Genomic DNA, 65,540 nt, shown 5'->3' with positions numbered 1-65,540 from the left:
GGAAACCGAAGATCTCAGAGAAAACCCATGCAGGTCATGGGGAGAACGTACAAACTTCTTACAGACAGCACAATATCACACCAAGGTCCCTGGTGCTGTAAAGCAGTAGCTCTACTGCTGCACCACCGGGCCAAATGGTTTATTGTCATATAGTATACATCAAAGTACAATGTAATTCCTTGTGACATGAATTGTAGAGTATAAACAGTATACATATAGGAATGATAAATACAACAACGCGTGCAAAACAGCAGAATGGTGCAACATTGTAATGCAATCCAAAGTAGTGGTAAAGGTATTGAAGTCCAATAATGGAATAACTGAATGAGGTAAAGTTAAGAGCAAGAGTACACGTGGCAGCACCTTCAGGAAGGGGTTGTGAAAGAAGAGATTGGTTCAGGAATCTGATGATCTTGGGGAAGAAGCTATATTTTTGCGCTTTTAATGCTTCTGTTTCTTCTAGAGGTAGAAGAAAGAAAAAAATGGGATGGCCATAGCGTTGAGCATTCAGCTCTCTTGATGAAACACATTGTGAAAATGGACTAGATACACGGAAGTGATGAATGTGTGATGGACTGGGTAGTGGCGTTTAAGATGCCTTTAGATAGACACATGGACAAATGCACAAATGGAAGAATAATGATCAGGTACAGGCAGATGAGATTAGTTTAACTTGGCATCATGTTTGGCCCAAAACACATGCCCCCGGGACACAAAGGTGACCGGCAGGGAGAGGGAGGTCAGTTCGCTGAATGATCCAGATAAAGGTGACGGCTGGAGGCCCTGCAGCATCCTAGGGCTCGCCTGGAATGTGCGCCGCTCCATAAGACCTAGAGCGTGGACTGGGCTGTGGAAATGGATCTAAATCTGGTGACTGTGTTTTTCACACGTGACAATAAAGCACCATTGAACCATTGTGGGCAGAAGGACGCACTCATGTGCTGTATTGTTCCATGTTCCATGTTCCACGTTAGTTAATCTATGAGGATTCTGCAACAATCAAATCCATCATGGCTGACATGCTGGTATTTGGGCCTGTTTCCGTTCTGTATCTCTAAACTAAACTAATATTCACAAACACCCTTGTATGGATTTGAACTCAGTCTATTTTATAGTTAAGGTTTCCAAATTATGTACCATACACATTGAGAAAGAAAATGTGTACAAATTGAGACAAATAATGACACGTTGTCGCATTTTTAGATACTATTTCAGTAAAGTTACAGGAAACAGCTTTAGTCAGAATTGCAGTCCACCCAGAAAAGCAAACTTCTGCATTTTTTACTAACAATACTTCGCTCCTCATGATTTTGCAGGTTGTTCGATGAAAGTACAGTATGAATTGCAACAATTTTATTATATAGCAAACTCGTATTAACTATCTTTCTTCCTTTAAAGTCAAAGTCAAAGTCAGTTTTATTCGTCACATACACCCACAGGTGCAGTGAAATGAATTTGCCAGCAGCGATACACTTAAAAAGAACACACAATACACGAAAAGATTTAACACAAACATCCACCACAGCATTCTTCACTGTGATGGAAGGCACAAAGTTCAGTCAGTCCTCCCTCTTGTTCACCGGTGATCGGGACCATGAACCCTCTGTAGTCGCTGATACGTACACCCCGATGTATAGGCCCGCCCGTCGGGATGATTGAAACTCCGACATCGGGATAGTCAAACACACTCCGCGGCTTGGAGGTCCCGAATCGGTGCTTTCTTACCGGAGACCGCGGCTTCAGGATGTTGTAGGCCGTAGCTCCGGGCCAGGGACCCCAGGCTGTGGATGGTAGAAGTCCACGCCGCACCCGCAGCTAGAAGCTCCGCAGACCGCGGCTTCAGGATGTAACAGTCTGCTGGGCCAGCGATCGGAGCATTCCTCTCTGGCGACCCCTGGCAAGGGTACGCCCGCTCCACGATGGAAAAGTCCACGCTGTGCCCGCTGCTGAAGCTCCGGGCCGACTACGGGAAAGGCCGCTCAAATCCATGCTGTTAGGCCACGAGGGAGGCGACATGGAAAAAGTCGCCTCTCCGTTGAGGAGGCAACCGGAAAGCGGTTCCCCGTCTCCTCCTCACCACCCCCCACACACAACACACTTGATTCTGCTGTGTGGGGATGTCTATGTTAAATTCTATCGTGTGTTGTGTTCCTTTTTTATTCGTATAGCTGTATGGCAACCCAAATTTCACTGTCCCAATTGGCGCATGTGACAACAAATGTCAACTTGAACTTGAAATTCATTATGCTTGTTTCAAATCCTGGAGAGGAGTTGAGTGGAAAAGGAGCAATGAATTGATTCTGTCCTGAGCTGCCACTTAATGTACTAATGTTAGGACACAGCAGAATATTTACTGGCTGACATTTACCAGCTTTATATAGACGCTTCAGAGAGATTGTTGAGCCATAATTTGGGACGTTTGACGAAATATATAAACTGCTTTATAAATATGAAATCTTTCATTCTTTATCAGAACATCTCCCATATTATTGCAGCTGCTGTAACCACAGGCGGTTACATTCCTTACAAGTCAAAGCATAGCCTGTCCTGCAGCACAAGAGAAGATGTAAACACAGTACCCTGTAAACATATATTTAGACAAAAAAGACAAAACCAATGCTCCCAAGTCTATGTAGTTCAGAGCTTATTTGGAGGTTGTAGTGTTTACTAGACAGATGGCTGTCTCGAAGAACCTGGACATTATAGAGTTTTCAGTCTACTATATATTCTTCCCAATGGCAGGAGTGAAATGAGTGTGTGGCCATGGTGGTGTGTGTTTCTGATTATCCTGGATGCCTTTTTGAGCAACCTCATGTGACAATTTTTAGCTTAGTTTAGTCGAGATACAGCGTGAGAAACAGGCCCTTCAGCCCACCGAGTCCACGCTGACCAGCGATCACCCGCACACTAGTTCTATCCCATACTCTAGGGACAAATTACAGAAGCCAATTAACCTACAAAACCGCATGTCTTTGGAATGTGGGAGAAAAAATGGGAGAAGCTCTTCCTCAGAGGGCGGTGGAGGCAGGTTCTCTGGATGCTTTCACGAGAGAGCTAGATAGAGCTCTTAAAAATAGCGGAGTCAGGGGATATGGGGAGAAGGCAGGGACAGGGTACTGATTGGGGATGATCAGCCATGATCACATTGAATGGCGGCGCTGGCTCGAAGGGCCTACTCCTGCACCTATTATTGTCTATTGTCTAAAACCAAAGCACCTGGAGAAAACCCACAGTCGCAGGGAGAACATAAAAACTCCGTACAGACAGAACCTGTAGACAGGATTGAACTAGGGTCTCCGGCGCTGTAAGGCAGCAAGTCTACCGCTGTGCCACTGTGCTGCCCCAGAGAACTGTCTTGGTTGCAGCTAGAGACCTCTGGCTGAATTCGACCTGAAGAAGATTGATGGCTAAAAACAATGGAATGTCATTATTATTGAACCAAATCTCAATCCAGATTTTAAAAGGTATTCAGGTTTTTGATCCTGTTCCAGATGGAGATGGAAAATTACAGCAAAACAAACCTCAGCAATTATTTTAACTTGCCGTACATATGAGCCATCAAATAAACAAAATTAACCCAATGTGCTGCTATCTCAGTGTCCTGCTCTCACAAAAATGGTATGAGTTACATTCAAAATGAATTAAAGGGTTTTGTTTGTGTGTCGCATTATGTTGACCAGTTATTTAGATCTCTTATTGCCAGGTGATACATAAACTGCAGTAGCATCCTATTAAATTTATGGTAATATTATGTTCAATTATTATCATTTATTTCATTCTTGTTACAGGAATAATATCTGTCATTAAATGCCTGGGAATAAATACTACAATCATTCTCACATCTATACAGAAGCAATCCATATACACGGAATACCTTAAACAGGAGATAAACTAAATTTTTATTAAAATGCATAGTTTGATAATGTATATATTTTATGGTCGCATCTGATTGTAGTATCAATCATTTACTGATCAATTATTTTACCATTTCCATAAAGCATCTTGGTCAATACGAATGGAACCAAAAGCAAGTTGCGGGAACAACTCGGTGGGTCAGGCAACATCTGGAGAGGCAAAGGGATAATACACATTTTGGGTCGACATCAGAACTTAAGAGTGTAAAGGAGAAACGGCCAGGAGAAAGAGGCGAGGTGAGGGTTGATGGGCAAATGGATCCAGGTGGGGGAGGGAATGGTGACAGAGGCTGTGGTGATTAACAGATGGATCTGTTGGGGAATGTTTGGCATGTGAAATTGCTGATCACCACCACCCAGTGTGTGTCAATGAGGCCAGCATGGAGTAGAAATCACCAGGGTGGGGCCCACACACTCCATTAGTTTTTTCCGAGTGTCCATGAAGAATTGCCCTGTGACTGGCAATGTAAAGGGACTGAGGGGCAGGTGAATATCAACGGGTTTGTCAGATGTTCTGGAATCCTTTTTTATCTCTCTCGCTCTATCTATATATCTAGTATCTAGATATAGATTAATATAGATAGATATACAAGTATAGATATGTAAATTTATATATATATATCTTTACTGGTATATCTATGTATATTAATCTATCTATATATAAGAGATTTTATGAAGCAAAGGATTTTGTCTGTATGTGAACTTACCTTCAAATGACCTGTTGCTGACCAGTTTTACTTGATTTTCAAGCACGTTATGTATTCACATTTTACTGTGGTGAGCAAATGCTGGTCTTTGATCCATGTTTTGGAGCTGCATAGTTTCGACCTCAACAACAAGCAGAAGTGACTGTAAACTTTAGTGTTGGCTTCAAATTTGCTGAATCATGCTGCAATTGATTCTTACACATTGCCAATGTATAAAATCCCTTAACCGAAATCCTGAAATGTAATTGATAACATTTAATATTGTGTTTTTTCCTTTTTATCATACTTTCCCATTGTGCTCCATGGCTTACTGATATTGTCTTACAAAAATCTTAATATAGTAAATTATGAAATCTGCTTTCAAATAATTTTGCCCCATATATAGGGTCATGAATCATTGTCTTTTTCTAGATAGTAATTCATTAGGAGGTATAATGTCCTTCTGCTGAACAGAATGACCATTAGATGGAGATTCAAATGTTCCCGATGTTGAAGGTCCCAAGGAACATCAGATGCAATGTTCCTATCCTCATGTGTATTCCTGTAGCTGACTCAAGAAAACTTGCTTTGTCCATGGGGAGCTCCCTTTTCTTGCCAGAACAAGCAGCTAGTTCTGTGAAATGTGATCAACACACCTGGCACAATATCATATGTACTGCTATCATATGTACATTTAGATTTAGCTCAGCTTAAGGAGTCAAGAGTGTTTTATTGTCACAGGCACATGCTTCAGGTACAAATGCATTATGCCTCAGCGGCAGCCCTTACATGGGATCCTCAGGCCCACTTCCACCAAAATCCTCGAAGCTAAACCACTAAGTTGAGATATCGGTGATGTGATTCAAACCAGGGTCTAAAATAGGGAACAAGCAAAATACTGCAAATCTCTTAAATGCCACTTTCAATGCATTTTTCCCGGTAGGGTATAGAGTGTTTTTTGGAATATGATGTTAACAAGTTTCCGAAGGTAACATGTTACAAAGGAAGATTCTGAAGGTCATATAATGAAGGCTATTCAATATGGTTGTTCAAGAAACAGAGCACCACTGTATCAGGAAAAAGTCAAGGGTGGTTAGATCACACAAGCTCCTGCCACACCAATTATTACAGTACAACTAGCTTAGTGTTTGTTCATGATGTTTTTACAAGGTCTGGAAAAAGAATCCTGTTTCCATGATGACAAATGAAAGAGCCAAATCAAGTCATAGAGCGATACAGAGATATGGACATGTGTGGAGGACTGTGATCCAACAAAAACCTTCCGAATGTTTCCTAACCAGAAGCCTTGGGTCATGGGGTGGCACCACGTGCGGCAGCCTCGCCAACAGCTGTTCGGCCTTTTTAGTCTGTCAAAAGTTTGTTTTTGGGGGTCTTTTAGTTTTTTTAATGTGGAGGGTGGGGGGGAAACCATCTTCTCAGTCACTAACTGGTCGAGAATACGTCTTTTCTCTGAGTCGAATCTTCACCCCCCCTTGCGGCCTACCATCTGGAATAGGTGCTGCCTTTCCTGCCAGAGCCTCAGCAGCGGTGCAGCACTGAGTTACCATCGCGGAGCAGGCGATGCCTTACCGGGGATGGAGCAGGGTGGGGAGTGTTGGGCCTGCATCGTGGAGCTGTGGTCTGCGGAGCTTCCAGCCGCGGGCGGCGCTGACTTTAACATGGCGGAGTCCTGGGACCTCTTGTTTGGGGTCACCAGCATTGAATCTCCGCACAACTCTGCCTGTGGACTTCGGGAGCCGCGGTCTCCAGTAGGAAGTGGCCGATTCGGAAACTCCAAACCGCTGAGAGTGTTCTCTGTTCTGATACCGGAGCTCTGAGCATCCCGGCGAGAGGGCCTGAAGGCCCCGACCATGGGTGAACAAAGCGGAAGAGGACTGGTGGTCTGGTGACACAGAGGCCATCAAAAAGGCCAAAAGGGACTTTTGCTCTAAGCTGGAGGATGAGGCAGATGTTCGCTAATGCCATCACCTCCTACAAGGCAAAATCAGGAGGCAGCTCAAACGACAGCGAAGCATCACTCCCTGATGAGCTCAATGCGTTCTACGCTCACTTTGATAGGGAGAACACTGATGTGCTTGAGCCCCCATTCACCCTGATGGTATTACAGTCACAGAGGCCGACGTCAGAAGATCCTTCAGAGGGAGTGATGGTATACCTGGTCGAGTTCTCAAAACCTGGCTGGAGTTTTTGCAGACATTTTCAACCATTCACTTCTGAGGTCTGAGGTTCCCACCTGCTTTAAAAGGGGAGCAATAATACCGGTGCCCAAGAAGAGCAAGGTGACATGCCTCAGTGACTATTGACCAGTGGCACTAACGTCTGTGGTGATGAAATGCTTGGAGAGGTTGGTTATGGTGCATATCAACTCCTACCTTGACAAGAACCTTGACCAACTACAGTTCGCATACAACCACAACAGGTCAACGGGGGATGTGATCTCACTGGCTCTCCATTCCGCATTGGACCACTTGGACAATAAAAACACTTACGTCAGGCTGTTGTTTATAAACTACAGCTCGGCGTTCAATAGCATCAGCCCTCATTGTGGGATCTTTGTGGTTAGGTCTGCCTATATTTCCTTGTTATATAACTTAAACAGCACTGCCAGAACCAAAGTAATTCTATGTGAAGATCCATTTTAGAAAAAACACCATTTAGCTAAATGTGGTTTATCTGTTAATATGGAACATTAATCTAAACCTTTTTTAAACCAACCTACTAACTGGCCCTTCTTTACATATCACTCTATTTAGCAAATCACCATGTCGCATCACAGTAACATTTCCTTTAACTGTCTGAACTCTGTGTTTTCCTCAAGCTCTCAAATTCTAACATATCCCACCTTGCTTATTGGAGGGGGGGGTTAGATTCTGCACAGGTGCTTGAGTTTAGTTCAGTTTATTGTCATGCATACAGAGGTCCAGTAAAAAGCTTTTGTTGTGTGCTATCCAGTCATAGAAACATAGAAAATAGGTGCAGGAGTAGGCCATTTGGCCCTAGAACCACCATTCAATATGATCATGGCTGATCATCCAGAATCAGTACCCTGTTCCTGCTTTCTCCCCATATCCCTTGATTCAGTTAGCCCCAAGAGCTAGATCTATCTCTCACTTGAATACATTCAGTGAATTGGCCTCCGCTGCCTTGTGGTAGAGAATTCTAGACTCACAACTCTCTAGTTGAAACAGTTTTTCCTCATCTCAGTCCTAAATGGCCTACCCCTTATTCGTAAACTGTGACCCCTGGTTCTAGACTCCCCCGACATGGAGAACATTTTTCCCGCATCTAGCCTGTCCAATCCCTTAAGAATGTTTTGTTTCTGTAAGGTATCCTCTCATCTTTCTAAATTCCAGTAAATATAAGCCCAGTCGACCCATTCTTTCATCATATGTCAGTCCCGTCATCCCGGGAATTAACCTGGTTAACCTAGGCTGTACTCCCTCAATAGCAACAATGTCCTTTCTCAAATTAGGAGACCAAAACTGCACACAATACTCCAGGTGTGGTCTCGCCGGAGCCCAGTACAACTTCAGTAGAACCTCTTTGCTCCTATACTCAAATCCTCTCGCAATGAAGGTCAACATGCCATTTAGCTTTCTTCACTGCCTGCTGTACCTGCATGCTTACTTTCAGTGGCAGATGTACAAGAACACCTAGGTCTCGTTACACCTCCCCTTTCTCTAATCTATCACCATTCACAGTTTACCAATAATTTTGGTGGGGCAGTAGTATCATTATCATTAGTTAGTTTAGTTTAGAGATATGGAAACAGGCCCTTCGGCTCACTGTCCAAGCCGATCATCGATCACCCATACACTAGTTCTACCGTACACGCTAGTTTACAGAAGCCAATTAACCTACAAAAAAACGCACGTCTTTGGAATGTGGGAGGATAACGGAGCACCCGGAGACCACATGGTCACTGGGAGAACGTAAAACTGCGTATAGACAACACCCGTAGTCAGGATCGAACCTGGGTCTCTGGCGTTGATAAGCTGTAACTCTACCGTTACGCCACATTGCCGTCCTGAAATTCCATTATATGAATTTTGATTTAAACTGCCCTTATAACTGACACTAACGTTAATAACCTTAGCTTTCACAGTAGGAATGGACAAGAAATTGAAGATGTGTAAATCACATAAGCAACAATACTTGACGATTTTGATAGCAACCATGAAGATGATCTAAAAAAAAAAAAAAAAAAATCCACCTTTCCTAACTCTTCCAGGAAGATATACCTTGGCCTACAAAGTTCATGATTTCCTTGGCTACCACACTACTCCAAAGTTATAAGGGGGTTGGCCAATGTATTAACATTGAAACATTAAGCTAAGCAAGTATCTTAAGGCAGAGCAAGGCCAATTCACGAGTGAACATGCATTTGGGAAATGCCTCCTTACCCATCCCAATCATCGAATTTTGTGCCGATGTATATTACACATCTAGCAGATAATGGGTAGTAATCTAGTCCCGAGAGTTAACATTACATGTATGAATCATTCAAGTTATGAGCTCACAACATTCCCGGATAATCTGCATTGCTTAATTAAGTTATAGCATTGGTTTTATTGCAGTTTTTCATTATATAACATTGAAGTTAATAAATTCCTGTGGTTGGGCATCCCTAAATCATATATTGTGGATTTTACCTCCATGAATGCAGAGAATCGGATATCTGTACTCCACACTCAGGCCAAGTCTTGAGAGCAAGTGTATGCATGCACATTCTAAGTAAATGGCATATTAATTATTTTGTCTTGTGATACACTGGAATGCTTGCAATTTAAGTTTCTTTTCCTTCCCATATAATTAATTGCAATCTTAAACATTCATCAGCTGCAGATGCTGGTTTACACCAAAGATTGACACAAAATGCTGGAGTAACTCAGTGGGACAGGCAGCATCGCTGGAGAGAAGGAATGGGTTTTCTTCGCTCCAGAGATACTGCCTGTCCTACTTAAACATTCATGAGTTCTTCATGTGTTGCATAGTTTATTTGGGCATTATAAATATCAATTTTGCCAATGTTGCTGCTGTCACTCCATGCAAACGATCCTACCATTGCTCTATTTTAATGCCAACATTGTAACAAGATAAAAATAGACATTTCTATTCATGATTTGAGTGAATTTGTCTGTAATTTAGTGAGGAACCCAACTGTAGACCGAGTCTGTGCGCCTGTCATTCCACTATAAGCACGATTTTCTTTATAACTACCTCACTGCATTTAAGCATATGTCAATAAACTTGACTTTACTAGCAATAACTAACTGTGAAAATGTGTGTTCTGGTACTCCTTTCCAGGGCTGTTTTCAGGGCATTCAGTGATTTCAGACCACTCCACTACCAGTACAAGATACCCCATTCAGGGGAAATATCATCCCTGCATCTAAGCCATTAAGATCTATAAGCATTTTGATTGTTTCAATTACTCTTGCCCCTTTCATTCTTCAAAATCTTAGATAGAATAGGCCCCAAACTGCTTAATCTTCCCTCATAAGACTCCCATCCTGGGAATCAATGTAATAAATCTCCAAAGCAAATAAATCTTTTGCTTTGGAGAAGGGTATCGGCCCAAAACGTTGCCTATTTCCTTCGCTCCTTAGATGCTGCTGCACCCGCTGAGTTTCTCCAGCTTTTTTGTGTACCTTAAATCTTTTGCTAAGTGTTCTAAGCATGGTTTCTCCAGGGTGTATATAATTGCAGGAAAAATTACTTCTCTCTTCACCATTGCAGCCTGATCTAATACACAGTATATATTTTTTTTTAATGTTCCTTGCTCAACTTCTATTAGTTGGACAAGACAAATTTATATCGGTTGTTTCATTGTATTATTAAATATGCATTTCAAGATCAATCTAATAACTTCAGACAAATATTATAAATATTGCTGCTTAATTATTGAAGTTGAAGCAGCACCCTTCCATTCAATTCCCATAGCCAGTAATCTTGCTTTCGGTGGATGAAGTCTGTAAATCAATGTTGAGGAGACAACATGCACGGCACAGCTAGTTCAAAGTAAATATGACATTTCCCTGAAGGAAAGAATTACTTAAAGTTTAACACTGGCACTTAAGGAAATGCATCAGGAAATGTTAAGTGTTAAATCTGCTAGCAAACAGATCATGAAGACATTTTAAGGCCAATTAATTTTCTAATGTAAAACCATCTTTCATGTGCTTTGAATGATATTGCACAAGCACCAACCTTACTGTGCAATACATTTACATGCAATCAATCTGTAAGCATATTACAAGTATCGAGGAGTATCAAGTAATGTAACACTATTGATTGGATGCATTAGCACTTAATTGATGTCACCTAATGGATTTCAATGAGTGAAAGAGGTGAAATTCAATACAGAATAGAAAATTATCAAGTAATCAGATTATTTCAAAGCAGAATATGATTAGTGCTATGTTGTCACATTTACATTCACATTTACTCCCTACACCATTGCTCTGTTCCAAATTAAAAAACCTGAGCAAGTCCACCTTGTGATTTAAATATGTAGAGGGTAATAAAAATGATTCATCCCTGCCTGCATTTTGAATGAACTACTGCAAATGCCAGCATATAAATTGACCACTATGTCAAAAAGGATGTGTAATGACACATGCTGACAGCAGCTATTCTGCCTGCTTTAAAAATCCATATCGTGATTAGACTGGATAGATATCTGTCTCCCAGCTAAGAGGCAACACAAAAGCAGATCTCTAAAAACATGCTATTTCTTTAGATACCTATGAATCCAATTCTGCAATAGTCTGAATATTAGAGAGTATAGTTTACAGAAAAATGACGTATCCCACATTCACTGTCAATTAAAAATAAACCAATGCAAGTTAAAATATAAACTAGAGATGCTGAAAATCTAAAATAACAAAAAGAAAATTGAAACATGCAGCAAGCGCGAAGAATGGATCTAACATTTCAGCATAAAGATCTCATGTCTATACTATGGATTCACCTTTCTGGATAAACAAAATGCTCCGGAAAATGTTTCTGCTCTACTTCAATTGGTTAATTAACATTAAAAGTAACATTTGATTGTAGATATGAACAGACCAAGTGCCCATCGATTAGATACCAGAATGGGAGCTTTAAACTACCAGGTTATGTCTTCCCCCAAAATGGGAAATGTTCACCAGAGAGAATATGCAGTAACAAATGAAACACATAGCGACATTGTTCATTGGCAGCACTTTGCTGGTGATCCCGTTGACATTTCTGTGGACAATGACGGACCAGCTGCCAGCAGTTCCAGATTTCCACATCCACATACTGTCCAACATCAAGTCCAGGGGCATCTCATAACTTACTGAACAGAGGGACCGATACACTTCCTTTTCTGGCCTTTCAGTTTCATGCCAGCAAAGGTTGGCAGAACTCGTCAGCCCCATTTATTTAAATAGGGTTGCTGATCTTCATTAAAATAAATTGCAAGCTGTTTTTTTTTTGTTTAATTTTCTTTATTTTATATTCGTCTCAAATTGATGTTTGTTTAATGTTTCTTTACATAATTGAAAATTTGTTAAATCAATGTTATTAAAATGCATCTGATAAGCAGAGACAATTAAAAATAGTGAAACAGGTTTTTGCATGCAGAATGGCCTTGGAACCAAGGCTATGAGGCTGTTGGGAGCTGTACAACCATGAAGGATAAGTGTGGCTATGAGGTTAATGGGTAAGATTGAACACAACCTGACTCACTGTTTTTGGCCAAGCAAACTCAAAATCTACCATAACTATTGAAAAGCTGGACTGAAGGACGCTGGCAACTTTAGGGCTCAAGGGAGCAGAACAGTCCTTACTGGGCCTGGCCTACCGCCAGTGAATTTAAACTCCATGATATTTAGAATCAGGGCAATCATGCCTCAACTTCATAATAATCAATCTGCATCATTATAACTGCGGCCAAATTAACCCTATGAATGTATTTTGATGTGGAGACAGGACATACATTTATTTTTGATAACATTTTACAAAAGGCTTATTTTACAGTCTCCCCAATAGAATGGCTGATTTTGTAGGCTTAGAAATAAAAGTATTTGTCGTTTCTAGTGATAGATATTGAATACTTTAGTTGAATTTGGAAATCGATCCAGAATGCCCAGGAGCCAGATTTCAATGCTGAGATATCAGATAAATCATTGACATAGAAAAAAAAGACTGCATAATCACAGACCCAGGACATAGACCCTCAGATCTGGGCTTCACACTACTAAGTTTGGGGTGGAAGATTGCAACCTTCACGTGGTGCGCCCTGGTTTGACGAATGCAATCAACCAGGCATGCTTAATCAAATAGAACAAGTTGTCCTACAACTTTAGGTTGTGCACGCCATGTGCAGGAAGACGACGACTACTAAATTTGTCATGATTTGGAATATCTCTCTCTCTCTCTCTCTGCTTGCTGTTCTTGTTGTCTCCTTGTCTCTGTTGTTTTAGTACTCTCTCCCTACAAGCTCTTATAAATCTTATGCTTTCATGTTCCTATATCCCCAATGTACAATTCCAATGATGTGCATGTCTCTCTCTGCCATTGGCCCTTCTCTCCTCATTTGGCCTCACCAACCTCCTGCTCAGGGATACAACTTGATGCAGAGGGGAGATTTTACGTCTATCTACATTTACAATCTTTATTTTGTTTTCTGGCTGATTTTTATACTTGAACATTTTTAATCATTAAATACATGCGTAGTTGTTCCTGCCAGACGTCCAAGATTAATTTAACAATTAACCATTCTAACTGAGTCCTTTAAACTGGTGTTTTAATATTATTCTCTATATTGTCCCTATAATTTTAAAGGTCAAGCCAACATCCAAGAATCCTTTCCAAAAAAAGGGAAGTAACCAATGTAAAATAGCATCTTCAGTTTGAAAACAAATGACAAAGTCGTAATAGAACAGATCTCTAGTATAAAAATGACCATTTTCAGAAATGGTCTCAATAACATTAGAAGACACAATTGAACAAAGTTACAAGGAATCACTGGTCACATATGATTAATAAACAAAAATACTTGCTCTGGTTTAAAAAGCAGCACGAGAAAAAAAAGTGCAGGTGCTCCAGTTTTCTACAGAGATGCTATAAATAAAGTATTATGCCCAATGGCCAAGAACATAACATGGGTTTTGGAGGGGAAATTTCATCTTATCATTTACAATACAAGATACAATACTTAGGACAACTTTCCTGAAACTACTGTACACCTTGTTTACTGAACATTTCATTGGTCTATGTTTGTAGAACATTATGTAAATATGCCAGAGCAGCAGAAATGAACTTATCCTGAGATTGGAGCAATCTCATAGTCATTTACTGATGCGATTTGTTTTCCCATCATCCTGACATTCTTAGCATTTGTAATCCTGGGCATCACTAGCCCAGCCCTCTCAAAGTATCTCACCAAAGCGTTTTCTGTTAGAAGAGAAGCCAGAAACTGCTCAAAGTTGATAGCCCAGTCTTTGTCTATATTATTGGTCCTGGGAATAGTGTTTTCATTGTTATTACGAACAAGTACTGTGTCCTCTGTGATATCCTCACATTGTAACTTCTCGTCGTCATTAGAGCCAGCACTCAGCACAGAGTACGAGGACATGGAAGTATCATCTTTAGTTTCATCATCTGAAATTAGCATTGCTGAAGAAGTACCATTTTCTTTTGGTGAACTGTCATCCAATTTAATTTCTTGCATCTCACTGGAAGACACCTTTTCATCCTCCATTGCTTCGAGGATGGAAGAGAAAGAATCCCCTTGTCCATAATGTAATGGTTGGTTTTCTCTCCTTGGATGCAGTTTGCTTTTACCGTCATGACTGCTACCTGGTTCTGGGAGTGTGTGACTGACAAACTGTTTTCCTACTTCACCAATCTCCAGAAGTAAACTGGTTACAGCTGCAGTAGAATGGTACAATTCTTGCTCGTTTGCATCTTCACTGAACATGTTGTACAGGGTTCTGCACAGTTCAATGAATTGCTCCTGCCAATGGATTCAACAATAATTGTGCATTAAATACCAGTGTGTTTTGAAGTTACCAACTTCCTAGTTACAAGTTAGGGTATGGAAGCATCCAATTTACCTGATTCAGCTTGGGCAAGTCTTTGATATTCTGCAACTTATGGTCCCTTTCCTGAGCCCACATTCGGATGTAATGTCGATAATCACATGAATTTTGTTGCTTTTCTGCTACTGCAGAGCAAAAAAAGGTTGAATTTATTGAACTAAAATCTATTTTAAAAGTTGAGACAAAATTATGTTTATCCTTATGAAAATTATATATAAAAAATACAATATAAAGTTAATATTTCTTTTAAAATGTTAACTTTAAATCTACCTTTCTCATTCCTCAGGTTTACAGTGACAAATCCATCTTCTGTTTCACTTTTTGTCCTCGACTCAATTTCTGTAACTGGGGAAATAAAAGCCATTTTATTATCTACCATTCAGCTGTAAAATGTTTGGACATTTGGGAAAAACTGCCATATTTTAAAAAGATTCAAAAATATTTTTGTTTTAATTGCATCTTTTTAATCTCTTCTGCAATTTCTTTTCTTGCTATATTTCTGTATACCATTTAACAAATTTACCAACTTAAATTCATTTTCTCCTCGCTGTTCCCATTTCTTTCTCAATCTTAAAGATTCAGTGGTTAAACTATTCCATTGTTGCCCCCATTATTTATTAAGATCTCAAATACTTCTCTCCACTATACACAATGTCTGACCACCTGGTAGAAGTCCATATTCTGCAAGGTTTCACAAGAATCCTGAATGGACATCTGTTAATTAGAGCTTCATTGTTCAGTTCCCAGTGCATATGGCAATTAAACACTTTATTCTTGAGTGCAAGTAGAAGTAGTTCTTAGCAATTTCAATGAATATGTGGTGAAACTGATTGTGTTCTTAAGAGACAATGGTGTCCAATTACTACAAGGAGGTTAGATGGAAACAGTTTATTTTACTCAGACTTTTTTTTCAACCCCAAGATAGCTTTCTTTTTTGTTTGTTAAGTAACATTTAAGTTGTTCTCCAATTGGGCCCGAGCAATACAAAATATATTTTCACATTTAATCCAATTCGTGGTTTAAAAATACGTGTTTTAACAAAATTACCTGTATTAAAAAAAAAAGACAGTATATAAAACCTACCATGAACAGTTTCAGGCAATAAATCTTCAAAAAAGTATTGTGTAGCTTCAAATGCAGAATCAGGGTCCTCTTGCTCATTGAAAAAACTTTCTAAGGACAATAAGAATAAACATCTTCATTCTGTTCTTGGAAACCTTTCTGAACATATATATTTTTGCAACAGCAAAATATTAATAGACAGACTGATTAATAGTTTAACCCAATTTAAATTGCTCAATTTTAAAGTTTTCCACAGCTTAGGTTGCGTGTAATGAAATGTGGAACATTGGCCCTCAATCTTCTGCTAAAATGCCATCAGGTCCATGGGGAAACTGTTGACATATGTAACCTTTAACTGTATACAAGTTCCTGACATTCAAAAACAAACTGCAAGACAGAAGACCCAAACGGATCACTGCATCACTCTTAGATTCCAACAGTGAAGCTTGAATTTCTGCAGTTACACTGCATTCAGAAAGTATTCAGACACCTTCACTTCTTCTACATTTTGTTACGTTACAGCCTTATTCTAAAATTGACTAAATTCTTTTTTTTGATCTTCAATCTACACACAATACTCCATAATAAATAAGCGAAAACAGGTGTTTATTTGTATTTGGGTAGTTTCTCCCATTCTTCTCTGCAGATCCTCTCAAGCTCTGTCAGGTTGGATGGGGAGCATCAATGCACAGCTATTTTTAGGTCAGTGGGCAAAGAAACTTCCTCTATAATAATCCCAATCTCAATAACAATCCTGACATCACAACCTTTTGTTTTTAAAAGTAGGATTAACATGAGCCTTACAACGTCCATGTCCATTCCTACGTGGACGGAAGAGAACTGAAACTCCTGCGGCTTATTCAAAGTAGCAAAGTCCATTTCATTACAAGTTGCTGCCTTACTCCATAACTAAATCCAAGCCAAAGATTCTTATTTTAGTAAGAATCCCAGAATGATAAATCAGAAGCAGCAACACACTTGTCTAAAAGTGAGGTGCCAAACTAGCAATGCTTCAGGAGACTGATGTGCTAAAACCCAAATACAATCACAATAATACTTTATTAGCCAAGTATGCTTTGCAACATATGAGGAATTTCATTTTCAAGTCAGTCATACAAATATTAAAAAACAATAAAAGACAAGCAATCAATAATGAAAGGATCAGATCGAAACTGTAGTCCTATCACATCTATTCATGAACAGTGGTGGACCATTAAACAGATTACAGAAAGATGAACATTCTCATTCACAATGAATGTAGGATCCAGGACATAACTGCCAAAGACAAGACAGAAGCATTTGCAACCACCTGCAAACTGAAGCACCTACTGCACGATAGAACTCAACCTACTCCTGCGGTCCCCAGCATGCACTAGCCCGTCTTCAGGCAACTCAATTCAATCTAAATGATATTAAGCAATGGCTAAGAGTAGTAGATACAGTAAAGGGACCTGCAACATGGCTCTAGTATTGAAAACGTGCACTACAGAAGTAGCCAGATTTCTAGCTAAATTGTTCCAATACACGTACAACACTTGCATCAATCAGACAAACGTGGAAGCCACCCATGTATTCTTGTTCACAAATGGATGACAAATTATCACCCTATCAGTCTGTTCTCTGATCATCAGCAATGTTATGATAGCTTCCCCAAAAGCAGTATCAAGCACATCAATAACTTGCTCCCCACTGCAGACTTTGGGTTTGGCATGACTACTTGCTCCATACATTAGAGCCTCAATTCCAAAAGATCATGGAAACTAGACGATCTGGGGAAACCCACGGCGTCATGGGGAGATTGAGTAAAATCCACACAAGCACCAGAGATTAGAATCAAACCTGGGCTAATGGACCTATGGATAGAGCATCAGGACAGATTCTCACCCCTAACAATCTTCACTGCTTCATCAATGATCTTCCTTCAACCATATAGTTAAAAATCGGTATATCATTGATGTCTGCATAGTGCACAATTCTTCAAAAATTGCAGCAGGCATTGCTTGCATGCACCAACGAGTCAACAACTGATATTTGAAATGAACAGAACATGCCACTTAAGTTCCAAGCTCCTGAAAGTTCATACCTAAAAGCAGTGAAAATGTATTATCACCTGGTCTAGAGTGGTTAAGCATGTTGGAAAAATGTCTTCCTGAACTGCACTCTTGGACTTGGCAATGATTGCTGAAGATTGGGTGCATTTTAATGCCCAACACTTCTTTTCCAAATTACCCTGTCCCTTTCAGTTTTCTCCAACCCATTAAAATAGTCTCATACACATTTTCTCTTCTACCAGTGATGTCATCACTGATGAGTTATGACCAATTATATAAAAAGAGTGCAGTCTAGAGAATTGCGTACCATTTCTACCTGTTATACAGAAACAATATTCTTACCAGGAAGTACATGTACTTTATACAGCAGCTTCAATTTCTCTACAAGATCTGCATGACACATTGTACCTATAAAAACAAATTTTTGAAATTGATTTTAAAAAAGTTCAGAATAGTTCATAAACATAGAACAGTAAAGCACAGGACCAGGCTTTCAGCCCATAATGTCCATGCCAAACATTAGTTAGTTGGGATTAGTTGCTAGGTTAAATTAATCTCATCTGTGTGCAAGCAATTCACATCCCTCCATTCCCTGTATATCCATGTGTCCATAGAACACTATTGAAATTTCCTCCGTCAACCCTGGCATTCTAGGCGCCCATCAATCTCTGTGTAAAAGACATGTCATGCACATCTCCTGTACTTTTTAACCCTCTCACCTTAAAGCCCACTAGCCTGACATTTTCATCCTATGAAAAATGTTCTAATGATCTACCCATTTACTCATGCGAACATTTATTTTTAACAAATTAAAATGTACATTTATAATAACTTTATGCTGCACCATCACCTTCATACCATAACCTTGCTTGGTGCAGTATCAGACCTGTTCCTCATCACGTCAACAACCACCCCTCACTATCAGGTTCAAGATTTCAAGTTCTCTGTGAAAATTACAATCTCATCAATGTCCAATCTTGTTGCATGTGCAATTATTCAACTTTTGTGCCATTTTGTTTAAATTGCCAATAACAATTGTAATCTTTATCTTTCATTTATTTTTGATAATGCTTGAATTATTTAAAAAATATTTTAATGTGCATGCCCCATGTAAACCTTGCCATTTACTTATTAATGGTAAAGCATTGCATAACAGTGAATGGAAAACCTTACTTACTCAATCCTGTGACAAATTCTTTGAAGTTTATTAAAGAGTCTCCATTCTCGTCTAGTAGTCGAAATAAGCGTCTTGCCAATATATCTGAATGTGCACCACATGACCAGGGAAAAAGTAGGACAAACAATCCCTTGAATTGTTCAAAGTCAATACGGTACTGTTCAAGATAAGGCAGACTTGGGTCATGGCGGTCTGTAGCATTACTATTTCCACCCCAGTAACAACTTGTCAGATGCTCAGCCTAAATGTGAACATTTTAAAAGAACATTATATTCACAATTTTCAAATGGTGAAAACAAAGATACGGTTTTATTGTATGACAAGCAATAGCAAATATTCATTAATTTCCAAAAATGAGGGCTATGTTTAAAAGTTAAATGTTTATGGATTTATACATGTTATATTTGTCATTAGTTTACAGAAAGACGACCAGCTCTAATAGTCAGAGCTTGCTCTATCAGCATTTAAAGGAACGGAAATAATTGAAGTTCCTAATGAACAAATTGAAAGCTAATTATCACTTTCTCCATTCACAGAACGTAATACTGAGAATTCTTACCAATCAGAATTCCAGGACAGAAAATGTTGCATAAAAAAGTTTAACCTCTCATTGTTAATATTCAAAATTGGTTTACGCTCACCTTTGGCTTGCAGCAGCATAGTAACCAATGCACTACAACTGATCTTCCCAATCTAAAACAAACATTTTAATCTTCAAGGTCACTGTCAAACATCTGTATAATTCTCTTCCAAAGAAGAATTGTTTAAACATTATCGAAGTGATATTTGTGGAAGTTTGTTCCAAACTTCAATACCGTGAGTGGATGAATTAATTCCAATCTTTCATCTCACTTATTAGCTTTGAAAATTGTGGAAGTTTCCTATTTACACTTGAGTATAAGAGTCAGGTCATGATGCAACTTTATAGGACTAGAGGCCACTTTTGCAGTATTGAGTGCAGTTCTGGTCATCCCATTACAGGAAGGATGTGGAGGCTTTGAAAGGGTGCAAATGAGGTTTACTTGAAAGATGCCTAGATTAGAAGGCATTAGCTGCAAGGAGATTAGGCCGACAGATTGTTTCAAGGTTAGTTTATTGTCACATGCACCAATTAAGGTACAGTAACATTTGAATTACCTATGGAGCTTCAGAGATTGAGTGGAGACTTGACAGAAGTATAGAATATTATAAGAGGCATAGATAGGGATGACAGTCACAACCTTTCTCTCAGGAAATGTGAAAAAAACTAGAGGCCATAGGTTTACAGTGAGCAGAGCAAAGTTTAATAAAAGATGTGCAGGGGAATTTTGTTTTAAAATATGGTGGTGGGTGCCTGGGGAAGCAGACAGGATAGTGACATTTAAGAGGGTTTTAGATATACACATGGATATAAGGGAATGGACACTGAATTACCAGGCTCAGGATTTAAAGATTGGGATAAATGAGATGTGCCATCTGAAATTCCTGCTTGGTTTCATTTCACCAGCTCACCTTGTTTGGGTTTGCAAGGCTAAACAAACTGACCAAGAATAAATTAGACCCTATTAGCAAGCCAGTGAACAATGGTTTGTCTATGAAAATCTGCATCATATCAGCAGGCTGGACCAAGTGTTACCCAAATAAACAAGTGAACAACATTCTGACAGACAGAAAAAACACACCCTTAGTTTTGCTGTCTGGAAACTAATCAGCTTACGATTTTAATGCCTCTGACCATTAGAAATATTCATAAACTAATTAAACAAATAATGCTATAAATTAAAAAAGTGACCATGTAAAAGCACTTAAACACTTAAAATATTACTTCAACGCAATTTAAAAAAATGTCATTTGCCACAATTTTACCTACCTTCCCTGAAGCTGTAAATCACTATAATAATAACAAATAATAATACATTTTATTTATGGGCGCCTTTCAAGAGTCTCAAGGACACCTTACAAAAATTTAGCAGGTAGAGGAAAAACATGTAAGGGGAATGTAATAAATAGTAGAGACATGACTAGTACACAAAGTAAGTACAGAATTCAATACAAAACACAGTATGAGGCAATTAATGCACAGATGAAAAGGGACGGCACGTGGGGCTAAGGATAGGCAGAGGTGAAGAGATGGGTCTTGAGGCGGGACTGGAAGATGGTGAGGGACACGGAATTGTGGATCAGTTGGGGGAGGGAGTTCCAGAGCCTGGGAGCTGCCCTGGAGAAGGCTCTGTCCCCAAAACTGCGGAGGTTGGACTTGTGGATGGAGAGAAGACCAGCTGATGTGGATCTGAATGACCGTGAGGGTCGGTAGGAGGAGAGGAGGTCAGTGAGATATGGGGGGGGGGGGGGAAAGATGGGGGAGGACTTTGTAGGGGAGGACCAGGATTTTGTAGGTGATCCGGTGGGAGATGGGAAGCCAGTGAAGTTGTTTGAGGACTGGAGTGATGTGATGCCAGGATTTGGTATGGGTGATGAGTCGGGCGGCTGCATTCTGGACCAGTTGGAGTTGGTTGATGTAGGTGGAGCTGATGCCAAGGAGAAGTGAGTTGCAATAGTCCAGTCGGGAGGAGATGAAGGCATGGATGAGTCTTTCAGCAGCGGGCGGTGTGAGAGAGGGTCTGAGTTTGGTGATGTTGCGGAGATGAAAGAAGGAGGTTTTAATGACATGGCGGATGTAAGGCTCAAGGGAGAGGGTGGAATCAAAGATCACGCCAAGGTTGCGGGCCTGGGGAGATGGGGAGACAGTGGTGCCGTCGATGGTGAGAGTGGGGTTATTGATTTTGTTGAGTGTGGCTTTGGAGCCTATGAGGAGGAATTCTGTCTTATCGCTGTTGAGTTTGGGCTCAGAGAATCTGCACCAAGTGTTTAGCCTGGCACAGAATCCAAAACTGATGCCTCAGCCAATTGTTGGAGAATCTCAGTAAATTTAGTTTAGAAATACCACATGGAAACAGGCCAAATGGCCCACCAAGTCCACACAGATTATCGATAACCCGTACACATTCCCTCTACTGCAAAGGCAATGTTACAGAGGCCAATTAATCCACAAACCCGCATGCCTTTGAGATTTGGGAGATAACTGGCATATCCGGAGAAATCCCAGTCACAGGGAGAACGTGCAAACTCCACACTGACAGTACCCAAGGTCAGGATCAAACCTGGGTCTCTGCCACTGTAAGGAAGAAGCTCGCCCAGCTGTGCCACCCTAATGTTAATGCCATTATATTCCATTGGAGTTCTATGACAGAATGTATTAACAGATCTGTCGATTGGAAACGGTCACCAAATTTGCAGCTTCAGCATCTGACTGCACCCATGGCAAAGATGAATTTGCCAACCTTCCATACAAAATAACCAACACCAATTTACTTGAACCACTGGTATTTACCAACTTGATTTGACCTTTCCCCCAAATAATTAGGAAAAGTAGCATAATATTATTAAACATAGAAAGATGGGGAAGAGAGAAATCTGAAGTTCTAAAAATTCTTCTTCTAAAATATATTAAAGTTTCTATTTTACAGCATATTACATTATTCCTGAAATGCTGAACCATATTTAGATACCATATCAAGAAAATGGTTTAATGTCCAAATTATACAATGGATGCAGAGTTAATAGTAAGATATAATAAATTGGACACATGCATCAACATTTTGCACATCAGATGATTGCACTGTATTCAAAAAGAATATTTCTCCTTCAAATAAAATAAATGTTGCAACTTTCAATAAATAACTTTATTACTTGGCACTTTATTTGCTTTAGCTGTTTAATCTAATATTTAACCATGTTTTTGTCCTATCCAAGCTTATAGATTCTACCAAACTTTGGCAACTGCCAACTGACATTCAGTAATATAGCTTGATATAGCAATATCTATAGATTGATCAGCCATGATCATATTGCTGGCTCAAAAGGCCGAATGGCCTACTCCTGCACCTATTGTCTATGTTTCTACAATTAAGTCTGGGGGAATAAAAAGCAAAACAAGTAAATAAATCTGCTGGAACTTTAAAAGGCTGGAAATCTAATCAGATTGATTAGTCGGACTGGATGTTACAATCCCTAAGGTTCTTCACCACAACTGACACCTGGTATTCTTGGGGATGACCACTGGGTGATTTTGCTACCAATCAGACACATCTTCAGTTGTGTACCTCAACGTCACTGGGTGTTTCGGCCTTTTATCACAAGACACCCACAGTCGAGGAAGACCCACCACAAGGTGATCAGACCTGGGTGTGTGTCTTATGGTTAGCCTCTAGATGGTCACGTGGCAGCCCAGGCAGCATCTTTTCTCTTCAGCCACAGCTAGGGACTGCTCCATTCTGCTTTTTTCCTTCCATCTTCCTCTCTACCGCCGACTGTGGCTGGTTGGGCCCAATGACTCGTGTCCGTTGTTGGGACAGTACTTGGTTGAGCTTGGCCTGGGGTGCTGATACCCTGTGGTGGTTAACCTGCCACTGGGCTTCACTCGACTGATTTGGCCTACCTCTTAGAAAGTAATGGTCAATGCGAGCCCCCTCACAAAGCTCTCTCAGGCACTTTTCTCTGCCCTGGTGGATCTTGACACCCTTCTCTGATGTTATCTTTTCCCAGCCACAGATGTAGCTTCGTAGCTCATGTCCTGCCGGTGCTGCTGCTCTGTTAATTGCTGTGCTAGTTGTCTTATTCATAATTACCAATTAAAAACTAAATAGAGGGAATCCAATTGTTCTTTCCTTATTTCCTGCTCAATGAAATTTAAATTAATTTGCAGCAAAGCAATAAAATTACATATTAAAATGTGGTTTCAATTATGCACTTTAACCCCCGCCCCAAAGTAACAACAGTGTACTTCCCAATATTAGAATTCATCAATCAGTTTCATTATCTCCTATTACTGTTGATTGAACAGCATTAGATTTTGTTTTACTTACTCTTTCCAAGTGCTTCACTGATGTATACTATTGAAATATTTCAGTCTAAGTTTTGACCTATGAAATGAACAATACTGTGAACTGGTGACTTGTGTGTGAACTGTTGCTTGCAGTTAGTAAAAGAAACATACAGTTTAAGTCATTGAACTATTTATGTAGAAAGTCCCTTTACTGGTTGAATTAAACAGATTTAATTTCCCTACATTTAGCCTAATTCAAAGTGTAATTATATATGCACAACAAAATCTGCAACATAGCGGATGTGTAGTTTCAAATTACACTTCCAGATAGATTGTGACCAACAGCCCAAAACGGAAAGCAGTTTGGCACTTTCATATTTTGTCTTTGATGGGACCAAATAAAATCTTCGCAAAGGTATTTTGAGAGCCTGTAGGTGCCACACCTTTGCATTTAAAGTTTTCAGACCCCTTCTCTTTTTCCACATTGTTACGTTACAGCCTTATTTTTAAATTGATTAAATTCATTTTTTTAATATCATCATTCTACCTACAATGCCCCAGAATGAAGAAGCAAAAACAGGTGTTTAGAAATTTATGCAAGGTAATTAAAAATAAATAACTGAAATATAACATTTACATAAGTATTCAGACCCTTTGCTATGACACTCAAAATTGAGCTTCAATGCATCCTGTTTCCATTGATTATCCTTGAGCTGTTTCTACAACTTGATTGGAGTCCACCAGTGATAAATTAAATTGATTGCACATGATTTGGAAAGGCACACACCTGTCTATATAAGATCCCACAGTTGACGGGGCATGTCAGAGCAAAAACCAAGCCCTGAAGACAAAGGAATTGTCCGTAGACCTCCAAGACAGGATTGTGCTGAAATACTGATCTGGAGAAGGGAATAAAACAATTTCTGCAGCATTGCAGGTCCCAAAGGGCACATTGGCCTCAGTCATTCTTAAATGGAAGAACTTTGGAACCACCAGGACACTTCATAGAGCTGGCCACCCGGCCAAACTGAGCAATCGGGGAGAAGGGCCTTGGTCAGGGAGATGACCAAGCCAGATGGTCACGCTGACAGAGCTCCAGAGTTCCTTTGTGGAGATGGGAGAACCTTCCAGAAGGACAACTATATCTGCAGCACTCCACCAATCAGACCTCTATGGTGGAGTGACCAGACAGAAGCATCTCCTCAGTAAAAGGCAATAACAGCCAGCTTAGAGTTGCCAAATGGCACCTAAAGAACTCTCAGATAATGAGAAACAAGATTCTCTGGTCTGATGAAATCAAGATTGAACTCTTTGGCCTGAATGCCAAGCGTCACATCTGGAAGAAACCAAGCACCGCTCATCATGGTGAAGCATGGTGGTGGCAGCATCATGCTATGGGGATGTTTTTCAGCGGCAGAAACTGGGAGACTAGTCAGGATCGAGGGAAAGATGAATGGAGCAAAGTACAGAGAGATCCTTGATGAAAACCTGCTCCAGAGGCGTTCAGGACCTCAGACTGGGGCGGCGGTACACATTCCACAGGACAACGACCCCAAGCACACAACCAAGGCGACGCAGGAGTGGCTTCGTGACAAGTCTGTGAATGTCCTTCAGTGGCCCAGCCAGAGCCCAGACTTGAGCCCAATTGAACATCTCTAGATACCTGAAAATAGTTGTGCATCGATGCCCCCTTTCCAACCTGTCAAGAGCTTGAGAGAATCTGCAGAGAAGAATGGGAGAAAATACCCAAATACAGGTGTGCCAAGCTTGTAGCGTCATACCCAAGAAGATTTAAGGCTGTAATCGCTGCCAAAGGTGCCTCAACAAAGTACTGAGTAAAGGGACTGAATACTTATGTAAATGTGATACTTCAGTTATTTCTTATTAATTACTTTGCAAAAATTTCTAAACACCTGTTTTAGCTTTTTTATTAAGGGCTATAGTATGGAGATTGATGATTAAATGAATTTAATCCATTTTAGAATAAGGCTGTAACATAACAAAATGTGGAAAAAGTGAAGGGGTCTGAATACTTTCTGAATGCACTGTATACCACAAAAGTAGCCGTAATTCTGAAAAGACACTATAATATATATTAAAAAAATACGCACACACACACACACACATTTGCATTTGAGATGCATTTCATTTGTATTTTAACCTCATACATACAATATCTTGATGGACACTTACTACTGAAATACTTCATGTACCAACTAAGCGAAGAAGATTACTCTCGTATATAACTTGCTTACCTTAAAAAGAACATAGAGTTCCTCCAATTCATCTATATTGAATGCAGTGTCTGTCACAATGGCTCGAACCTGAACATTAAAAGAAATTAAAGCTACTTCTAGATTGAAGTGTAAATATTGAGCAGAATTTGCAACCTTATGCAAAATTGTAAATGATATCACTGCACTTACAACGTTACGCTTTGTAGTATCTTCAAGTGTCTGAATAACTCGCAGTCTCTGCTTAAACCGCATCTGTTCGATCACATCTGCTCTAATACTGCCAAATTTCTGAAAAGATTAAATAAATATGCCTTAAATATGTTATAAATATATTGGACACCACTAATACAATAACCATTTTCAAATGGTTTATACAAACTTTACTGCATATCGTTTAAAAAAAGTTTTACAAATTTAACAAGTCACTGGTAAAGCCATTACTGGCTGCCCAGCCCTAACTGCCATTGAGGTCATAGTGATGGGACTGACTTCTCAAACTCCTACAACCCTTTTGGTGAAGATATTCCCATAATGCGAATGAGTAGGAAGTAGAATAATGGGAGATTTTGAAGAGTCAGAAGCCAGATATTCACAAAAAAACAACTAGGCTCTGAACTGATCTTGTAACCACACTGATGGAATAGTTGAACCAGTTAACTTTCTGGTAAATAAAATCCCCAAAGAACTTGAATGCAATATCAAGGCAAGGTGGTTAGACAAAATAGTCTTCCATATGATCACGCCTGGCACATTATTTGCCGACGTCAATCATGAATGTTGTATGGATCTTAGCTTATGTGGACACACTCTACAAATCACACAAACACGAAAAAAAACAATAGAAGGAGCAGGTCATTTGACCCAACAGTCAGTTGCACCATTAAATGTGATCCTGGCCAATCTGCCCCTTGCCTCAGTTCCTCTCATGCGCCAGTTCCCTGTGACTATGAATTCCAAATCTTTCCAAAATATATCTCCCTCTTCAACTATGTTCAACGATTTAGCCTTCACAACCTTCCTGAGAAATGTACCACCCTCTAGAAGAAATAATCCACCTCAGCTAAGGTGATCAAATGCATTTATTGTAACTATGCCCCCTCATTCAAAATGCTCCCACTTAAAGGAGCACCACACATCTACCATGTCATGCCCCTAGGAATGCTACTTTTCAATCACATCACATCTTATTCTTGTAAAGCCCAAAGAATATAGGCCCAATATCTTTAGCTGCTCATGATAGGACAATCTTCTCATTTCAGGAATTCATCCAGTGAATAGTATTTGGACTGTCTCCAATGGTAGTATGACTTCTATAAGATAAAGGGAACCAATACAATGTACTGTATTGATTGTTACCAGTTTAACTTCACCAATAACTGTACAAGTCTTCTCATTTCCAATCCAATCGCTCTTGCAATAAAGCCAGTTTTGCATTTGCGTAACCACTTGCAGCATCACCCTGCAAGCGTTTTGTGATTCATGCACCAGAACACCTAGATCACTCTGCACTTTATTTGAAATCTTGCTCCATTTATACAAGTTGATCTTTTGACCCTTTTTACCGAAGTGCATGACCTCACACTTTCCCATTATTGAATTCTATTTGTCAACATTTGCTTCTGTTTGTGGTGTTTTTGATGTTTCTTTATTTTACATGTCTTTTCCTACTATTTCGTTTGATTGTTATTTTTGGTGTGTATTAACTTTTTTGTCAATGATTAGTGATGTACAGCACTTTGTTGCAGCTATGTTTGTTTTTAAAGTGCTCTATAAATAAAATTATTATTATTATTATTATTATTATTAACATTATGCCCATTCATAACCTATCCATATGCTGTTGCATAGTCCAAATATCATAATGGCAACCACTAATTTTGTACACAAAAATGCTGGATAAACTCAGAGGGTGAGGCAGCATCAATGGAGAGAAGGAATAGGCGACGTTTCAGGTCGAGACCATACTTCAGACTTGATATCAGCACTTTTACTCTCGAAGTCTTTAATATGAACTGTGATAATTGAGGGTCAGGAACGGATCCCTGGAGAACTCCACTATTTCCATGATTTTACCATGAAAAAGACACATGTTCTTGCTCTTTGCCACCTAACTGATGAGCCGTCTTCAATCTGTACGAAGATCCTTGGCCCAATACTACAAGTTCTTTAGCTTGTGCACTAGATTGTGCACTACAGCAGTCTCTCCGTTGCCGAACCATGGAGGAACATCATTTAGCGGCTGTCACTCACTCAAACGTACCTCGTGACAATGCATAATTATTTCAAATTGTTTGCTATGTCGCTCTTCCAGGGAGATGCTAAATGCATTTCATTGTCTCTGTACTGTACACTGACAATGACAATTAAAATTGAATCTGAATCTGAGATTGGAGCAGTAGCAAATGGAATATCATGTAATCAAAAAGTACATGCATAAACATCACATAATCAGTACCCAGTATGCAATCATGTACTTTACAAGATGTATAATTACAAGGACAAGAAAATGATTGAAGCATATGATGATCGATAATAGAAGTTGGGAGGTCATGTTGCAGTTGTACAAGATGTTGGTGAGGCCACATTTAAAGTATTGTTTCCAGTTTTTGGGAAACCACAATATAGGAAACATGTTGTCAAGCTGGAAAGGATGCAGAAAAGATTTACGAGTATGTTCCCAGGACTTGAGGGCCTGAGCTATAAGGAGAGGTTGAGCAGGCTAGGACTCTTATTAATTGGAGCTCAGGAGGATGAGAGGGCGATCTTATAGAGGTGTACAAAATCATGAGAAGAATAGATTGGGTAGGCACACAGAGTCTCACCTACTTTCCCCAGAGTAGGGGAAATTGAGAACCAAAGAACATGGGTTTAAAGTGAGGGGGGAAAGATTTAATAGGAACCCAAGGGGAACTTTTTCACACAACAGTGGCGGGTGTATGGAACGAGCTGCCGGAAGAGGTAGTTGAGGCAGATACTATCGCAACATTTAAGAAACATTTAGACGGATTCATGGATAGGACAGGTTTAGAAGGATATGGGCCAAACACAGGCTGGTGGGACTAGTGTAGATGTGTCATGTTGGTAAGTGAGGCCAAAGGGCTTGTTTCCACGTTGTAAGACTCTAAGACTGTTTCCAAGAAACTCCTGTCAAAGATGACCTGGGATAAAATTAATTTCAGCTCACTCAATTTGATTTTCTTAGAAATTGGATTTGTAAGTGCATTTCTACAGTGAGAAATCAAAAACAACATATCCTGCATATATGTGTAAACAAATTTGACATTTGCTTCCAGAACTTCTAAATGGAATATGGTAATAGTGTTCCAAAAATAAATCTGCATGGAGATTTCAGATGTGGTAGGTTAGAATTTAAGTGCCATTTAATGGACTTGTCTCATAATGCTTGCTCAGCAAGAAAACACAATACTCCTTAACCCGGTTCAACATAAAATCAGTGGAAAAGGTACAGAGTAAAACTGCAGATTTTGGTTTAAACCGAAGGTAGACACAATGTGCTGGAGTAACTCAGTGGGACAGGCAGCATCTCTGCAGAGAAGGAATGGGTGACATTTTGGGTCGAGACCGTTCTTTAGACCAAATACAAACTGAAAGGTACAGAGTAGATGCAGGATAGGTAGATGGGTGGACAGGCAAAATAGTGAGCAAGTCAAGCAAAATCTGTGGAGAGAGAAGAGTTAATAGTTCCGGATAATGATCTTCCATGAGAACATTCTAATAAATGACAGGCTTGTCAGTTCTGGGCATGTTAATCAACCGAGTATTGGTCAGAATACCACCGATAATGTAATTTCAACTATATCAGAATATTTTGATGGATGGTCTTTGATCTGAAATGTTAAATCTGTTTCTCTTTACAGTTACCGCCTGACTGGATACAGAATGAACTTCATGGTAGGAAGCAAAGGGTGCTGGTGCAAGTTTGTTTTTCGGATTGGAGAACTATGACTAGTGCTGTGCCTTGGGGATTGATTCTGGGTCCACTGCTGTTTGTCATGTCTTGAATGTTTTTTTATGGGAATATTCCAAGGCACAATAAGCAAGTTTAAAGATAATACCAAAGTAGGCAGTATCGTAGACAGTGAAGATGGTTATCAGAAACTTCAGAACGATCTTGATCAGCTGGGCAGAGGAATGCCAAATTCAGTTAAGAGTGAGGTGTTACATTTTGGGAAGTCTATACAGTGAACTTTAGGTGATGGAGAGTTTTATAGCGCGCAGGGATCTAGGAGTACAAATACATAGTTCAATGAGAGTAGCGTTAAATAGGATGGTGAAGACAGCTTTTGGCACATTGGCTTTTATCATGCAGGAAATTAGTATATGTTGGGATGTTATGTTACAGTTGTACAAGACATTGGTGAAGCCACACTTGGAGTAGGTTTAATTTTGGTCCTCTATTTTAGGAGAGATGACATTAAACTGGAAAGAGTGCAGAGCAGATTTACGAGGAATTTGCCAGTACTGAACTATATGATGGGCAGGCTAGGACTTTGTTCCTTTAAGTGCAGAAGGCTGTAGTGTAATTTTAGAGATGTGTACAAAATCATGAGGGGGAGATAGGGTCCCCCTTTTCTTTTTCCCAGGTTAGAGAAATCAAAAACTCGAGAGCATAGATTTAAGACGAGAGGGAAATGATTTAATAGAACCCAAGGGAAAAGCTTTCACACAGAGGGTGGTCAGTATTTGGAACTAACTTCCAGAGGAAGTTGTGGTAAATACAACATTTAAACAGGTACATGGATAGGAAAGGACCAGAGGGGTATGGGCCAAATGCAAACAAACAAAAACAGGCTTAGATTAGATGGAGCATTTTGGTTAGTATAGATGATTTAGACCGAAGGGCCCATTTCTGATTTTATAAAATTGTCATTTTTATCCAGTATGTAGTTTTCATTGGAAGAATTTCCGATAACTCTCTTTCCAGTATACTTATTCACAGGATCACCAGTTCCGGGTCTGTTAGTCAACTCAACAATCCTCCAGAATGCCATATAGCTTTAGTAATTCACACTTTGCTTTTGTGCATTCCTGGTGCATGGATACAAGATGCCAATACACAGAGTCTCCAGATTACCACAGGATTCTGTTTCTGAGAAATGTTTGTAACTCAAACTACTTTCAAGACAGAACTCCCAACGTGGCCTCATCTACATGGAGACCAAATGCAATCTAGGCAACCAGAATTTAATGCGAGGTGGAAGTCAGTAGGATCATAGAAAGAGACAAGAGAAAAAGGAAAGGAAAAAGGAGAAATTGAATTTTCTCTCCCCAACTGCTCCACACAAATCTAATGAGACAAACTGTGGTCAATGCTTAACCTGTACATCACAGAATGCACTTCAAGCAGGAGGCTGGGGGTGAATAATGGGTTTAAAGGTCCTACAGCATGTAGTAATGCGGTTGTGCAGTGAAGGGTCCGGGTGTCATTAGATTCCATGGCCCAAGTGACATAGCTTAGGAGAGGTATTGTGCTATAACATTTAGTTTTATTTAAAATGCCAGTTCAAATATTTTTCTTATCTCCCTGTACGATTAATTAACTAGCAATATTAACTGCACCTAATTGACTAGTGTTATTTTAAACATTTGCTTTTCAAATGTTTATTTTTTCCTGACAAGTCATTCTTTCCTCAACTGAACATGGACTTTATGTAGTTACAGATAGACAGCATTTACAGATATCCTCAGCCACAGTAGACACGGTTAAATATTTTGGAATTCATATGGGCACTCACATCATATGAACCCCTTATTAGTTTGAAGATATCAACTTCGGGGTAGGGATCTCCATCATCACTGAGAAGAGAATGAAGATGAGGGATGGGTGGTAATGTACTGTCCTTGTTTGTCACACTGTCCAAGTACCTAGTGAACAAAAACAAAGGGTTTATGCTATGAAATTTTCCTCATTCACCAATCACAACTAAAGAGACACTTTCAATTTTACAATAATTGATCATCAGACCATGAAGGATGATAGTTCCCCAATACCCAACATTCAATACCATTGTTTTAATGTACAAACAACTTTGTGAGCATACATATTATATATATATACCAGTGATAAAAAAATGCATCACTAATGTATCAATCCATTAAGAGTGAGTGTTAATTAAAAAAAGATATAAACACTGCTTAATGAAGTTTGTTATTGCAACTATTAAGATTTGCGTGGTTGCAAATCATTTCTCGTGCGGGGACGAGTCACTTTACTCATCCAACTTTATCACATAAATTCTTAAAATAAACTGATATTCAAAATGAACTCACTTTCCAAGTATAGTCATTGCCTCTCCATCATCTTTACAGTTCAAAAGCTTTTCAATATTAGCATCCAATACAGCAAGAGCGAGTTGGAAGATGACTTTGATTCCCTCAAAGAAGAAGCAGTCCACAACAACAACAGCACTTTCAAACGGCATCACACTGAGGAACAGCGTGAGGAACCATGACAGCGAAATGGTGGAGATAACCCCCAAATACTGCATGCAGTCATAAAGTTGTGGTACATAATCCCTGGAAAGCTCCTCAAACACACCTTGATCCACTAATGCACCTACACAGAAAGGTAGGAAAATAAATGTTGTTAAAGCTTCCGAATAAACTGCTTGGAGTTCATATAGCTAAGTGTCATATTTTAAATACAATACATTCCAGATGTGCTTTCCCATTTGCCATACATCTTCAAATCTGGTCCATTACCTATCAAGGCTGTGACTGGGATAGCACATGAATATATCATTATGGGACAAGCTAGATTGGTCATTCCATTTGTTACCTTTGTATGCAAGGAAAAAAACAAACAAGAAACTGAAAGTAATTCTTCATTACTCCTCTCAAACACTCATTTTTAATGATTTTGGTAAAAGATCTTGGGCATCCAATAGCAGGCTGGAAAGGCAATCCCAGTCAGCACATGGGAAGCAAAAGAAAGGTAATTTTGAACATAACTTTTTAAATATTAAGTAAAGATTGGATTGCATAACATTAACTTAAAAGTGAAATAATCGAAGAATTACAGTATAAGTAAACCAAATTTATAGCTGGTCAGGTTATTTCTTTGCTCAGTAGTAATTATAACATGTGTAATTAGAAGTCACTTCGAGTAATAATACTTTTGAGGATATATTAGTTTGCCAGCAGCTAAATTCACATAGATTCTAATACGGCAGAAAAGCTTCAAATGGTGTCATCCTCAGAGGCATACCGAATCACTAATAGTAACTCTAGGAAGAACACTTTTACTATGCACTGATGGAAATTTCCAAGTTGGCAAAGTTTTTTTAGAAATGCCAACAAAAACAAAATTACTGAGAAAAGTTATATAAAAGTTCCTCAGCCGTGAATACTAGCACATAGAAGCAGAAACCACAATACAGCAGAGCTTTTATTGCTCACATCTTTTGCCACCCGAGCAAGACTGATGAAAAAGTTGTATATTCAGTACTCTTGGAACACGCCTAATATTACAAGTAATTGCAATAACTATAACATCAAATAATCTGTGGCAACATTTCAGCAGAACTGATTAAGCCCCTTTCATGAACTCAGTGAAGATGAAGCCATTGAATTACATTCCCATGCTAAACCTAGGTTTTTATGGGACCACATTTGGCTATGATACGAAGTATAAAATTATAAACTTTTGGGTATGAATTTTTTCAAAGTTGAAACAATTGAACTTATTTCAATTTCAATCAGTTCAAATAAGACTCAATGTCTTCTTAATTCCTCAATTTGAGCAAGGCCGCACAGCCAGAAGGCTTCCCGACGGGCCATGGCTCTGGACTGGGAACACGGCCGGAGGCTTTTATCGAGGCGCCAAGGTCTCTATGCCTTCCGGATCGCCGGGTAGAAGCCTGGGTGGGGGCCTCGCGGGTCAGACAAAGGAGCCGGGCCTCGCGGATTGGAGATCGGGTCGGTGGAGCAGCCGACGGAGCCCACGGTTGGGGGCCCAGGTCTGCACCATGGAGGTGTGAGGTCGGCAGCAGTGATGCGGCAGCAGCGGTGAAGCCTTGCGACGATGGAGCCACGGTGGGGGTGAAGCTTCGCAGTGGCGGCGATGCCTCGCATGTCGACCCATGGTCGATGAGAGCGTGGAGGACCACTGTGAATGAGGTGGGGGGGAAGAGAAGAATGGACAATTGGGCGAGCGAGGGGGGGAGGGGGGGAAAACAAAGGACAATAGGGGATCGGCGTGGGGGAACCGCTGTGTGGGGGGGGGGGAAGAAAGAACAAAAGGAGGAGCCGGCGTGCTTTGTTACTTTGTCAGCACCATAGGTGGCTGCTATATGTATACATTTGGGTACGCAGCAAAGAATCTCACTGTACCTAGTCATGTGTGACAATAAAGTATTCCATTAAAAAAAAAAAATAAAAAAAATTGTATTCTTACCAACCACTCGAGTGTTATAGTAGTCTGGCAACATTCGCTCACAGAGTGCAACCAGCAACCAGAAAGCTTCCTCCTCTTTTGCATATAGTAGCAACACTGAAGTGACAATGTTCATGGCCTGCACGCATAGACGTTATTCAGTAATAAATTGTACAATCAAAAACACAAGTTTGCTCAGAATATTTTTGGAAATTAAATTAAAGTTTACCAGTAACAAAGACAGAATTTTACAAAGTAGCCAATTTATTCTACAAAATCATTTTAGCACTGATTTTTCCCTATTCCTTCATGATTTTTATTCCAAATAGTTGTGCATACAAAATATTTCCAAATATCTGTCCCCAAAATGAAAATATTAAACATTTGCCTGTTGCTCATAAAATCATTGATTTGGGCAACATAATTATTTTGACTTTCTTGAGAAGGTATTTAAGAACCAGAGCTGTGAGCAAATTAATAGCAATGATTTTGTTAATGATTTTGCAAGTTTAAACACTACAATAATATTTACCTGGCAATATCCAATGTTAGGATTTCGGAATGCATAGGCAGTGAGTACTCTTCGTAAAGCACCAATTCCCATTTCATTCTGAAATGCTGGATGCTCAGGAAGGGAGCGGTGTAAATCCCGTTCTATTTCTTCTGTAGCTAGGTTATATTTTCCAATGGATTTCTCTACCAAATCAGAGTAATATCCAGGATGGGTGGCCATCTCATTAATAGCACCTGAAACAAAGTAAATTATATTCAATGGATATTCCATACTTTTCACCTGAATGCTGTTAACCAAATCTCTACTCCTGTTTTTTTTTAAGAATTATAGGAATAGTGGAGAAGCAAGAAAGGACAGGCAAAAGAATTCAAGACTCTGGATATTCCCAATTTGGAAAATTAAACTTAATTTTATAATTGACTCAAGGAAAAAATGGCAATTGCTAGTTTACCCGACATTAAAGCTGCTACTACACGTTTGGGGATGTGTGTTTGTTTTCATCCTAGGCAATAATTGGACATTTCCAGTTTTCAAAAATTTACGCAAGTAGTAATGATGATAACCTGACACCTAAAATCATCCATTCCTGCTTAACTAATGGATGATTTTAGGTGTCATATGGAGTTTTAACTAATATGGGTTTTTCACTCCTGCCCTCATATACCAGTGCATGCCGTTAATCAACAAATATGATTGGTTAGTAGTTTACATTCAATATCTGCAATTTGGGTACATTCTTAAAGCAAAATGGATGGTTGAACATTACAGAATATAATTACAGTTCAGTTGTGGTTTTTAGTAAAGACAACAAATAATTGAGGGGTGTTTATCATTGCTAATGGCTAAAATATTCAAACCTTGTATATAAGCAATACATAATTAAAAGTACACAAAATGAGTAACAGTTTGAAAAGAATGCAAAAATTCAGTAGCAATGAACTAAACTAGAGTGATATACAATGATAGCAAGCTTGGTGCTTTAAAACACCATAGACCAAGTATCTATCTTTACAAACCTGAGAACAATAGCCAAAGTTCCCCTCTCATGCTTTCTGGAATGCCTTTCAATACAAGCCCCTGTGTCTTCTCTGTGCGATACATGCACACTCCACGCCCAAATTCAGCAAAATGAATTTTCCAAGACTGTTCCTTCATTAGTTCCTTTGCCTAATTATTGACAAAAACAATAATCAGCAACATTCAAAATTCTGGATGGTACCAAGTGTAAAAGAAAATGTTTCTAAAATATAATCAATTTCAATATATAAAGCCACAAGCTAGCACTGAATATTTTTTGTAGTATTTTGGAAATAAAGTTTGATGTGAAGTTAGCTGCATGACTGACCAGTCTTTAGATTCACTTAATTGCATTTATTCATCAGTCACAGCTTTCTGTAATAATCTAATCTTCACTGGTTAAAATATCATATTAATTATGCCATGGGAAATATAACAAAATGTTTACATATTTGGCAGCAACTAACGTTTGGTGTAATTTCACTTCTCCTAACACACCAAGGGTCAAAGCAAAGCCCTGCCCACAAAAGTGTTAATTCATGGTTTCCATAACGGTAATGTTCTTTTGACATGCTATTAGCCAATGTATTTCAAGCCTGCATCACAACACACAATGCAACTGAATCATGCCCTTACATGAGCATGTTTTTATGGAGCAGAGTGCGGTTATTTTTAATTTGTAAACAGACTGTTTTGAAAAAAGAAAACTTTGTTAGTGTGTAATTTTTGGACGGGAATGGAGAGACCAAGTACATGTCTCAAACAACTCTCACCAACTTCAAAATATATATGCCATAGAAATCATTTTATCAGGATGCATCACAGTATAGTTTGGGTACAGCTCTAAGACCGCAATAAAGTGCAGAAAATTGTGGACGCAGCCAAGGCCATCACGCAAACTAACCTCCCTTCTATTGACTGTATCTACACTTCACACTGCTTCAACAAGACAACCAGCATAATCAAGGAAGAGTCTCACACCAGACACTCCTCCTCCTCTCTCCTATCAGGTAAGAGGTACAGAAGTTTGGAAACGCACATCTCCAGATTCAGGGAGCTTCTTCCCTTCTGTTATCAGGCAACTGAACTATCCTACCACCAACTAGAGAGCAGTTCTGACCTACCATCCACCACATTGGAGACCCTCGGACTATCCTTAATCGGATTTTACGTTGCACTATCGTTATTCCCTTTATCCTGTACCTACACAGACAATAGGTGCAGGAGTAGGCCATTCGGCCCTTCGAGCCTGCACCGCCATTCAATATGATCATGCCTGATCATCCAACTCAGTATCCTATTCCTGCCTTCTCTCCATACCTCCTGATCCCTTTAGCCACTAGGGCCACATCGAACTCCCTCTTAAATATAGCCAATGAACTGGCCTCAACTACCTTCTGTGGCAGAGAATTCCACAGACTCACCACTCTCTGTGTGAATTTTTTTTTTCTCATCACGGTCCTAAAAGACTTCCCCATTATCCTTAAGCACTCCGGGATGCAGCCTATCTGGCCCTGGGGATTTATCGGCCCTGGGGATTTATCGACTTCTTCTCTGCCTGTTGTACCATGATGCTTACTTTCAGTGACTGATGTACTAGGACCCCCAGATCTCGTTGTACTTCTCCTTTTCCTAACCTGGCAACATTCAGATAATAATCTGCCTTACCGTTCTTGCCACCAAAGTGGATAATCTCACATTTATCCACATTATACTGCATCTGCCATGCATCTGCCCACTCACCTAACCTGTCCGTCACCCTGCATCCTCCTCACACTTTAGATGGCTTGATTGTAATCTTTCCACTGACTGGTTCGCATGCAACAAAAATGCTTTTCACTGTGTCTCGGTATCTGTGACAATAAACTAAATTAATTGGCTAGGCGCTAAAAGTAATGAGCAAAATTTTCATTCACAAAAATATATAAACCTCATAAACCGGATCTTGCTTTGCATGTAGCAATTCTAGGAGTTGAAATTTACTATTTATTTACATCATTATGGACTGGAAGTTCAACAAGTTAACAGGTTAAAAGTTCAACAGGTTAACATTCGCAAAATGCAAATCATCTCAAAACAGTATTGCAACTACAGAGACTTCAGTAAACATCATATACCACTTTGGGATTGAATTCTTCAGGTGATTTACGACGGTACATTGTCATTAGTGTCTGTGTGGCTATTGGAACACTATTCCCATTGAGACTGAGCTGCCGTTCTCCATCTGTATCCGAGGTGGAACTGAGACTCCTCTGGGGGCTACATGAAACAACACTGCTTTGCCTTGAAAATACCTGTAAGACAAATCGTTAGAATGCAGTAGTGAATCGTGTTCTTCACATAAGATCTTGTCGCTTCCAGTAAGTACAGACAATCATAATACAGTATTAAAGAATCTTTTGAACACGTGTGTTATAAAGTTTCACTACAAATAAAATATCTCAGCAGATTGGCAATAGTTATGTGCATTTAAGGAATGATGTTTTGGCCTTCATGTTTCAACTTCCATTATCATGATTTAAGAGGTACTCATCTAATTTGTCTAAGTACACCAATAATAATTGCATTAGGTGCAGCATTTTAGAAGGAACTTGCAGTGAACATTACACATCCAACAAAATTAGTGATTTAATTTGGGCTTGAAATATAAAATGCAATCTGAATTTCTCTTTCAGGTGCCAAGAAGTATTTACTATCCCATGGAAAGAATATTCCAATCAAGATCAGTTTAATAATTTACAGCTATCTAGAATTAAAATTTGATTAATCTCATTAAACCTTCAGTCATTGAAGAGACTTGCATCTTAAACTAGGTTTGAACAAAGTAAACTCTACTAGCTCACTGAATAAACAAGCCAATACATATTAAATGTACATATCAGTGCTGGTTGATTTGCCAATTTTTCAGTTTAAAATAAATTCTCTCAGAAGCTTCATGAAACAAGCCTAATTATATTCTTTATCCCATTCTCAACTTTGCAAAAGTTCCAAATATTATTTGAGTTTGTATCATGTGCGGCTTTTTAAGATTGCATTATCTAAAGGGACAAGAAAATATACTTTTAATTGAATGCTTTGTCCAATGGGCACAGCCTACTGCCTAGAGCTGTTGCCTACAGATCCAGCCTGCCGGCTATCATCTGGTCCAGATGCAGAGGATCAGTCTCACTATTGCTCTACATATTCCTGGCGAGTAGCAAGGTCTCTAGATGGCTTGGTCTCACGTAGCACTGTGTTGGGGTCTATGCTCTGGAGTGCACCTGACAGGCTTGAGAGAGTGGAACTTTGGCTTTCATTAAGCATAAAGTGAATTTCCATTTTTCACCCCTTAAACTATCACAAGTAAAATTAATCTTTTCCCCCCCTAAGTTAGTCAGTTTCACCATGTAGAATCTTACAGCAGTGTTTATACATAGTTGCCCCCCCCCCCCCCATTTCAGGGCACCATGATGTTTGGGACACAGCAATGTCATGTAAATGAAAGTAGTCACGTTTAGTATTGTGTTACATATCCTTTGCATGCAATGACTGCTTGAAGTCTGCGATTCATGGACATCACCAGTTGCTGGGTGTCTTCTCTAGTGATGCTCTACCAGCCCTGTATTACAGCCTCTTTAGATTATGCTTGTTTTGGGGGCCTAGTCTTCTTCAGTTTTCTCTTCAGCGTATAAAAGGCATGCTCAGTTGGGTTCAGATCGGGTGATTGACTTGGCCACTCAAGAATTTACAATTTTTTAGCTTTGAAAAACTCTTTGTTGCTTTAGCAGTATGTTTGGGATCATTGTCTTGTTGTAGAATGAACCGCTGGCCAATGGGTTTTGAGGCATTTGTTTGAACTTGAGCAGATAGGATGTGTCTATACACTTCAGAATTCATTATGCTTCTACCATCAGCAGTTGTATCATCGATGAAGATTATTGAGCCAGTACCTTCAGCAGCCATACATGGCCAGGCCATAACACCCCCACCACTGTGTTTCACAGATGAGGTGGCATGCTTTGGATCTTGGGCAGTTCCTTCTCTCCTCCACACTTTGCTCTTGCCATCACTCTGATACAAGTTAATCTTCATCTCATCTGTCCACAAGACCTTTTTCCAGAACTGTGGTTGCTCTTTTAAGTACTTCTTGGCAAACTGTAACCTGGCCATCCTATTTTTGTGGTTAACCAGTGGTTTGCATCTTGCAGTGCAGCCTTTGTATTTTTGTTCATGAAGTCTTCTGTGGGCAGTGGTCATTGACAAATCCACACCTGAAGTGCTTTTCTGATCCGTCAGACAGATGTTTGGGTTTTTTTTTTCTTTATTAGAGAATTCTTCTGTCATCAGCTGTGGGGGTCTTTCTTGGCCTGCCAGTCCCTTTGCGATTAGTAAGACAACCAGTGCTCTCTTTCTTCTTAATGATGTTCCAAACATTTGATTTTGGCAAGCCCAAGGTTTGGCTAATGTCTCCCCAACAGTTTTATTCTTGTTTCTCAGTCTCATAATGGCTTATTTAACTTTCATTAGCACAACTTTGGTCCTTATGTTGATGAACAGCAATAAAAGTTTCCAAAGGTGATGGAAAGACTGGAGGAAAGACTAGGCGCTGAGAGCTCTCTTATACCTGCATTAAGGAGGCAATTAAACACACCTGAGCAATTACAAACGCCTGTGAACCCATGTGTCCCAAACATTATGGTGCCCTGAAATGGGGGGGGGACTATATATAAACACAGCTGTAATTTCTACATGGTGAAACCAATATGTTTAAAAAATGCCTTTAATAAAATCTAACAAAGATGCACTTTAACCACATGCAATTTTTTTAATTACAAATCTCAAATTGTGAATTAAGGAGACAAATAAATAAATGATGGGTCTTTGTCCCAAACATCATGGAGGGCATTGTATATACAAAAAAACAGAAATAACTAAAATCAAACTATGCCTTCACCTTTGTCACCTATCAGGAGCTCCAGATTTAGCTAGCAAGATTCATTCCAAACAAATTTTAAATGTTTTCACACAGATTTTAGACTGCAGTTACTCACTAGTTTTCAAAACCTTGATAGCAAGGATTTCATAAAAGTAGCTACATTTCTGTTCACAAGACATCTGAAGTTTTGAGTTCGGAAGGTTTTGAAATAACATATTGTCCAAGGACTAATTTCAAAAAATCCTTCCTTTAAAATAAACTTCAAATATTATTCTGCCTCTTTAACCATTTGAGAAAGCAAGAAATTCTATTTTGTCTGAGTTTCTTCGACGAGCTTCAGAAATCATTCCACATACCTCATCAGAACTGAGACTGCCTATCATTTCTTTGTCAGAATACATTTTTGGCGTTGTTTGCTGCAGAAAGTCAGAAATTCTTTGCACCAGGAAGTCTCGATCTTTGAGATTAGCAAAAAAGAAAGTCATCCTGTTCTTTGTGCTGATCGATAATGGACTTGGAAGCACACTTGAGCTGTCTGCTTTTTCCACAATTGTCACCTGAGTGAAACAAAATCATCCTTCAAGGTACAGTTTGGTTTGCATCACTTGCAAATGACTAGCAGAAACAAACACCCACAACTACAGTACATTGAGAAAGTATTCAGACCCTTTCACTTTTTCCACATTTTGTTACATTACAGCCTTATTCTAAAATTGGTTACAGTCATTTCTTTTTATCATCAATCTACGCACAATACCTCATAATATAAAAGCGAAAACAGGTGTTTAGTAATTATTGCAAAATAAATAACTGAAATATCACATTTACGTAAGTATTCAGACCCTTTGCTGTGACTCCCAAAATTGAGCTTTGGTGCATCGTGTTTCCATTGATTATCCTTGAGATGTTTCTACAACTTGATAGGAGTCTACAAGTGGCAAATTAAATTGATTGTACATGATTTGGAAAGGCACACACCTGTCTATATAAGGTCCCACAGTTGACAGTGCATGTCAGAGCAAAAAAAAAGCCATGAAGACGAAGGAGTTGTCTGTAGACCTCCGAGGCAGGATTGTGTTGAGACACAGATCGGGGGAAGGGTATAAAACATTTTTTGGAGCATTGCAGGTCCCGAAGAGCACAGTGGCCTCCGTCATTCATAAATATAACTTTGAAACCACCAGGTCTCTTAAGAGAGCCTGGCCAAACTGAGCAATCGGGGGAGAGGGGCCTTAGGATAGAGACTTACTAACATATTCAGGGAGGTGACCAAGAATCCGATGGTCACTCTGACAGAGCTCCAGAGTTCCTCTGTGGAGATGGGAGAAACTTCCAGAAGGACAACTATATCTGCAGCACTCCACCAATCAGGCCTTTATTGTAGAGTGGCCAGACAGAAGCCACTCCTCAGTTAAATGCACATGACAGCCCGCTTGGAGTTTGCAAAAGGCACCTAAACAAGATTCCCTGGCCTGATGAAACCAAGATTGAACTCTTTGGCCTGAATGCCAAGTGTCACGTCTGGAGGAAAACAGGCACCGCTCATCACCTGGCCAATACCATATCTACGGTGAAGCATGGTGGTGGCAGCATCATGTTGTAGGGATGTTTTTCAGCGGTAGGAACTGGGAGACCAGTCAGGATCGAGGTAAAGATGAACGGAGCAAAGTATAGAGAGATCCTTGATGAAAACCTCCAGAGCGTTCAGGACCTCGGACTGGGGCAGACGTTCACCTTCCAAAAGGACAACAACCTAAAGCTCTCGTCCGAGACAACGCAGGGGTGGCTTTGTGACAAGTCTGTGAATGTCCGTAAGTGGCCCGGCCAGAGCCCGGACTTGAACCCGATCGAACATCTCTGGAGGGACCTGAAAATAGCAGTGCATCAACACTCCCCATCCAACCCGAGAGAGCTTGAGAGGATCTGCAGAGAAGAATGGGATAAATTACCCAAATACAGGTGTGCCAAGCTTGTAGCGTGATACCCAAGAAGACTTGAGGTTGTAATCAGTGCCAAAGGTGCCTCAATAAAGTATTGAGTAAAGGGTCTGAATACTTATGTAAATGTGATATTTCATTTATTTATGTTAAATTATTTTGTAAAAATTTCTAAACACCTGTTTTCACTTTTTTATTGTGGGTTATTGTGTGTAGATTGCTGATTAAAAAAATGAATTTAATCCATTTTAGAATATGGCTGTAACGTAACAAAATGTGCAAAAAGTGAAGGGGTCTGAATACTTTCTGAATGCACTGTATATCTAACATTAATCAAATGTGCTTTTCCTGAGCAAGCTAGTAAGACTACAAATTCTTGTTTTGATTGGTCCAAATTCAGAGTTCCCGTTTCAGATCTCTTGCTACTCAAATTTTTATTGTGCCATTGTATTTTTATAAAAAAAACGAAATATTCAATTACATAGTTATTCCCCATGCGTATAGTCCAGGAAATTATAGTCTACTTCATGGCATGATTTTCTGCTGAAGGACTGTAAATTAACATTAAAATGAAAACAATGGTTGGCGAACAGGTCCGAGCCATAACCAATTGCTTGCCTGGTTTACAACTTCACAAATGTAACAAGTACAAAATACCCCAACCAAATACAAGCATTAGTTAAAATTTTCGATCATAGGATAAATATTAACATCTTTAGCTCATACACACCTCTCTTAGAGGAATAATAAGACTGCACAGGTTATCTTCTTTACTGGTGAAGCAGATATAATTATTAGACACAAACATCTGACCCACAACATGCATTTTACTGAATGGTGTCCAGAGGGTGCAGTCTGTGTGACCATCCAGACGTTCATCTTTAGGAAGCCGGAATAATGCCCTGTATCGCTCACTTTTTGCCCGGGCATCGAGATCCCTTCAATTAAAAAAATAAATTACAGATTCATTAATAATAGTCAATTTTATAATTAACTAGACTAAGTGCAGGGTCTGCCCCCCCCCCCCCCCCCCCCCCCCCCAACGCATGGTTTCGGGGGGGGGGGGGGGGGGGCGTCACTTACACTAACAGACAATCGGGCCCCTGTGACGTCGTCCCCTGTGACGGGGAGAGAGGAGATGGAAGAAGGGGGGGGGGGGGGGGGGGGGGGGGGGGGGGGGGGTGGTGTGGTGGGTGTGCCGGGCGAGTGGGCTCCAAAATGCGGAGAGGCAGAAGCGGCTTCTGACTCTCCGGAAACCCACAGCTGAAATGAGCGGGCAGGGGATGGGAGGAGACACGTTCAGCGTGTGAGCTCACCTCTGGATCTGCAGAACAAAGATCCTATAGCGGAGCACAGCTGTAGGGTCTATGCTGCAGAACATTCTCGTTCTTTCTGCGCCTTTTGAAGAACGGGGGGGGGGGGGGGGGGGGAGGTGCGTGGAGTAACGTGCCTTGAGGAAAACTGCGCATGCGCGTTGACAGCAGCTGCATTAATCCACAGCGGCGGGGGGGGGGGGGGGGGGGGGGGGGGGGACACAGATGGGCCTTGATTGGTGGGCATGTGGGCATTGCGACGTCAGCAGTGATTTTTTTTTTAAAGTGAGTTTTATTCAAAATCTGGGGAAATAATTGAGCAAATTTAGAGAGGAGTGGATTTCTGAAACACGTTAAATCCCTACCGAAATATGTAAAAATCTCCACGTTTCTGCATCTGGTTTTCGAGGAGATACGTTTCAAAGGCAAAATGACACCCACCCACAGAGTTTTAAAAGTAGATAGATAGATAGATAGATAGATAGATAGATAGATAGATAGATAGATAGATAGAAACTTTTAAATTAAATTTGCAAATCACTAACCGTTTTGAAAACAGAAACCTTTTGAGGAGACTTTGTCTTTAGTCTTGGAAGTGATCGATCTTCCTCAAAGCCTTCATTGTCAAGAAGCTGCCTCATTGCAATGTTGGCTAGTTGCTCCATTAGTTTAAATGTTTCACCAATATTGAGGAAGACGGAAAAAATATGTTCACTACATCTTGTGCTCACTTTGATCATTTCAGGAAATAGCAGTGTAGCATTCTTCTCTAGCTGAATAATGTCCGCCCATCGGATCACCAACTTGGCTAGAAGGTGAAAAACTCAGATTGTTTTCTTTGTTCCAAATCACTGCCACAGGGAGAAGTTAAAACAAATTCTATTTCCTAAACTCCTTCACAGTACAATGAACTGGAGGAATATAATTCATTAATAAATTATATTCAAGGAAATAGAACACATTTATAGTTTGTTACATTTCCAAAAACACAAAAGCAAACACAAAGTGCCAAAATTCATTTTCTGGAGTCACTCGTGTTGACTGCAAATAAAAGCACCTGCATGACCTTCACAAAAATTTGGATTCTTTGCAGTTAATAAAACAGAATTTTGGAAATGGAGTATGCAGTTCCACAATTAACTACATTTGATTAATGTCATAATACAAAGTAAGAGAGGAACAATATATTCAAGTTTCTAGTTAGCCTTTTCTGCAATAAATAACACCAAAAAAATACAACTGTCTTAATCTGCAAAAGAGTTATTTTGTAATTTTCTAGCAGACATGTCATTAGAAACTTTTAAATGAAGAGTAACATTTACTTCTGCCTTGGCATCTGAAAATTCATATTACAGGTAATTCCTTTTAAATTCCGGAAACCGAAAACCTCCTGGATGTCGTCTGCACACGTTAGTTTGTCTGTCATGTTGATTGCCCTTTAGAAAGGTTTACCCTGTAGCTATAGAAAAAAACGGGGGAACTTAAACAAAAATCATTGCAAATGTTAGTCAGTTTTTGGATATTTATTTGAAGGGGAGGTAAATTTAATTCTTATATATGCTGGTAAGGCGGGGAGCTTCAAGAATTACCGGGTCGCCGTCGAACAACGCAGCGCTGTGAACTCCCAGCTGGTGAACAGTTATTGCGAGGAAGGTTGGAATCCTAAAGCGCTCACAATGTAGTCATTAATACAGTTTATAAATTTCATTTTCGCGGACTCAATTAACATGTGGCTTAGCCATTTCGATTTGCCGGGGTCGGAGCTACAGCCGGCGCGCGCCCGCGGCCGGATGGATTTTCCGCGATTTGGGAGTCGCCGACCATTATGCAAGAATTAAAGTTTACCCCTTCACCCAATACCCCACCACCACCTTTATTAAATCCCTCAAACTAACTGACTAACATTTATGCAATGATTTACAATGATTCCCCGGTCTCCGGGGAGGAGGCAGTCACTCCAGACTTTTCAAGCCGCCCGCGCTACCTACCTAATCTACGCTAAAAATCTTCCATTCGGAAATCCGAAAATGTCCGAAATCCGACAAGTGTCTGGTCCCAAGGCTTTCGGTTAAAAGGTTGTGCACCTGTAATACTAATTATAACCTATTTCCAACTCCCTTAATTGAAGATAAAATGCCAAAGAATACTATACCTTCTTTTCCCCACAAAAATGAGTAAAAGCAGAGATGGTTGATACTCAGATACATCCAACCCTGTCGTGGAACCCGACCCTTCCAATAACTGCAAGAATAATAGTTCACCAGCTTTTCCTCTTCTGGCATCCCAAAGAGTTTACGAAATTTCAAAATAGCTTCCTTAAACTTATCTGTGTCATCGTCCTCCTTTATATCGTTATTTTTATTGTATTCTGCAATTATACCCTAAAATCAAAAGGAAATATTAATGGCAAGTTCAATAAATAGTTGTTCTATATTAAAGAATGTACTACAAATTCATGAAATAAGTTGTTTATCTTTTCCCAATATATTTATACATTGAGTGATTATTGCAAATAGATTCAAAAGCACTTATTGCTGGGGTGGGAATCAATATATGTGTCTTTTTACAATACTGGAGAGTTTTTGACAAACAAGATTAGTATTCACTTTTTTACATCAATACACTGTTCTTAATAAAATATCTACCCATCATGTGAAACTTTATAAATAGCAAATATAAATTAGATAACTTCAAGACCGAAAGTCAAAAACTTTTTTCATAACAGACAAATTTTCATCGTTTTCATTTTGGACACTAAAAGTGTGACATTAAAACCTCACATTTAGTCAGGAACATATATTCATAAATAAACTTCATATGGCCCGTCATACATTTACGTTTTGATAATGATCTAGGGAAATATCTTCATCTATACTAGGAGAAAAATACAGTAACATAAAGGTAATACAGTGCAGTAAAGATCCCGTAACGGTCGCTGTGCTTGGGGTCCATTGTCACAACAACCGTTATCGGGGTCGGTACCCTCATCAGTTGAATCACGGAGGCTCCATACCTCCAATGCTTTTCAAAAACCCAACGAGGTATCCTATGGCAGTGGTGAACTTTGGGCGACTTAATAAATTTTTTTAATTTTGCAATTTAAAAACAAAAACATCATGGTGTCAAAAACGCAACGATCGTTTAGGATATATTTCCCGAATTTTAAAATAAAAAAAAAAAAAATGTTGACATAAATTGGTCATTAAAACTAAGAAACTGAGCCAATCTTCAATTTGGCAACAGGATCTCGTTTACTTTTTGTACAGACTAAGTCACTAACTTCATTCCTTCGTGTCAACCGGGAAGCTCCGCAACGACCGTTAGGGAGACATTTTACTTACAAAAAAAATCAGCCCAAATCAAACGTTCTGACGAATCATCGGCCATCGATGTCGTTCAGATCCATAAGGTTATGTACCGTTTAGATCGCACTGGTGAAAATGCTTGTTCGCTGGGACACCAAAACAAACTTTGTTTTAGTGTCCCACGTATTTGTGTATTCTGATACCATTTTCGGAAACTTGCCATCAAAATGCCATATTTTCTTATATTTCTTGTTGATACTATGTTAGTCATGAACCCAATAAAGTACATCAACTTTTTTGAAGGAATTTTAAATTTGAACCTATTTGTCATATTTTTGTGCGCAGTATTGTAAAAAGATACATATAGTTTGCATGCTTAAAAATGTTAGTACAGGGTATATCTATTCTCATTTAAATATAGCTGTATATCTATACTCAGCAAGTTTGTTATATTATTGCTGAGTAGGTAATTTATACGCTCATTTTTATTTTAATATTGTTTTAAAACACCAACCTGTATTTTACCCTTAACAAACGTAGTGATATCATTTTCATTCTCAAAGATTGAAAGTGTTTGTAATAAATTGTGCTCCATCCATTCCCAATGGTCAGTTATTTCCTTTCTTGAGCCACCTAAGGAAAACAATAATAATTGCAAATCTCAAGGTCAATTTCTACTCAAATATCACAAAACAATGTTAATTTGTTAATTTGACATCATAATGATGTCAAGGTAGAAAATATAGATCAAATAACATTTGTATTCATAAAATAGGGCTGTACAAATGAAAATAAGGGCACTGCCAGGCATCAGTTACATATTTTTAATAATTTTTCATAAAAGATCGAGAAGTCCCTTACGAGGAGGATTGTGCATCATGACTAGTTCCAATTCTAATAAATTTCCAACAAAATCAGAAAATGCTGGCGACACTAAAGCAGGCATCTGTGTAAAGAGAAACAGTGATATTTCAGATCTGACAAAGTGTCCTAGACCCTAAACATTAAAGAGTTTATTTTTCCACAAATGCAGCCTGTTTTGAGGGCATCCAATTTTTCTAAATTTGTTTCAGATTTCCAGCTTCTACAGTTTTAATTTTCTATTATTTTTTAATTTCTTTGGTTGATGATTACTGGCATTGATCCAGGAATAAGGTGTGCAGTATCATAAGAGCTATTAATATTCAGTATTAACCATGTGAGCCATACAAAGTGGTATACATACTGATAAACATATTTAGCATAAACCCTACTTTGGTTTATTTATTCTGTAACATTTTGCTCAGTTGTTTTCACATTTTTACTTTGTTTTTTTCTTCTTTGACAAATTGTCTTTAAAAGAAAAAGATCCTGATTTCACAGAAAAAAATAAAAAAACATACAAACCCTGCAAGCCAAAAAGCAGCCAAACAAAATTTATCTTAAGGAGACACAAGAGACTGCAGATGATACCTGGAGCAAAAAAATGGAAACTTCTGAGGGAACCAGCTGGTCAAGCTGCATCCGTGATAAGGAGGAATGAATTGTTGACACTTTAATTAAGGTTTCCCATGAAAACCAAAAAGCAATGGAAGGGAAGAGGAATATATAAGAGGGAATTCCAGTATGGACGGTATTCTGAGAGAAGTGTAATCAGAGGGTGCTCAACAACAAATATCTTAGAAACACAAAATAAATTTAATGAACAATCTTTCAGATTAACTTTACACAAGGAATGTTATTTTGCACCCAAGTGGGGGGGGGGGGGGGGGTCAATTTTCCCCATCTCAACAGAGAATGCCATACTTCGGAGAGCTTGCATGGGATGGAATGTTAAATGTGTTCAAGAAAGTTTTATCAATCAACATGCAGATAGCTCTACTAGAGAAGAGGCAAAACCCAACCTCTTGTTGGGAAACCAGGGCAGGTGACTAAAGTGTTAGTTTACCACACGGATCGGTGCTAGGTTCAATATTTATATTAACGATCTGTAATGGAATGTAGGTGATGCGAGTAAGGTTGTGGGTGAGGCTAAAATTGGTGGTTTAGTGACAATGAAGGTTACCTACGATTACGATTGGATCTTGATCAACTGGGCAAATGGACCGAAGAATGGCAGATGGAGTTTAATCCAGATAAATGCGAGGTGTTTCATCTTGGTAAAACAAGCCAGGGTGGAACTAACACAGTAGATGGCAGGGCTCTGGGTGTTGTAGTACTGAGACCAGGAGTACAGGCACAATGAATGTGGCGACACAGGTGGAAAGGATGGTGAAGGAGGCATTTAGCATGCTCTACAAGACATGGATTACGATTGGATCCATGCCTTCATCGGTCAGGATGTTGGGGGCAAGAGTCGAGATGTAAAATGAGGACTGGGGTAAGGTGTTGGTAAGGCCATATTTGTAGAAATATTCCGCTCTCCCTGATTTAGGAATGGTGTCACTAAGCTGGAAAGAGTGCCAAACACGATTAGTGGGGATGTTGTTAGGTCTGAAGCATCTGTTACAAGGAGAGGATTGTTAGCTGGGGGCATTTAATGCTGCAGCGTATGACACTGAGGGCTATCTAAATAAGTTTATTGTCCAAGTATTCACATACAAGAAATTTGCCTTGGTGCTCAGCCTGCAAGTGACAACATGACATACAGTGACAGTTAGGAATGACACAAAACATTAAACATTTTTGTTTTATTAATGTCACAATGGGTACAATTGTAACATTAATAAAACACAGAATGATGCATGAATAGGAAAGGTTTGGAGGGATATGGACCAGGTGCACACAAGCGGGAGTAGCTCAGTTGAACAATTAGTCGGCATGGAAGAGTTGGGCCAAACCCCCCATATCCTCATTGTCCTCCAAAACAGTCAATAAACTAGAGCCCATTTCTGTGATCAAGATTTTGGTCATTACTCCCAAAATTTTAGTCCCTTGTCTCCTAATGAATCTGAGGTCGTCAAGTCAAGAGTCAAGAGAGTTTATTGTCCTGAAACACAATTGTTGATTATTTAATTTAATTTTACCGCTATCAAATATCTTTTCTAGTCTAACTGTAATAGCTAATTTACAGCATTTTGCATTTCTCATTCCCTCCTATGGATGAATGAGAACTCAGACTAGAGACCAGACTAGGACAGAAAGAACTTGCATTGCTCCACCATTCGATTAGATCAAGGCTCATGCGCTTCCAAACCATGTTCCCATCTGATCCTCAAATGTTCAGATTTCCAAAGTTTCCAAAAAGCAATTGAACTCAATTTTGAATAAATTCCATGAATGAGCAGTCCCAAGTAACAATCCCCTTGGTTCTAGCCTTTCAACCTGAGGAAAACAGGTCTCAAGATCTATCCTGGCAATCCTCCATTTTTCTTGTGCCTCAATATCACTCTGTTGCTACACTCTAATGAGTTAGGATTATTTTTTATTTAATCTCCCATCATATGATAAACCCTCCATCCCAGAGATTAATCTCCTGAATCTATGTTGCACCAACTCTAAGGCCACTATATCTTTCATTGGTTATGAAAAACAAAATCAGCACTTTACTTCAAAGGAGGATTTACCAAACTATATTCAATTTTAGGAAGACCTATTTACTCTGGTAATCTAACCAGCCTTCAACAAATGTCAACATGCCATTTGCCTTCCTAATTACTTGCTGTTCCAGCACGGATGATGTTAAGAACCAGCACACCAACCTCTGTACAATTCACATTCTCTCACATTATACTTCATTGCCACCTCCTTGCCACTTGATTAACCAGTCTATGCACTTTGCTCCTCTAAATTTATTATCTCGTCTCTAATTTTAATGTTATAAGTCAACTTGAATATTTTGTTCATGTGCTCAAAATATACTTTACTTCAATACTGTACTGAATTCAATCTAGAATCCTTAGAGGTTAAAGCTTTTTCCGGAGATATTTTGTGCTAATGTATTACATTATGATGCTTTTTATAGAATACCCGTGATATATGCCCTACCTTCGTAGGAAAAGCTTTGATCAAAAATAATATCGTTCTCTCCATGGCTTAGAAAATTTTGATTTTCTTAAAAATTAAATTTGCTAAATTACACAAAAATGCCCTTGTAATTCTAAAACTTACCACATGCAATTGTCCAGTATACAAGCGATTCAGGAGTCTGGTAAAGGATTCTATATGGTGCAACTCTAGCACTGGAGTCCAATACAACATCAAGTGTCCCCACGAGCAGCCCTGCATTTGAAGTTCCAAAGCAAATTTACAATTAAATGACTAGAAACAATTCCTGCAATAACCTAACAAAAACAAATCATTCCTTTTTATATATATAGATATATATATATATATCTATATCTATATACACACACACAGACTAGATCAATTAAATGTCCTAACTGTGAAAAGAAAATGTTATAATTTAGAAATGATCCACAACTGTAAAATCTCAACTGTTTAGAAATAGAGGCACAGGGGACTGAAGATGTTGGAATATAAAGCAAAAACAAAAGGAGAGTTGCTGGAGGAACTCAACAGGTCAGGCAGCATCAGTGGAAGGAAATGGATTGTCAATATTTTAGGTTAAGGTTAAGACCCTTCATCTCATCAGAGTAAAGATGTTGAGATAAAAAAATTATGGGGGGTTTTTTAAAAACCTTTTGAGATCTGAAATGCAAAAAATGCTACCGCATAAGAAGTGAAAAATGCCCTTAAGGTTTTTATACAAATATTGTTGGACAAAATAGTATAATTGATACCTGCAAATAAATTGAATACCACTGGCATGCAATTACACCTTCAAATAATTTTCCTCAAGACAAAAAATAATTCCCAAATTTGCAATATTTCAATGACCAGAAGGGAAATATAATGAGGCATCTACTAGTGGTCACAGAAAAATGTAAAATAATGATCAGTTTACATTTAGGAACTATTCAAAAATATATTACAAGCATTTTCCACCTTAAGGTTATGTACTCCTTGCTTGTGCAGACAATAACAAATCCTGCAGATTTTAACAATTCCTTTTACAGGTCCAACACAGATTTTCCAGAAACTGGTGGTCCGGCACCTCCTTTAATCTGGACAAAACTAGGAGAGCGCACTTGAAATCACCTCTGGGAGTTTCCCCAAAAATGTGGCACCAAGGCTGGGTGAGGCGGACAGTGTTGACCTTATCAGGACTTCCACGCCGATCGACGGGTCAAATTTGTCTCCACGTCATCTTTCGGCCTTTGTTCTTAGCTCTTCCTCTCCCCCATCTGGCCGTTATTCCCTTAATTACCTGGTTCCACCCATCATCTGCCCACCCCTCCTTCTCACCTCTTTATACTGGCCTCTCAATGTTGATGTTGAATCTCAATTTAATATAATAATCCCCTTGCTTCCACACATGCTGCTTAACCTGCTGAGTTATGACAGAAGTTTATTTTTTATTTGAAATCTCTCTTACAAAAGTTTCACAATTAATTCAGTTCATGTATCCAGGTTCCCTTAAAGCTGAATTAGTTACGTTTTAGAGTACAACTTATCACTGGTCAGTTCTGGTCATCCCATTACAGGAAGGACGTGGAGGGTTTAGAAAGAGTGCAGAGGTTTACCAGAATTATGCCTGGATTAGGGAATACAAACTACAGGGAGAGCTTGGACAGACTTAAATTATTTTCTCTGGAATGCCGGAGGTTGAGGGAAGACCCGATAGAAGTATATAAAATTATGAGGCAAAGATAGGATATACAATAAGAACCATTTTCCTAGGATGGAAAATATTTAAAATTCTAGAGATCATAGCTTCAACAGAGGGGCAAAGTTTACAGGGGATGTGTGGGGCAAGATTAAAAAATAAATAAACACAGAGGGTGTTGAGTGCCTGGAATGTACGGACAGGGTGGTGGGGGAAACTGGATTCAATAGTGGCATTTAAGAGATTTTTGGGTTGGCACATGGATATGCAGGGAATGGAGGGCTACGGATTACGTGCAGACAGATAAGAGTTGGTCTCGGTATAGACGTTGTGGGTTGAACAGCTTGTTCTCGTGTTGTATTGTTCTATGTTCCATGTTATACATGTTCATTGGAACAAAATGTACTTGTGGTACCATTTCACAGGTGTTTAGATAGTCTATGAAAATATTTGAATTGTAGCCTTATTTTCTTTGATAAAATATGAATTTATTGCATTAAGGTTTAAACTCAACTCACAACTATTCATGGTTGCACCTCATATTCTACTTAGATCGCTTCTAACCTAATGGTATAAACATTGAATTCTCCAATTTTAGGTAACAAACAATTCCCCTTTCTTATATTTTGTTTCTTTCTTTTTTGCCCCCCTCTTCTTTGTGCCCCACTTGGACTGGCAGCCATTTCTCCCCCACCGCCTAGATTCCTTCCTCGGGCTTCATTGTGCACCTCTTCTATCCTTCTCACACTTTGCCTTTTCATCTTTGGCATTTGTCCAGCTATCAGCCTAACCCCCTCCCCCCCAATCTGTATTCATCATTCACTCACCGCCTGGCTCTGTCCTGCCCCACCGCTTCCAGCTTTCTTCCCCTCCTCCTACCACAGTCATAGTGAAGAAGGGTCTTAACCTGAAACCACCTATCCATGTTCTCCAGAAATGCTGCCTGACCCACTGAGTTGTTCCAGCACTTTGTGACTTTTTCCCCCCTACAACGGTTCATACTTTTTGAAAGTTTTAACAAATTTATACTGGACACTGCCAGAGGAAATACACCATTTTAAATAAGACTGTCACTGTGGCAGAACTGTAGCTAAATGTACTAAATGCTAAATGACTAAATAATAGCAGATTCAAAGTTATTACATAAAGGCATGTATAGGGAGAACATCCTTCAGAAAAAAAAAAAAAATCCAAGACAGACGTGAAGCTCACCGTTTGAGCTGTTTTTACAAAATGTTAAATGGTCAGCTCGACATAGATTACAAGACCTACACCAGACCCAAACCAATTAGGAGCAGACGAGGGCATTCGATCCAATTTGCGATTCCAGCTACCAAGACAGATGTGTACAGCAATTCATTCTTCCCCCACACAATTAAAGCATGGAATAATCTCCACCCTACTATAGTTACCCAACCAGATGCAACTAAATTTAAGGTAGCTCTTTCTTCCCAATAACCCCTTCTGGCTTAAGTCCTCCCTCCACCACCTCCAGTTTAAATTCAATTTGGTATATTTTGGAGGACCAAGAAACCAAGAACCAAGAATTGTATATCCTGTTCCAATTGTCTTTGCCTTAAAACTATGTTTACATGGAAATGTCATTTTGGCGAATTCCCAACTTTGTAGAACATGACCAGTGTTTAAATGTATGAGAAATGTGTCCATCGGTCTATAACTGACATTAAGCTAATTGTATAATTAAATTAAGAATTCTAAATATATTTTTTGCAATTACAAAACCATAATGTAGCTGGATATATAAATAACCTACTACATTCCTTGCACAATAAATTTTAAGCTACAAACTTAACAGCCCCAATACATTAAAGCATCTAAGCCACTTAAATATATTTTGTCTTTCACTTCCTTCATATTCATATATTACTATTGGTCATACTATAGTACAGTGGTGTTGCATCAAAGATGACTCAATTATTTGGACTAGAAATTACTACAGAGGCTCATTGGATCACATATAAATTTAAAATGTAACCACTGTTTTTGATGTACTAATGCAATATTTATCAACAAGATAAACAACAAATCACCAACACCAAACTGGCCATTGCAAAGAATAGAATGTTGGCCTTCATAACAAGAGGATTCCAGTATAGGAGTAAAGAGGTTCTTCTGCAGTTGTATAGGGCTCTGGTGAGACCACATCTAGAGTATTGTGTACAGTTTTGGTCTCCTTATTTGAGGAAGGACATTCTTGTGATTGAGGCAGTGCAGCGTAGGTTCACGAGATTGATCCCTGGGATGGCGGGACTGTCATACGAGGAAAGATTGAAAAGACTTGGCTTGTATTCACTGGAGTTTAGAAGGATGAGTGGATATCTTATAGAAACATATACAATTATAAAAGGACTGGACAAGCTAGATGCAGGAAAAATGTTCCCAATGTTGGGCGAGTCCAGAACCAGGGGCCACAGTCTTGGAATAACGGGTAGGTCATTTAAGACTGAGGTGAGAAAAAACTTTTTCACCAAGAGAGTTGTGAATTTATGGAATTCCCTGCCACAGAGGGCAGTGGAGACCAAGTCACTGGATGGATTTAAGAGAGAGTTAGATAGAGCTCTAGGGGCTAGTGGAGTCAAGGGATATGGGGAGAAGGCAGGCACGGGTTATTGATAGGGGACGATCAGCCATGATCACAATGAATGGCGGTGCTGGCTCGAAGGGCCGAAGGGCCGAATGGCCTCCTCCTCCACCTATTTTCTATGAATAGGCAATGCACATAATTAATACCAAGTTGCCAGAATATCCAGAAGCATACATTCAGCACAAAAATATTTCAATCTGCAATATGGATAACCTGTTGTAAAATCTAAACTGTGTGAATAAACAATAAACAAGCGCTTCTTGATTTTGTGTTTTTCTTTTATTGGATTAAATTTAGTTCCCAACTTAGAGTCAGTGACGCATCCTAGGGGAAGATTGAGGTTTATGTTGGAGCAAGAGATAACATTTATTTGAAGAGAAAATGATATGTTACATTACAATTTATTGCAAAATAACTCAAATATACAGTAGAAAAGTGTTAGCTGCTTCACATAAACAAATAAAACCATAGAGATTATTCAATTTACTGGCCATTTTCAGGTTTACATATACTTCAGTGATGAAAACAGACGTGGCATAGAGCATCTCCATCGATTTACAATGGAACTGTCATTTTAGCAGTTGATCTAAAGCTGTCTGTCTCCATTTGTAAACAATCTGTAAAATTGTCCATATAACTTTTTGAAGCAAGGTGAATGTTGAAAAATTTTAGTCCTATTATTAGCATTTCTTTATTGTGGAAAAAATTGAAAGAATTTTGTCTTGCCTATATTGTCATTGAAATAGCTTTCCTTGCAAGTATTAAAAAATATCTGGAGCAGCAGAGTTTTAATCACCAACAAGCAATGTTTCTAAACAAATCTCCACAGAAGTATTTATGCTTTATAATTATTTATGTGAGAAGACATCAATTAATATTTTAGATATGTCTTTCTCTAATTTATTGACCTATCTCTTTCCATGATGCTATGGTAATATACTGGCATGGGCAGTAGGTAGTCAACTAAAAGGTAACAGAATTGGGTTGAATGAAGCATTAAATTCCCCCACCTGCCATATTATCTGTTAGATAAGAGATTGATAGATAACGAGAGAGAGAGAGAGAAGGTACACAAAAATGCTGGAGAAACTCAGCGGGTGCAGCAGCATCTATGGAGCGAAGGAAATATGTAACGTTTCGGGCCAAAACCCTTCTTCAGACTGATAGGGGGTGGCGGGGAGAAGGAAGGAGAAAGGAGGAGGAGGAGCCCGAGGGCTGGGGGATGGGAGGAGACAGCTCGAGGCCTAAGGAAGTGGAGGAGACAGCAAGGCCTAACAAAATTGGGAGAATTCAATGTTCATGCCTGCCGGATGCAGGCTCCTCAAGCGGAATATGAGGTGCTGTTCCTCCAATTTCCTGTGTTGCTCACTCTGGCAATGGAGGAGACCCAGGACAGAGAGGTCGGATTGGGAATGGGAGGGGGAGTTGAAGTGCTGAGCCACCGGGAGGTCAGGTAGGTTCTTGCGGACCGAGCGGAGGTGTTCGGTGAAACGATCGCCCAACCTCCACTTAGTCTCACCGATGTAGATCAGCTGACATCTAGAGCAGCGGATGCAGTAGATGAGGTTGGAGGAGATACAGGTGAACCTCTGTCGCACCTGGAACGACTGCTTGGGTCCTTGAATGGAGTCGAGGGGGGAGGGGGGGGGGGGGGGGGGGGGGGGGGGGGGGGGGGGGGGGGGGGGGGGGGGGGGGGGGGGGGGGGGGGGGGGGGGGGGGGGGGGGGGGGGGGGGGGGGGGGGGGGGGGGGGGGGGGGGGAGGTGGGACAGGTTTGCATTTGTTGCAGTTGCAACGGAAAGTGCCCGGGGAGGGGGTGGTACGGGAGGTTGGGCGATCGTTTCGCCGAATACTTCCGCTCGGTCCGCAAGAACCTACCTGACCTCCCATTGGCTCAGCACTTCAACTCCCCCTCCCATTCCCAATCCGACCTCTCTGTCCTAGGTCTCCTCCACGGCCAGAGTGAGCAACACAGCAAATTGGAGGAACAGCACTTCATATTCCGCTTGGGGAGCCTGCATCCGGCGGGCATGAACATTGAATTCTCCCAATTTTGTTAGCCCTTGCTGTCTCCTCCCCTTCCTGCCCTCGAACTGTCTCCTCCCATTCTCCCAGCCCTCGGGCTCCTCCTCCTCCTCCCTGCCACCCCCTATCAGTCTGAAGAAGGGTTTTGGCCCGAAACGTTACCTATTTCCTTCGCTCCATAGATGCTGCTGCACCTGCTGAGTTTCTCCAGCATTTTTGTGTACCTTTGATTTTCCAGCATCTGCAGTTCCAGAAAGCGCGAGAGAGGGAGGAGATAGGCACTTTCAAATGTTTCTTTCCAAACCATAGCTTTCCCCCTACCAATGTTAACAAAGCTCTTGACTATATTTCATTAATCTCCAACACTTCTGCTCTCACTCTCCTCTGGATGGAACAAGGATAAAACACCCTTGTTCCTCACCTTCTATCCACCAGCCTCTGTATTCAATAGATAATTTTTTTACAATCTTCACCATCTACAAAGAGATTCCACCATCAGATGCACCCCCCTTCAACATTTCCCTTCAAGGCTCCCTGATTCATTTTTCAAACAACCCCACCATACAACACTTTTCCTTGCAACTGCAGGTCATAGTCATACAGTATGGAAACAGGCCCTTCAGCCCAACTTGCCCACATGACCAACACTAGTTCCACCTGCCTGCATTTGGCCCATATCCCCCTAAACCTATCCTATCCATGTACCTGTCTAAATGTTTCTTAAGCATTGCAATAGTATCTGCCTCAGCTACCTCCTCCGGCAGCACCTTCCATACACCTTCTACCCTTTGTGTAAAAACCTTAAACCCATGCCCTATGCTTCTTGTACTCTGGGCAAAAGACACTGTGCATTTTCCCAATTGTTCTCTCATGATTTTGTACACCTCCATAAGGACGCATCTCATCCTCCTGCACTCCAAGGAATAAAGTTCTAGCCTGCTCAACCTCTCCCTGTAGCTCAGGCCCTCAAGTCCTGGCAACATCCTTGTAAATCTTCTCTGAAACCCTTTGCACCGTGACAATGTCTTCCCTAGAACATGGTGACCAAAACAGGGAAAGCGGCACTTGTTCTTTCACTTCCTTTCTTCCCACCCTGTAATAACCCAAACATTATTTCCAAGTAAGCAGCAATTTAATCGCATTTCACCCTGTGTACGGCATTCTGTGTTCGCCACGTGGTCTCCTCTGCACAGGAGAAACCAACCACAGGTTGTGTGACCGCACCAGTGTTGAATCCACAAAGGCAACCCCAAGCTTCCTGTCGCCTGCCACTTTAATTCTCATTCCCACTGACTTATTGGTCTGTGGCCCCTTGCAGAGTTACATTGAAGCCCATCATAAAATTGATGAACAGCCCCTCATCTTCCATCTAATAACACTGCAGTCTTATGGAGTCATTATTGAATTCCACAACTTCAGGAGACTTGATTTCATTTCTACATCTGTTATCTACAGTGACATAGCTTGTTCTTCTTTCCTCCTTTTTTCCCCCTGGAAGTGCAGGCATGCCTAGCCTAATCTGCCCGCCATCAGTCAGAAGAAGGGTTTTGGCCCGAAACATTGCCCATTTCCGTCGCTCCATAGATGCTGCTGCACCCGCTGAGCTTCTCCAGCACTTTTGTCTGCCCGGCACAACCTCCTGCATTGGAAGATCCTGTAATCAATGTAAACCAAGATCCGCCAAAAAAACATTTTTATCAAATGCAAAAACTACAATAAATGTCAACAGGGGGTATATTTACATGTTGTAATAAATGTTGAAAAACATTAACACAAGAGAAAATTTCCAGCAGTTACAATGCACTGGCCTGTAAACCAAACACAAGATATTTAACAAAGGTATTGGTTAGATATTTTTCACTGGATTGAACTCAGCTAATGGGATATAATAAGAGAAAACCACAAGTCAATTCTTAAAACTCTATTAAAACTCGTGATTTTTAAATGTCCAGTAAAATTCAAAATAGAGGCTACGGTATTTCACGGGGGGAAAAGACACAAACGGGGTGTTATGTAGTGTAATTAGATAACAGAATTGATAGGTTATATCGCAAGGACTAAACTGCTCTTAGTTATGTGACTGACCTACGGTAAACCGATCTCAACTGACAGATGCTGAATTGACAGATTTTATACAAATCTGAGGAACCAAGTCTACACCTGAAATACACCCGCAATCACTATTAATATTTTAACTTAAAATCACTCTCGTACCCACACAGTGGTAAAAATGTTGCCTCGGGGGTGGGGGTAATCTATGCTTGTAAACATAATGCGGGCAATGGATATTACACGCAGAATCAATTATCAATTAGCAGAAATTAATGTTTACCCGCGCTGCAACCCAATGCACACAAATGTTGTTGAAGAAGGAACTGCAGATGCTGGAAAATCGAAGGAAGACAACAATGCTGGAGAAACTCAGCGGGTGCAGCAGCAGCTATGGAGCGAAGGAAATAAATAGGCAACGTTTCGGGCGGAAACCCCTTCTTCAGACTTCTTGTTCAGCACACAAATGTTGGCCGTGCCGTGTTGTGCCACCACATGTGGGACATGTTTGCATGTCCTCCCCCCGTGTGTGGCCGCGGGGCAAGGTCGCATTATTACACCGGGTTGACTTGACTTGACTTACCCGCCAGCCCGCCTCTGCCGCCGCCGCCGCCGCCACCACCGCCACCTTCCCCGTGTCCTTTCCTCCTCTGCAGCACGAAGTACGGGTTGGCTCTCTCCGTCACCCACAGCGCGTTGGCCAGCAGCACCTCTTCGGGCTTGACCCACATAGCTGACAGCAATCCGACAATATATATATGTATGAAGCAGGAGGGAAAGCGAGGGGCAGGATAAATCTCAGCAGCCGAGCTGCGACTGCGGCGACATCACCGGGAGACGAGGGGTCGGGGTCGGGTCACTCCCCTCAACACCCAGTCTATATGGACGTCCCAATCGCTCGGCCACACTCTCCCACCACGTCCGTTGTCTTTTCCCAATGAAAACCGGGATGTGTTAACGACGGGGGATGTTGTCGACGGGCGACATGGATGATTCAAAACAACAAACCACCGAGAGCCCGATTCAGCGCGAGCGAGCGGGCGACGGAGCGAGCGACGGCTACGTCATCACGCACAAAGATCCGCTACAAGATCTTTGCTCACGCAGGCTCGAGCGAGCAACCGTATTCGAACTCCGCGGTCGTTCAAAAAATAGAATTCCGGAGACGTCAGCGGCGCGAGGCGGGAGGGGGGGGAGGGAGGCGTCCGTTCCTGTTGATGCAGCGGCCGGAGCGGGACGGACAGCGTCTGACAGCGGCGGCTCGGACATCGGACATCGGGCACCGTCAGCTCACGCCGGCAACAAGCAAGTAACGCCCCCCCCCCCCCCCCCCACACACACACACACACACCCCCCCTCTCACCGGGCATCACGTCTTACATCAGCTACCTGGGCTATTGTTCTGGAGCAACTCACTTTGCGTCCATCTTCTTGCTTTCCTGCTCCTCCAAAATATTCCAAATGGAATTTAAACTGTGGAGGTGGTGAAGGGAGGGATTAAGCCAGAAAGGGTTATTGGGAAGAATGAAGCTACTTTAAATTTAGTTGCATCTGGTTGGGTAACTGGTCAAGTCAAGTTTATTTGTCACATACACACATACGAGATGTGCAGTGAAATGAAAGTGACAATGCTCGCGGAAAAGACAAACAACCAAACAAACTATAAACACAATCATAACACACATATACCTTTACATAATAAATAATGGAAGGAAAAAGGTTCAGTAGTGTTAGTCCCTGGTGAGATAGGTGTTTACAGTCCGAATGGCCTCTGGGAAGAAACTCCTTCTCAACCTCTCCGTTCTCACCGCATGGCAACGGAGGCGTTTGCCTGACCGTAGCAGCTGGAACAGTCCGTTGCAGGGGTGGAAGAGGTCTCTCATGATATTGTTGGCTCTGGAGTTGCACCTCCTGTTGTATAGTTCCTGCAGGGGGGTGAGTGAAGTTCCCATAGTGCGTTCGGCCGAACGCACTACTCTCTGCAGAGCCTTCTTGTCCTTGGCAGAGCAATTCCCAAACCAGATGGTAATGTTCCCGGACAAGATGCTTTCCACCGCCGCTGCGTAGAAGCACTGGAGGATCCTCGGAGACACTCTGAATTTCCTCAATTGCCTGAGGTGGTAAAGGCGCTGCCTTGCCTTACTCACGAGTGCTGAGGCGTGTGATGCCCATGTCATCACACGCCTCAGTTGGGTGGAGATTATTCCATGCTTTAATTGTGCGGGGGAAGAACGAATTGCTGTACACATCTGTCTTGGTAGCTGGGATACATCTTCGATGTAAACCAAAGATCATAGAGAGCGGAGCTGTGATCTTTGGTGTAAACCAGCATCTGCAGTTCGTTCCTTCCTTCCTTCCTACATACACACTGTTTGTTCTGGGGTTTCGGGGTGAATGTCGCAGGACGCAGGTGTGTGTATTTAAACCCCCTCCTCCCCGCCCCAGAAAGGGAAAACAACGACCACACCACCGCGAACGTGGAGATTTAGCAATGTTACAAAATTTTGAGATTTAAATATCAAGTCTGCAATTTATCCCATCAGATAAAGCATAAAAAGAAGTTTAATTTGACATCTAATTTAACATCTTCAGTATTAAAAATATTATGGCCATTTTCATACTTTCATTTTCATAGCACCTTGTTTTGCTTTTCCATTGACTTAACACAAAAGCTGTGATCGAGGACAGTCAAAAGCCCATAACTTTCTTAAAAATTAAGAGAACTGAATGAAATTTTCAGTTATTTTGGATTGAAGCATTCTGAAACAAATATGAAACAATCTTACTTGGATGACCTGAAATTAAAGCATATAGTACCTAATTGTAGCTAATTACAAAATTCAATTACTTCTGGAAATGCCAAGGCATCTGGTCCAGGTTGGAACCCAATAAAATGCAACTGGATGGCGAATAAAAGCTGCTGGATTAACGTGAGAGGGTTGTCCCTTGTTGCTTTTTGAGGATCAGAGTACAAAAATAAGCTGCAGAATCCTTTCCTCGTGAACAGGAATCTTGGCAGAGCCTTGACAATGTTTTTTAATAGCAAGAAGCAAATCTCACCTTCCATGTTCATTTCATTTATTGAAGCAGAAATATTTGGGATTAACCAGCAATATAATTGACAAATTGTTGGCCAATAACCAAAAATTAAATCGCCGGGACCGATTCAATGCTAGCCCTAAAGGTCAATAACCAATATCTCAAAAGCTGAAAATAGGACATCTTGAAAGATCTTTCAGTTGCTGTAACCAATCACCTTTTAATCTGGTGTTATACATGATCAAATTAGAAAGGGCAAATTGATTATTTGTTTTTGTAGCTGCATTTTCTTATAATACCCTGTAGTTGGTATGATTTTTTCTGAATAAAGGTATATTTTTACATCGTGAATCAACTGTACGAAGAAAATAAGCTGAAGCTCTGCCCCAAAAAGAGCATGTCAAACTCAAGTTGTGGAGAACCCAGTATATAATTCAACATAGCTATTGCATATATGATTGGCAACTAGACTGATTTAACTGACACTTGTTTTTTGTTCATTCCCACTCTACATAGGATGTATATACTCTACATACAGCACCATAATGAAAATGTCACTTTTCAAAATAATTTAGTTGTTTTCCCATTAAATGATAGAAAAGATTTCTCAAGTGTACCATTTAACCAAACCGACTCTCGCTCAATTGTAAACAAACAATTGAAAGGCGATTTAAATGTTGGGTTTACAGTTGTTCTACACATTTCCCAGATAATAATCAGTTTATTAACTATGGTAGGCCCACACAAGATGACATTAGGCAGTTTTGTTTTCATAAACAGGTTTGAACATTTTAAATGAGAGATTATCTTTTATAAAAGAAGGCACGGTAAAAATCCAGTCCAACTGTAGAAAGGCTGTGATTGGCAGACAACTGCTGCATACTATGGAATGAAATCATCCTTTTGAATTTATGATTCTCCTGGCTGAATATGTGTAGTTTATTTCTGTATGAATAGGAATTGCAGAAGTCTTGCATCATTATCCATATTCTACATGTTTGGTCTTGAATGGAATAAATCAGTGAAAGGGTAAACAATGTTAGTGTGCTACTATTATAGATTTGCAACACACAAAATATCTTATCAGGGAAGTCATTAACACGCTTCTGGTTTCAGCTTTTGTGAGATCAGTATCAATTAGTTTGTATAGAGATAAGGAAATTGTGATTTTGGTTGCTTTATGTTTTTCCCTTGCTATTACGCCAATGCAGTATAGCATTCAAAGAGGACGGAAAATCTACTTATAATCATAATCCTTTGTAAGATGCAATAATCTTACTTTGTGAGATTCATTCCACATTTTCAAGTAAACATTGGAATTGGTGAAAAATCTCTCGGATCTTTTCAGGGAAAGCATAGAGATGACAATTTATGTGAGCGATGCTGCTTTCCATTTAGCACTAAGCATTCTCAGATGTAGCACAACGATATGCAAAATAAAGCACTCTCTACTTTTCCTCAATAATGTGACCTAGCCAAAAATACAAAACTTAACATGAATTACTGTACAATTTCTATACTTCATGATGAAATAGGAGACCATTACAGCCCTTCTGTGCTAGCTCACAGAGCAATCCTGATCCCACACAAATTCTGCATATAATCTTTTCTTCCCACATCCATATAATAATAATATAACCATATAACAATTACAGCACGGAAACAGGCCATCTCGACCCTTCTAGTCCGTGCCGAACACATAATCTCCCCTAGTCCCATATACCTGCGCTAAGACCATAACCCTCCATTCCCTTCCCATCCATATAACTATCCAATTCATTTTTAAATGATAAAAACGAACCTGCCTCCACCACCTTCACTGGAAGCTCATTCCACACAGCTACCACTCTCTGAGTAAAGAAGTTCCCCCTCATGTTACCCCTAAACTTCAGTCCCTTAATTCTCAAGTCATGTCCCATTGTTTGAATCTTCCCTACTCTCAGTGGGAAAAGCTTTTCAACGTCAACTCTGTCTATCCCTCTCGTGAAGCCATTCCAGATAGAATCGTAATGTTCATCCCCATCAACTGCCCTCAGATTTTACCACTCACCTACATACTTGGGGGAATTTACAGCAATCCGTTGACCTACCAATCCACACATCTTTGGGATCACTCTCACTCTCTTTTCATTCCAAGTATTGGTTCGTAATAAAATTGTGTATTCATACTCTTGATATAAATGAGAGAAATAACTTTGGTTCACAGTGATGATCAAATCCTGCCATGTGAAATAGCTGGAATATTATTGTTCTGAATCCTCTTTGGACGTTCATGCTTTTAGTTTGGCATCTGAAGGATGGTTTCTTGGATGGTATGTTAACGGACTGCTGTCAAGTAGAGGATTGCATAACCATATCTTATTCCCCAGAACAAGAATAACAGAAGAAAATCAAAGATGTAATTTCAGGAAGCTTAAAGAGAACAGAAACCCCCATGGTCTTGGGCCCTACACACTGCCAAGAAAGCCTAAGGAATTAATTGCTAGTAATGCAGAAATGCTTCTAATTTAATGAAATTGAAATTTGTTTCCCCATATCTTAGCACGGAAATGGCTGTATTTTATTGGCAACAATTACATGTAATTAACTTTTCTTCCCATAGCAAACTTTCAGTCCTTTGCCTCCTCTGTTGCCAGAGTGATAGCACACTCAAAGTGACCAAACAGCACATCATATTCCATTTGGGTTGCTTTCAA

General features: G+C 40.0%; 1 protein-coding gene across 1 annotated transcript; it reads right to left on the bottom strand.

Annotated features, from left to right (window-relative positions):
- Nucleotides 1-13,023: 13,023 nt before the first annotated feature.
- Nucleotides 13,024-60,989, bottom strand: tbc1d9 (TBC1 domain family, member 9 (with GRAM domain)). Its single transcript, XM_055647841.1, has 21 exons — nucleotides 60,389-60,989; nucleotides 51,571-51,681; nucleotides 47,996-48,114; nucleotides 46,329-46,557; nucleotides 44,726-44,984; nucleotides 43,594-43,804; nucleotides 41,283-41,483; nucleotides 38,129-38,305; nucleotides 36,011-36,161; nucleotides 35,013-35,227; nucleotides 34,502-34,619; nucleotides 32,377-32,662; nucleotides 31,842-31,971; nucleotides 26,275-26,373; nucleotides 26,104-26,172; nucleotides 18,985-19,225; nucleotides 18,150-18,215; nucleotides 15,778-15,867; nucleotides 14,965-15,039; nucleotides 14,710-14,819; nucleotides 13,024-14,609 (listed from the first exon to the last, which is right to left on the bottom strand). The coding sequence occupies exons 1-21, from the start codon at nucleotides 60,534-60,536 to the stop codon at nucleotides 13,914-13,916; spliced, it is 3,801 nt and encodes a 1,266-aa protein (XP_055503816.1). The 5' UTR covers nucleotides 60,537-60,989; the 3' UTR covers nucleotides 13,024-13,913.
- Nucleotides 60,990-65,540: the final 4,551 nt, after the last annotated feature.

Source organism: Leucoraja erinacea, chromosome 1, assembly GCF_028641065.1.
Source record: "Leucoraja erinacea ecotype New England chromosome 1, Leri_hhj_1, whole genome shotgun sequence".
NCBI classification, from domain to species: Eukaryota; Metazoa; Chordata; class Chondrichthyes; order Rajiformes; family Rajidae; genus Leucoraja; species Leucoraja erinaceus.
This window is presented reverse-complemented; position numbering and strand designations above follow the sequence as displayed.

What these genes read in the sequence shown, in the direction of transcription:
- tbc1d9 (XM_055647841.1), bottom strand. Translation starts at nt 60,536, where the DNA reads ATGTGGGTCAAGCCCGAAGAGGTGCTGCTGGCCAACGCGCTGTGGGTG. An exon ending in TTATTATTCCTCTAAGAGAG is followed by an intron (nt 41,484 to 43,593) that starts GTGTGTATGAGC and finishes TGTTTCACTCAG; the next exon opens with GTGACAATTGTGGAAAAAGC. An exon ending in CTAACATTGGATATTGCCAG is followed by an intron (nt 34,620 to 35,012) that starts GTAAATATTATT and finishes CTATGCGTGCAG; the next exon opens with GCCATGAACATTGTCACTTC.